This window comes from Camellia sinensis, chromosome 5 (assembly GCF_055761805.1).
Source record: "Camellia sinensis isolate YWXY chromosome 5, ASM5576180v1, whole genome shotgun sequence".
Lineage (NCBI taxonomy): Eukaryota > Viridiplantae > Streptophyta > Magnoliopsida > Ericales > Theaceae > Camellia > Camellia sinensis.
Window position 1 is genome coordinate 186161298 of NC_138965.1, and position 72089 is coordinate 186233386.

Consider the following 72089-nt stretch of genomic DNA (forward strand, 5'->3'; position numbering starts at 1 on the left):
ATGGTATCACCGAGCTAAACCGCTGGGCTGGCCTTAACCTCGGTTTAGCTGAGCTTTTCCACCAATATTCCTTAGGTTCAAATGAAGATGGGTGGGTTTATTATTTAAGAATAAGGCGCCGGCGTGAAAAGATAATAAAGAATACCCCGGATAAAGATATGAATAATGATGATTTCCTCAGGGTGTCTGGGAACTTTGAGGACCAACAAGCCCAGATCCTGGGCGACAAAATAAATTGGAACAAGGGTGTAGCCGGTAGGACTATCTTGGCTAAATTCCATGCTTTATTTTACCTCGGTTTTCTGATGTTGAACCGCACTGACTGTTTTCTCCTTGTATGCAGATTTGAACTTTCTCAAGTCTTAATACAGCTATCCCAACTTAAACACACTTCGAGTCGCACTGCGATATCCAAACAGAGGCTGGGCCGAGCTACTGAATTTCGAACCAACCTACCGATATAGAGGCCATAAGAAGAAGACCAGAGTAACCGATTTCTTTCTTGAACCTTCGCCAGAGCCAGATCCATCCTTGCCTCAAATCAATCTCATCCCACTAACTGCCGAACAAAAAATGGCCAAGAAACGAGCTGTAAGGGCCTTTCTGATCGAAACAAACCAGCCCGAGGTACCACCAACTGGCCAAACTCAGGAGACCGTGGTGGCCCTTCCATCCCATCTACCCTCATCATCTCGTCCAAACAAGCGTGCTCGGACTTCCACAACCGAGCCACGCCTTATTGATGAAGAAGATACCATCCTTCCGCCAAGCCCTCCACCGAGCCCACGACTGGAGCGCTCTGACCGAGCTAGCTCTTCCAAGTGGGTTCCAAAGATCACTTTTCAGAACCGTGCTATATGGGATACTAATTCAGTAGTCGCTGAAAAAGACCAGCTAATGGCATTCAATCTGGCCAAGAGTGTTTGCCTTCCAGCCGACATGGAGCACAACAACCATCTCACCGAGTTGAAGGTCATTCGCTCGGCCACAAAGTCAATGGTGTTGGTAAGTAACCTCCTTTACTTATCTTTCTAATTTGCACTAGTTTTTGCTCGGTTTTACTACAAGTCTTTTTCTATTTTTTTGCAGGCCATGCAGAAGAACCACATCGCTCATAAGCGTGTATTGGAACTTCGCAAAACAACAAGGCAGGCAATGGCAGAAGTAACCGAAAAAACCGTCGAGCTAGAACAGGCCAAGAAGCAGATAGCCGAGCTACAAACCGAGAATGGTCGTCTGACCGGTCTTGTTAGCTCGGCTGAAGCAGACAAGCAAAAGGCTGCGGCCGTGATAAAAGGTAAATATCTGCTCGAGCTGGCCAAGCTTGAAGGAGAAAAGAATGCCGAAATAACAAAGCTTGAGAAGAAGTTGGAAGATGCGGAGGACCGCGGTTTCAAAGAAGGCAAAGCCTTGTACATCAAGCAGTGTGAAGCTGCGAAGGACCTATTTTTTAAATGCGGGTGGAGGGGGGCTGTGGCGCAGCTCGATCATGGGCTTGAGACTGAGGTCTTCAATCCTCCTCCATATTTCATACCGAGCTCATTGGCAGAGTATGCTGCTACCATTCAACAACAATTTCTAGAGGAGGAGAATGAAGATGAAGCTCCAAAGGACAACACTCAATCCGGTCGTCAGTCTACCTCCCCAACTCCAGAGGTCTCCATCCCACCGTTGCCAGCTGTGTCCGATGCTGTGCTTCAAACCGAGCTTAACCAGAGTGTGGTTGCCACAACCGAGCTACCTCTGGGCGAAGATCGGGTGGTTTTAGATGCTGACTTAGATGACCTGTTTGCTTGACTATGTACTTTTTTTCTTTTTTGCCTTTTGGAAAGAGAGACTATAACCGGGCTGAAGTCCCTCCTTTGGTAACTCTTGATTTGCATTCTCAATGAAATCGTCTCTTGTTTTCTTCAACTGTCTGTTCGGTTTACGTCTATGATATAATCTGAATGAAGTAAATTCTCTGGCCGAGATATTTTATCCCGGTCTTAACTTTGTAATCTAGCTATCCATACCTGCCAACCTCTTCAGCCTAGATTCTTATCTCAGCTAAAGAACAATAAGTGTTGGTTTTTTCCAACCAGCCTCTTCAACTTAAATCCTTATCTCAGTTGAAGAACAATAAGTGTTGGTTTTTCCAGCTAACCTCTTCAGCCTAGATCCTTATCTCGGCTGAAGGACAATAAGTATTGGTTTTTGCCAGCCAACCTCTTCAACTTAGATCCTTATCTCGATTGAAAAATAGTAAGTGTTGGTTTTTCCAGCCAACCTCTTCAGCCTAGATCCTTATCTCGGTTGAAGGACAATAAGTGTTGGTTTTTCCAGCCAACCTTTTCAGCCTAGATCCTTATCTCAATTGAAGAACAGTAAGTGTTGGTTTTTCCAGCCAACCTCTTCAGCCTAGATCCTTATCTCGGCTGAAGAACAATAAGTGTTGGTTTTTCTAGCCAACCTCTAAGTTGGTTATTCCTGCCAACCTAGAGTAAAGTGTTTGGTTATTCCGACCAAACGTCCTGCAGCCTGGATCCTTATCCTGGGCTTAGGAGGGGTGTTGGTTTTTCCAGCCAACCTCTAAGTTGGTTATTCCTGCCAACCTAGAGTAAAGTGTTTGGTTATTCCGACCAAACGTCCTGCAGCCTGGATCCTTATCCTGGGCGTAGGAGGGGTGTTGGTTTTTCCAGCCAACCTCTAAGTTGGTTATTCCTGCCAACCTAGAGTAAAGTGTTTGGTTATTCCGACCAAACGTCCTGCAGCCTGGATCCTAATCCTGGGCTTAGGAGAGGTGTTGGTTTTTCTAGCCAACCTCTAAGTTGGTTATTCCTGCCAACCTAGAGTAAGGTGTTTGGTTATTCCGACCAAACGTCCTGCAGCCTGGATCCTTATCCTGGGCTTAGGAGGAGTGTTGGTTTTTCCAGCCAACTTCTTAAGTACTGATCCTAATCTTAGCTGAAAAGAGTGCAAAGTTGGTTATTCCGGCCAACTATGCTTTCAGTGCGCCTAACTCATTAAAACAATCTTTTACGGAAGGAAACAACTATACTGAAAAGGAACTACGTGTTTTATTGAGAAAGAAAAAATTACAAATACTTGAAAGAAAAGCTAAAAATAAAATAGTTTGAGATTGGCAGTGTTCCATGGCCTGGGAATGGCTTTGTTGTCCTCGTCTTCCAAGTGGTATGCCCCTTTGCCAGCTAATCTAACCACTTTGTAAGGTCCTTCCCAATTGGGCCCTAACTTGCTATCTCCGGGTACCAGGGTGTTCCCCATTACTTTGCGCAGTACCCAATTTCTGATCTTGAATTGCCTTGTACGGTCTTGTTGTATTTCCTAGATAACTCCTGTTGGTATGAGGCGATGTGAACCAGTGCTCTTTCTCTTCTTTCTTCTGCAAGGTCGAGCTCTAATGCGATGGCCTCTCCATTTAAGTCTGGATCAAAATTTTCGTTTCGAATGGTGGGGAGGCCAACTTCTAGTGGGATTACTGCTTCCATGCCGTAGGCTAAGGAGAATGGTGTTTCTCCCATTGATCGTCGAGGTGTGGTACGGTAAGCCCATAAAACACGAGGAAGCTCCTCAGCCCACTTTCCTTTTACTTTCTCTAACCTTTTCTTCAATCCATCCAAGACGACTTTGTTTGATGCTTCTGCCTGGCCATTTGCTTGGGGGTATGCCGGGGTAGAGTTGTAGAATTCTATCTTGTACTCCTCACAAAAGCCTCTAAAAATTTTACCGTCGAACTGAGTGCCATTGTCCGATATTAGAGCTTTTGGTATGCCGAACCAAGTGATGATATTCTGCCAGACGAACTTTTTCACATCCTTCTCTTTGATTGATGACAATGCTTCTGTTTCCACCCACTTTGTGAAGTAGTCTGTTGCTGCAAGGAAGAACTTTTTGTTGCCGGGTGCCGTTGGAAGTGGTCCTACTATGTCCAAGCCTCACATTGCAAAGGGCCATGGGCTTGTCAATGGTAGGAGTTCTCTGGCTGGCTGATGTATTTAGTGTGCGAACTTCTGACATTTCTCGCACTTCTTGACATACTTCTCTGAATCTGCTTGCACGTATGGCCACCAATATCCTTGCGAAATTACTTTGTAAGCCAATGATCTCATCCTTTTGTGGCTTCCGCATACGCCTTCGTGAATTTCAAACAAGAATGCTTCCACTTTGCTGGGGTGGACACACTTTAGGTAAGGTCCTGTGAAGGATTTCTTGTACAATGCCATTGATGAGGAGAGCCAAAAGCACTATGACTTTGCTCTTATTTTGTTGGCTTCTTTCTTTTCTTCCGATAAGACGCCGTCTTTTAGGAACAGTATGATGGGATCCATCCACGAAGGGCCGAGTTCGGCACAACATACCTCTTCTACTTCGGGTTCTTCAATGCTTGGTCTTGGTAGGTAGTCAATCAGGAATGGATGAGGGATTGAGGTATCTGCCATTGAAGCAAAGCCTGCTAGTTCGTCCGCTCTACTGTTTTCTTCCCTGCTGATCTGCTCTATCCGCACTACTTCAAATTTCTTGATCTCTTTTCTGACTAACTCTTGGTACTTAGCCATCCTATCGTCCTTTGCCTCGTAGTCACCTGAAATTTGGTTTACCACCAGCTGTGAGTCACTGTAAACCATTAGCTTGGCGGCCTTCATGTAGGATACTGATTTTAAGCCTGCCAGAAGCGCTTTATATTCTACTTTGTTGTTTAATGCTGGGAAGCCAAGGTTGACTGCTTGCTCTACTACTAGGCCATCTGGTGAGATGAGGACTATGCCTAGTCCTGCACCGTGCCTGTTGGACGCTCCATCCACAAAGAGCTTCCACATCTCTCCAACAAACAGTTTCCAGCAAGTGGAGGGATCAGATGATGCCTTGGGATCAAGAGTGCTGCTGGTGTTTTCTTCAAGGTCCATGCTTGTTTTTTGCCCCTCGCTATCTGATTGTACCAAGTCTTTATTTGTTGGTGAGTCTTGGCTTGGTGTAGCATGGTTTGCTTATTTCTCTTTTTCTTTACTTTGGTCTGCCTTAAGGTCTGACTGGGTATCCTGTACCAGGGGTTACACTATTCCGGCGTCAACTTCCAACCCTAGTTCGGTTATATCAGTCAGGTCGACTGGACAGATATGATGACTTCCTAGGATGAATTCTGCCACAAAGTCTACCAAGGCTTGGGCTTTTATCGCGGTTTTGAGTTGAAACTTGATGTCGAACTGTCCTAACTCGACTGCCCACTTCAAGACTCGTCCAGAAAAGTTCACCCTCTCAAACAAAACTTTTAATGGAAAAACTGTGAGGACGATTATTGTATGGGCGTGGAAGTAATGCAACAATTTCCTTGATGTCATCATCAAGGCTAAGGCCAATTTTTCTAATGGTAAGTACCTGGTTTCCGCGCCCAGCAATGTCTTGCTGACATAAAAGATAGGCATGTGTTGGATTCCTTCCGCTCGGACCAACACTGCGCTGATTGCGTGCTGGGAAACTGCCAGGTACAAAAATAGTTCTTATCCAGGTATTAGGGTTATTAGCAGTGGTGGAGAAGACGTGTATTCTTTTAAACTTTCTAGAGTGCGGTAACATTCTTTATCCCACTCAAACTTGGCCTTTAATGCTTGAAAAAATGGTCGACATCTGTCTGACGACCGACTGATGAACCGATTGAGCGTGGTTGTCATACCGGTGTGATGATGTACGTCTTTTACTGAGTTGGGCCTCTCTAGATCTTGAATTGCTTTGATCTGAGAAAGGTCCGCCTCTATACCTCGGTTGGTCACCAAGAAGCCTAGGAACTTGCCAGATCCTACGCCGAACGCACACTTGGATGCATTAAGGCGTAGTTTGTGCTTCTTCAGGATCTGAAACATCTCACCCAGGTCCCTAAGATGGTCATTCTTATCCTTGCTCTTAACCACCATGTCGTCGATGTATGCTTCTATTGTTCTGCCTAACGATGGTTCGAACATCTTGGTGACCATCCGTTGGAATGTTGCCCCTACGTTCTTAAGGCCAAAGGACATGACCTTGTAACAATATAGTCCTCTTGGCGTCGTAAAAGATGTAACCTCCTAGTCTGGCTCATACATGGCGATCTGATGGTACCCTCTGTACACATCAAGAAAGCTAAGACGGTTGTATCCTGTCGTCAGATCTACTAGTTGGTCTATCCGTAGAAGAGGAAAGCTGTCTTTTGGGTATGCCTTGTTGACCATTTTGTAGTCCACACAGACACGTCATTTTCCATTCTTCTTAGGCACCACTACTGTATTAGAGATCCATCTGGGGTAGTGCACCTCTCTGATAGCTCCTGCTTCTAGCAGGTTTTTTACTTTTTCCGCCACTATCTCGGCATGGTGGAGTGCCGATCTGCGAATGCGCTATATAATTGGTATGGCAGTTGGGTGGACATTCAATTGGTGACAGATGAAGCTTGGGTCAATGCCAGGCATGTCATACGGCGTCCAGGCAAACACTTCGATGTTAGAGGTCAAGAATTCCATGACCTCTATTCTCTCAGTGCTGGACATAGATGAGCCAAGCCAAAGAACTTATCTAGGTTCTTTTCATCTATTCTTACTTGTACCAAGTCTTCTACTGCCTTCTATTTAGTGGCTTTGCCAACATCCGCAAACAATTCATTACTCTCAGGTTCTTCCACCATCTAAACAAACCCTTTGGTAGTTCGGCTGCCATTTACTATGACGAAGCATTGTTTGGACATAATTTGGTCTCCATAGACCTCTTCAATTACTCCGGCTTCATTAGGGAACCGCATTACTTGATGGTAGGTTGACGCTACCGATCGTATGGAGTGCAGCCATGTCTTCCCCAAGATTATGTTGTAAGTGGAAGGGACTTTTAATATCCAAAATTTCACTTGTTTCATCATGCTTCCTGCTCTGACTGGGAGGATAATCTTGCCCACTGGCCACTCTAGCATTGAGTTGAATCCGATCAGGGGAGATACGGCAGGTGCCAAGTCTTTGTCTTCCAGTTTCAATTGTTTGAAGGTTTCGTAATACATTATCTCACATGAGCTCCCTTGGTCGATCAAGATTCGCTTGACGTCGTAATCCTTGATGCGGAGAGTGACGACCAGTGCATCATTGTGAGGGCAATATATCCTTGCCAAGTCTTTGTCTAAAAAAGACATGACGTTCGTGGCCTCTGTTTTTCCTTTTTTAATGGTGGGCTGCGTACTAAATACCTCCCTTAAGTGCTCAGTCTTCTTTATCATTCCCCTGAGCTCACATACTCGCTCAGGCTCAAATACCCCATGTATTACGTTTATCACGCCTTGAGGTGGGGCGTCAATCGGTGTCCCGTCTGGGTGATCGTGGTTTTGGGGGGCTGGCTGCGTCCCTCCTTCTATGTACCGATCCAGGTGACCAGCTGCCACTAACTCCTCCAGATGCTATCTTAACGGCGTGCAGTTTTCAGTGCGGTGCCCCTTTTCCTTATGGAAGGTGCACCGAGATCTTTCGTCGTAATCTTTCTGTGCCTCTCCCAATTTAGCTGGCCATTTGACGAAAGGTTCATCGCGTATCTCACTGAGAATTCAGTAGATTGGTTTCTTGAATACCGTGGTAATGGCAGTGCAGACTCTCAACCATCTTTTATCTCGGTCCTCTTCGTTGTCTCGCCTGCCTCGTCCATTTTTTCTTGGACGTTCTACCGTGTTGACTTTTGCTGTAGTCTTCTTATCTAGTGTTGCTGTTGTACCAAATTTTGCCTTTGCACAGGCGCCATTCTCTTCCACCCGAATATGTTAGTGTACTCTCTCCATCAAGGCTTCCATCGTGAGGGGAGGAGTCATAGTAATCGAATCCCTCAATCTGTTTCCGACTGGAAGTCCTCTTTTGTATTGTGCAGTGGCGAGATTGGTGGGACAGTCCCTTATCTGGTTGAACGTCTCCCAGTAGTGACTGTTGTAGGATCTCAATGTCTCATTGTCGCCCATGTCAATGGAGAGTTGCTGATCGATCTCTACTAGCGTCTTAGTGTTCGTTCTAAACCTTGTCACGAACGCCTCCGCTAATTGCGCCCAGGAGGCTATGCTGCCTTCTGGTAACCTTTCGAACTAGGTTAAACCTAGGTCACCAAGGCTGGATGGGAATAGGATGCACATCAAAGCTTCGTTCCGCCGGTATACTGTCATGACCTGGCAAAAGTGGCTTAGGTGCATGTAAGGGTCTGTCTTCCCCTCGTACGTGGAAAATTTAGACTGGATGAAGCCTGAGGGTAATGGTGCGTTCTCAATCGCCGGAACGAACGGCGAGCTATGTAGTCTTGCCAATGCTTTATCTGTTGGTTTGTAGGCAAGGTGCAGTATTGGCATTCCAACCTCGACGCTTCCATGCGTCCGAGGAGCCAACCGTTGAAGGGCTAAAACTCTGTGCGGGTCACATGCCCTGGCATCCTCCTTCCGTCGTGCCATTTCTTTAAGCACAGCCCGTAAGTCGGACGATCTAGGCAACTCCGTTTGCCTGGACGATGTCTGGTGCATATGTGAGGGCCGATAGGTCCTTCCCTCAGTGTAAGACCTCAATGATCTTGTTCTCTCAGACCTGGAGTAACGAGTTCTGGAAGTTCTTAATTGAGTGTCGCCTATTTTGAGGCTCCTACTCTCTGCTTGCGATGGCGTGGTATGTCTATCACAATCTTCAGAGTGGCGAGGGGCGTATTGCTTTTGCGCCCCTTTCCTGTCGCCAGTCATTTCCCTTTTATCTGGAGCTTCATCAATTCCATGTCCGCCGCCATCTTTCTGATTACCTCGTTCTGCTCCTTTACCCGATCCTCCAAAACTTGAGGGTCGATCCTCCGCATTTGTCTATCAGGACTTGATGAGCGACAGGGGCTGTTACCCCGCCTCCCCCTTGCATCCCTCCGAGGATTTTGTCGCTGGGGCTCTAAGTCCGCCATGGGAGGGATAGAGGGCAATCCTTCGCACCTCCCACCCCCCTCTAGGGTTTGTCCGTCGATGGCGGACTGCGGCAAATCTTCGTTGTGCGCCATTCAATTAGCGAGGGAAACTTGATCAAGAGGTTTTGTTCTTTGTCTGATATTCCCACAGACGGCGCCAATTGTACGAGTAAGAAATAATCTTCTCGTATAATCCTATTGATCAAGTCCGCGCTTCTCCAAACGTCGTCGCTTTACTTCCTGAAAACACAAATGTGAGCTAGCCAACGGGTGTGTGCTGGATACCTCTCCAATGCCTAAGTCAGCAAAATAGACAAAAGCTCTGTGTATTCGAGAATCAAAGTTGTGTTACCTCTCCATAGGTGATGTTATGAGCTTTTATAGGTTCTGTGTGGCACAATCCTAGTAGGACTCTTACTCCTCCGTGTAGAGTCCTCCTAGGAGTCACATTCCTGAAAGATAATGCTTATCCTTCAACACCCCCTTCACTGCTTAAACCAAGTGAGATGGTTTTACCATGGTTGGATGTTATGACTGAGATAACATGGCTACGCTAAAGCCGCAAACTAGACCGAGCTCCAACTAGCTCGGTTCTTCCTTTCACTGCGCCTGTACCTCGGTTGACATATTCCAACTGGGTTGTCTAAAACCATGTTGTCTAAAATCGTGTTATCCACAATGATCTTGGACCGAGCTAACCAATAGCAAGGTTCTAAGGAAAGCCCGCCTTATTTCGGCTCAACATGGTATGACCGAGCTAACTGTTACCGCTCTGAGTGTAGTGACTGAGCTAACTGCAGAGCTCTCTTGGACCGGGCTAACTTCTAGTCCCTTTTACTCAGCCTCTCTTATTATGGCCCACAGATCGGCCCATAGATTCAGCTCGGCCCAATTTTCAAATAAATTACCCTCTCAGACATCATATATCTTTATTATACGCCAATCATAAATTGTTATATTTTTCTATTATTTTTTCATGTTTCAAGATAAAATTAGAAGTCATACTCTCTTTATCAATCACAATTTTTTTCAGACATCAAAAGTAGGCACACTACGACCATATTTGAAAAGAAAAAAAAAAATCACAAAAAAATCAAAAAGTTAACAAATTTAATTTCAATAGCAAAAGCTCACATTATACAGATCGATTGATTATTATTTTTTTCTCATAATTATATATTCAACTAAAAAATCATTCTTATCTATAAAAATAAAAAAAATTAAAAACTAAAAAGTCGTTAAAAATGTCAAATTACCAAACCGACATTGAATAATCTCTCCCAATTCAAGTTGGGGGGAGAGGCCATCATCTGGACGCACCCCTCTCTTTGCATCATAAAGTCAGGTCTCCCCCATCACTGTTTCCAAGTAATTTCCCTCCTACTCCACCTACTTGTCTAATAATTGCTTTTATCTTTTTTTGGAGTCCAACTTGTCATATATTTGAGATTAAAATTCAATCGTTTATTGTACCTTTTTTTTATATATATATAAATCTGATCCAATCAAATAATTATCGATATCTGATCAACGTGATTATTTACAAGAATATAGTATTCGATAAGATCTACACATTAACGGTTTGAATTATTGAAACATGATCTAAAAATAGGCCCATGAGCCGGACTGGATGGTCCAGTCTTGATCTCAAACATGAGACGTGCTGGACCCTTTTCTTATATAGTACGATTTTTATTTTTCCAATATTTCCCAATTTTCCTATCTGTTAGTAGTGAGAATTATGCATTTTCAATCTTGCACACTTCTCTTCACATATAGTATTCCTGGAGGGGAAAAATAATAATTTATTTGATTAATTCAATGTCATCTTCATGATATTATTACTTTAAAATAAATATTTTTTCAGTGCAAAGGAATCAAATAGAACAAAATCAAATAAGCAGTGGGGAGTTCTAGCAATTGAGAAAGGTAGCGTTGAACATTAATTAATGGATAAATCTACGAACTTAGATTTTTTTATCATGAAAATGTACTATGAAAGATCATGTATAGTATAGATTCAATTGTTGTATGGTGAATCTTGTACAGAGATTAAATTTAAACACATGTTAAGTTTTTCAAATAAAATTCTAAATAAATTTTTAAAATTTGTAGCTGTTAATTAATTTATCCTTTATTCATCATATATGTATGTCGGTCAAGTGTAGGCATTTGGACTTTTGACTAGTGCAATATTTGACAACTGAGGCCCTTGTGTGTGAACTGATTTGGAGGTTGGGTAGCAATGAAGCCCAAGATTGAATCTTGAGGTTCATTTATTTTAAATCCTTATTGTGACTCGTAATTTTTTTTTTAAATATTAAGAAAACTAAATGGAGTGAAACCTATGTAGATGATCTGAAAGTACAAAGATAAATAAATATATATATATTTCGGTATAAAAAAAATGACGATATTATTTTTTTAATTCATATGGTTAACAAAATTTTGATGAAATGAGAATTAAGTGTTATGTAAATTAAAACTTTAAGAGCCTAATGTAATTATAACAAATTTATAGGGTTCGTTTTTTTTTCTCCAAACCTCAAGGGGAGATTAATGTAATTTACTCTTCTTTTTTTTTTTAAATATAAAACTTCTCTTAGTGAGTAGCTTATTAAAAATTGTTTGAGACTGACACACATTTTAAAATTCTTAGTTATCAAGTCAAGTTTAAATGATTTACTACTTGACTCAACTCGATTATATGTATTATAAAAAAACCAAGTTAATTAAGCACTACTTGTGGTTGCCTCAATTAAAACTCATTTGAAATTGACTAAAAATAAAAAAAAAAAATCAAATTCAAACATATTTTAAAACTCATTAATTTTCAAGTCCAGCTGTTTTTGTGAGAAGTAGGGCATGAAGCCTTGCCGATCAATTCTGTTCGGCTCAACATAATTCTAGTCCAGTTTGGTATTGTGGCCTGGCCCATATGGATAATATGCTTTGCTCATTTCTATATCTTTATAGATGAAATCATTTCAAAACATAAATAAATTATATTCATTCAATAATTATAACCATATTAGACTATTTATTTTTAAAATCACAATTCTCATCTATTTTTTTTTAAAAATAAATATATTGAGATTATATGTTTATACTTATGAAATCAATTGATCATTTGTGAATAATTTTTATAGACAAGACTACAAAATACATAAAGCATATTATCAACACCGATCTCGATGAATGGCCATTCATGAAATAGTGAATGATGATTCTATTTATAATATATTTTATCATTATTTTTCTAATCAATCAAATATGAGAATGAAAACTTTGGTTGCGTTTGATAGAGTTTTGTAAATATGATTTGAGAGTATGAGTTGTATTTTGAGTTTGTGAGTTGTGAAATTATGATTTGAGTGTAAAAAATTTGTTTGGTTATGATTTTTAAATTGAGTTTTGAATTGAGTGTGAAATTGAGTTTTGAAAGTTTGATTCGACATGTGAAGTAAGAAAATTTGTTCGGTTATGAGTTTTGGAAAGAGTTTTCAAAACTTAATTCAAATTGTTATAACTTATAACAAAATACACTACTTTCACACTATTGAAATTCTGATCAACACTCATAACCAAACTCTTTTTAAAATTCAATTAAAAAAATTTATTATTAACAGAAAATAACATTAATTAATTTTTTAATTGAAAATACTACAAAGGAAATAATTTTTTTTTTCAGAATAAATATTCAAAAAATTTAAATCATAAATATTTAAATAATTTAAATAATCCAAAAAATTTAATAAGTAAAAAATTAAAATAAATGTTCAAAAAATTTGAATCGTAAAAATTTAAATAATTTAAAATGTTAATATTTTAAATTAAAAACAATTCTACACTCAAATCGTAACCAAACACATAAAACAAAACTCAATTAAGAAATTATTTTTAAAACTCATAACCAAACACATAACTCGAAACTCCATACTACTTTTATAACTCTACACTCAAATCGTAACCAAATACATAACAAAAAAATTAAAATATTTAAAAATATTTTTATAAAATAGAGTTTGAATTTATTTTTATAAAATATTTTAAAAATTAAAAAATTAAAATCGTAATATTTTGAAATTAAAATATTTAAAAAAATTAAAAAATTAAAAAAATCGTAACATATTTAAATATTAAAATATTTAAAATCTTAACAAAATTAAAATATTTTTAAAATATTTGAATATTTAAAATATTTAAAAAGTTAAAATATTGATTTGAATTAAGTTTTGAAAAGATTTTTGAATTATGTGTTTGGTTATGAGTTTTGAAAAGTAATGATTATGTTTTGAATTGAGTTTTGAGAAATGAGTGTATAATTATAATTTGAAAGTTCAAAATAAACAATACACTCAAATTAATGAGTGAAATTATAATTTGAAACCCTAACCAAACGGAGCCTTTGAGTTTATAGAATTATAGGTGTGTTTGATTTAAAAAACTTTATAATATTTTAATTAATATGGTATTGAATATTTAATTATTAGTTGCTCGATAGGTCTTGGTTTATTTAAGAAAAAATTAATAGATATTATAATGTTTATTTATTATTATTTTTTAATAGCTTATATATTTAATTGGATGAATGAATTTAAAAATTATAATTTATATTAAAATTGCGTTTGAAATGATTATATAAACCCAATATTTAAATCGCACAAGCTTAAATAAACACAAAAACCTCTTACTAAATAATGTGGATCCGACCCGAATCCGGCTGGTGACTGCCATCACAACTAACCTTACATATTAGCGTCAGGTCATTCAAATAATTACCCAATCCATCAATCGAGGGCAGCTTGTCAGTGTTTTTGGGCTTTGAGAGTTTATCACGGATTCTGTTTTGATAATCTAAATTGTTTAATATATAAATCTCGTCGAGTATTTAATTCTTATAAAAAATTATTTTGATCGAATATCGATAGTTACTTGATCGGATCAGATTTTTGTCAATAATTTATTTTAAAACACTACGTTAAAACAGGACATTAACGGCGGTTTTCATTACCGCCATTAAAGATACTATTAACGGCGGTAACAAAACCGCCGTTAAAAAAACCGCCGCTAAAGTATCTTTAACGGCAGTAATGAAACCGCCGTTAAAAAAACTACCACTAAAGCCATCTTTTAACGGTGGTAACGAAACCGCTGCTAATGCCCTCTCATTATCGCCGTTAATGACGACGGTCTTTGCCAGCAGAGCTCCGGTGGAACTCCGGCTAGTGGTGATCACGCACGGTCAGAGGTTGAACATGACTATCTACAAAAAATTATTTCATATAGAGTGGTTGTGGTGGAGTGGTTGGCATGTGTGGATTAGAGGTCAAGACCTGGGGGCGCAAGAAGAGAAAATTATTTTTTTAAAAATTTGAACCTATTTATGGCGGTAAAGAACCGCCATTTTTGGTCCTATATTACTGCCGTTTTTGGTCGACTTTTAATAACGGTAATTTATCTTTTTACGACGGTTGTACCTTTTCCGACATGAGTATAGATGGCGGTCCTAAATTACCGCCGTTAAAGACTTTAACAGCGGTTTTACATCCTTTAACGACGGTAAAGGATCGCCACTAAAGCCCAATTTTGACGTAGTGAAAATTATATTTACCATTGATAGAAATTTGATCCGATCAAGTAACTTTTGATATTTGATCAATGGGATTTTTATGAAAATAAAGTATTTAACGAGTTTTATATAGTGAACGGTTCGGATTATTAAAACGGACCCATAATAAATCTCTACGGGCCCAATAGTACACCCTAATCCGGATAGCCCCCATCAATGTTGTCTCCATCTCAAGGAAGTTGTGCTGTCATGGAAAAAGGTGAAGAATAACGTGGCTAAGAGCATCTCCAATCCAATCCTCTCCCCAAGAGGATGAAAATAATTTTTTTATTTAAAAAGTAAATATAGAGTAGGTTACTATTTATTCAAACTCCAATCACAAACTTTCAAAACCTTTCATCCTCCCTTCATCAAAAAGTAATTTTTGTTCATTAACAAATATTTAATTTTAAATTTTTTGTAAAATATATTTAATATTATACTCATTTTAAAGGTATGATTTTACATTTTTTAATGATATCAATTTTATAAAAATTAAATTTATATATTAAAAGTTATTTGTAATATAATAAAAAATATAGAATGAATAGTGTTACAGAGATGATCCTTCATTTTTCATACTCCCTTGAAATTTGAAGGATGAAACATCCATCCTCCCAAATAGAGGATGATATAGAGGATGGATTGGAGTAAAATTTTTCAAAGGATCCTCTATATTTGAAGATATAGAGCCGCTTCTCCAACCCAATCCTCTCACCAAGAGGATAACAATCACTGTGTTTGGTTTGAGTTTTCTGGATTAAATTTTTTGAAAATTGAGTTTTTTGATTTTCGTATTTTTTTGTTTTTAGTGAATATTTTTAAAATTTTAAACATTTTTTTTACTTTTTTAGATGCACCTTACTTAGATGTGTCTAAAAAGTAAAAAAATTGTGAAAAAATGTTTTAAAAAATTAAGCAATACATAAAAATACAAAAAATGTACTAAATTCTTATATTTTTTTTAATATTTTTGGTATTTAGTGAATTTTTAAAAGATTTTTTTACAATTTTTTTACTTTTTAGGTGTATTTATGTTAGGTGTATCTAAAAAGTAAAAAATTTGTATAAAATATTAAAAAAATTCAGTAAAAACAAAAAATACGGAAAATAAGGGTGTAGAATTTTCTGAAAACTGTTTTTAAAAAATGAGAATCAAGCAAAGTGAATAATTTTTTTTATTCAAAAAGTAAATATAGAGTATGTTACTATTCATTCAAACTCCAACCATAAACCTTCAATCTCTTCATCCTCCCTCATCAAAAAGTAATTTTTGTTCATTAACAAATATTTAATTTTAAAATTTTTGTAAAATATATTTAATATTATACTCATTTTGAATGTACGATTTCACATTTTTTAATGATGTCAATTTTATAAAAATTAAATTTACATATTAAAAGTTATTTGTAATATAATAAAAAATATAGAATGAATAGTATTTTGGAGGGCATCCTCTATTTTTCATTCTCCCTTCATATTTGGAAGATCAACTCATCCTCCTCTCAAATAGAGATGGATTTAGAGGATGGGTTGGAGGAACAAATCCTTCATATTTGAAGTTATGGAGGATGCATTGGAGATACTCTAATTGTGATGAGTTGAGATCCTCTCTGACTCTTTTCTTATATTCCTACTTACAATGGTAAAAATACACTTTAAATTGATCCAACAATTCAAATTTGATTATTTCAAATAAAAAAAAATAAACAAATTCAAATTTACTTTTCTAGCCCAAATCTGAACCGTTGAATCAACTTAATGTGTATCTCCACCTTTATAAGTAAGGAAATAAGGAAAGAGTCCAAAGAGAAAATCTCAACTTAATTACGAACTAATGATAACTCGTAAAAAAAGAAAGAAAGAAGAGATTAGATATCATTAAAAAAAAAAACAAACAAAACAAAACAAAACTTTGAATCCTCTAGAAAATCATACAACGTTAATTATAATAAAGCAATCCAAATCATAATCAACAATTAAGAAAAAATATCAAATCAAAGAGAAATTGGTTGAAACAATAACATTATAACTGAAAGCTCCTAACCAAAGCTACAACCATACTACAACTTTCAAAATTAAGGTAATAAGTAGTTGTTTGGCATGTTATTTTAACATATCATTTTATTTACATCACAATCATCTTATAAATCATATAATTTCTTATTTAAATTACATCACCTTTTTATAACATTACTTCAAATTCAATTCATATTTCATATTTTTTCATAAAAAATCAAAAAATATATTAATTTAATACTTTCGAAACAACCCTAATGATAAGTTACTTATAAGTACGTGCACTAAATAGAAAAAATTAGTTTGAAGTCACAGATCAGCCAAAAATGTAAGCAAAACATCGACAACTATCTCTGTGTCGCTCTCAACTAGATGAATGGAGAAAGGGCTATCCTGGTGGATGCACTACCCATACCCTTTTTAATTAATTAATTAATTTTTTTTTAAAAGCAGCCCAATGTACAAACAACAAAATTCAAAGAACATGAAATCAATGATCAAATGTAATGAACCTTCTTTTCACCTTTGAAAAGATTGCCAATTATTCGCATGATCCAAATTTCAATAGCCCGTAATAAAAATTCCATAATCAGATTTACAATAATTCATCACAGCCACCACTCACAAAAGCCCAAAATGCTGACAAATTCCCACAATGGGTGTAACCATCTCAACTGAACATTTACCATCTAAATCCAGAAAGAACAAGGAAAACTGTTCTTCTGTTCTGGTGACACCCTATGCCATAGCATGATGGATGATCAATCCTTTACATTGACAGATGGACAGGGTACTGTACTGACTGATTAATTACAAAAATAGTTTGTCCCGTACATCCCAAAACCCGACATTTGTAAATGTGAGCTGGTTCTGGTTGCAGCCACTGCTGGATTTGCATCACATCGAGCTTTCTTTGAACTAGTTCCAGAGTCATCAAACTTCAACGGCGCACAACCCCATTGGAAAGACTCGTATGAAGAAGGCCACTGGCACTGAGGGGAATAAGACCGCTCCGATGGATACTCAAAACCTTTGGCCATTTCCATTAACATGCTCTGCAATTCTTCCATTGTGTAAATCTTGTCCTGTGCAGAGGCATCCATGAAAATACCTCAGTATGCTTGGTTGGTTATCTAAGATGTGCAACGACTTGAAAAACAAAAAAAAAATCCAGGCACATCCACATCAAACTACCACAAATTGGGTAATTCTTAACCACCACCAATTTATTTTGGCCAATGCATACAATACAACACCACACCCACAAGCAAGGTGGTCACAGATGCACAATCACAATAAGGCATCAGCCTAAATATAGAAACAAAAGCAGATAGAACGACAACAACCACAACAATAATAAGCAAGCCACTTTGTTCACTTCTTTTTCTTTTTGAATGATAGAGAACTCCGACCAACTCAGTCTGCCATTTAGCACTAGACTTTATTAATAAATTCTCAATACATGCAATAAACTGTAAACCACAGGTTTATTGGGTATAGGTTAAACCAGAGTGTTATGCACTTCTGAGAATGAAACAAGAGACCTCAATAATTACCCATAATTATTTGATGCAACACTACTATTCACTTTCTTCAACCCCTTAACTACTGGGCCACATGCGCAGATTCTCAACTTTGTTTCCTAAATTAAAATCATATTTGATTCCATTCTCATTTTTATTGTGGTAAATATCCTTTCCTTAGAATTACTATCTTGACATTGATGAGTTGGGTCTTATTCCAGCTTAGCCTATGGCTCAGACAATGCTGGAAAGAGTCCTTACCATGGCAAATTTAACTAGAAGGGGAGATTCAGTGTTTGTTGTCTTATAAACCTCCTAAGTTCCATTAACAAGTTCTCATTTTTCACAATTCGCTTCTACATAATTAAACCCATTTCTAAGAACTTTCATAGAGAAACACTTGGGAAACATAATTAAATGGTAGGAAAAGAGAGATGATGCCAATAACTATGGAAAACAGAGCAGGAAAAATACATACAAAAAATAAAATAATATAAAATGGGATTACATCAAACATAGTAGTAATTTCAAAAGAAGAAAATGATTAGACATCCAACACACAAGTAAACTGAGTTAATCATGTTCATACCTCTCTCCTAACCTCAGCCATTAGAGACATCATTTCTTGCAGAAAATCAGAGAAGCCCTGAAATCAATTCAATACAATAATTAACAAATTGCCAGCAGCATTAAACTCCAAAAGAACCGTCAATCAAAAATCAGAAACATGTACAAAAATATTAACACAACAAATTACACAAGCAAACTTGCACCAATTTATGATGAAAGATATACACACCTCATCCTCTTCTTGAACAAAATCATATAATCCCGCGTCGTACATTGTTCTCTTCCTCTTATCCGACAATACTGCAGTTCCAATCAAACCAGTTCAAACCCATAAATTAAATTATTTTTTTTATATTAAGAGGTTGGCCTGAACTGGCTATTTTTGTTACCAATTTTGCCCTCACAAATAAGGGATTCGGTTTCATAAACTTGAGGGCAAATATGAAAATTTAAAATTTTGCATTAATTGACTACCCAACTAAAAAAACTGTAACAATGATATATATCACTAACTTTGAAACTCTAAAAAGATCACTAATGACATGACACTTATAAAAAAAAAATACAATACCAAGGCTAAAACATTAAATCATTCATGGTGAGACTTACTGTCACATAATTAATGGTAGCACTAATTAGTGTTCTCCCTCATTTCTTTTCAGTTATAGATTTTCAATTCAGGACTATTTTAGGAAGATAGTTATAATCAAATTAATTTTTTGGGGAAAAATTACTTATAAACAGCTTTTTTTTTTTTTTTTTTTTTTTGTTTGTTTTTGGAGAGAGGAAGTGAGTTACAATCTGAAAAGCATATTATAACCCACTTCCAAAAGAAACAAATGAAGACCATGGTAAGCAGGATTAAAAAACAACACCAAAAATGTAATGCATTTTCTTACTTTATATAATATTTGGTTAAACATGTGACAGACAGACGAATACATCAAAAAGTAGATGTAGTAGTAATAACAAATAAACAAAATACATGATAAAAATTACTAAAAATGTTGAAATTTGAAAGAAACCTGAATAAGCTTCTTGAATTTGTTGGAATTTGCGCTTGGCGTCACCCAAAAGAGAAGGGTTTCTTGTCCATTTATCAGGATGCCATTGCTGCACGCACCAATTCAATCATTACCACCACCACACAAATCCATTAAAAATCCAAAACTCCATAGAAAATTAACATTAAAAAAGCAAATCCCAAAAAACATAACATACCATAGCAAGCTTGCGATAGGCACGGCGAATCTCTTCATCGGAGGAGTTGGCAGTGACGCCGAGGACACCGTAATACGAAGAAGAATGTTAATGTACACTAAACCTAACCCACTAACCTAACCCACTACACCCACTCAACTCCACTAAACCTAACCCACTCTACCTACCACCTCCACTTCACCCCCTACCAGCACCACCACAATCTGCTACCTTCTCTTCTATATATAGGAGTTGTAATCAATATACACAAATCAATCTTGTAATATACACAACAATCTTGTAACACATCAATCAATAACATCAATATATACATAATTCATTCTCTCTGTATCTCTCTCTATCAATTTATCTAACATGGTATCAGAGCTATAGGTTAGCTCTTGGTGATCTTCACCTTCCGGCGGGCGGCAACCTTGCCTTCACCGCCCGCCGGACCCCAACCATGCCTATTGAAACCTCCATCAACTCCATTATTGAAACCTCCATCAACTCCATTACCTTCTGGTCCATCATCTCCAACGGCAGGTTCTGCAAGTTCAACCAACCTCCATCGCTGTCGCAGCCCACGCCCTACTCCCGCCCGCCGGATCTCAACCACTTCAAACCTTCCTCTCCCTCTCGGCATCTCACTGAAACACACCACCACTGCCCCTTCCAGAACACCGCCGTGAGCCACCACTGCCCCTTACAACACTGTCTTGTGCCCGTCGTCCCACGCGAGAGCCAGCCGCCACACTGCCCTGTGTGCGCAACTACTCACCTCGCTTGACCTGCACGCTTTGCCTCCAACCTTTGCGATATTGACGCTGCTTCTGGCCGTGATTGGCCCGCGCCGACCACGAACACTCTGTTGTGTGTGATGTTGGCTTGCCCAGCACCCTTCGCACCCGCCGCTTGTATGCATTGCTTGCGCCGCAGCTCATGGAAACTGCTACAACTACACAGTTTTTCAACCTGCCATTAACGTTTTGCAAGAGATTCAAGTGTTTCTGGAAGCAAACCCTTCTGAACTCGACACCATGCGCCATCATCATACACACGGACAGCACCCATTGAGACAAGCATCTTGGACTCTCTCTCTCCTATCATACACAGAAGGAGATGATAGCGCTATCTCTAAACCTACTATACTACTCCCATGGGTTGGCCGTGTGGGCACTGCTTCTCTAAATAGCTTCTTTTTAACCCATCGATCCCTGCCAACCCAGTTTCACAGAGGAGTCTTTAACCTTCTCCTCAACCTGGCTCTCCCTTGTGCTTCTCTCTCTACATCTCTTTCTCTCTCTCTAATAATCCACCCACATGCCCCACATGCCCCCAGCTTTTTCCCTTTACACAACACCACTCCCTCCGCACTACCATCTTCTTATTCTTTCTTTCTTTTCTTTTTATTTTTCTTTCACTTTCACATGCCCCAAAATCTTTCCCTTTCACAAAAAAACAAAAAAAAAAACAAAAAAAAACAAAAAAAAAAAAAACAAAAACAAAAACAAAAACAACCCCAAATGGTGGTTGTCCTCTGACCTTCTATCCCTCTCTCGGCAGCTTTCACAAATAAACAAATACAATAAAATAACACTATAATAAAATAACCAATACCCACACTAATATGCCCACTGCTCCACCATGCACACCGCACATGCATACACCAGCACAGACATTCTTTTTTTTTTATTTTAATATTGAGGTCCACTATATTTTGTTTCTCACATAAAGCAAGTATATGCTTCCACACAACACCATCATCACCTTTTTCACCGCCCAATTTTTTTTTTTATTTTCCAATTTAATTGATGCTTTATTTTTTATCACCATCTCCATATATTTTTTTTTTTTTTATTATTCGCTTCCCTTACTTTTAACAACAATAAAAAAAAAAAAAAAAAAAAAACACAAAAAAAAAAAAAAAAAAAAAAACATTCATCATTCCACAACCTCATTTTATTCATGACGGGGGCTCACCCCGATCACCATGTTCCCTATTTTACAGCAAAAAAAAAAAAAAAAAAAAAAAACAACAACAACAACAACAACAACAACAAACCACCCACATTCACAGGCAGGATTTTCTTCTCTACTCTGCCGCCGGTCTTTTCTTCTTGCCTCCGTCCTGAGCGGCCCTTGACGGTGCTGCCTCCGTGCTTCCTCGCCCACCAAGCCAGTTGCCTCCTCCCTGCTCCTCCACTCCCGCATCTGGTGGACCTCCAAATCGGAACATCACGGTGGCCTTTCGCTTCAGCTCCTTGTTTTCTGTCCTTAGCACGCTTATCTCTGCTCGCGCATCCTTATACATGCGTTGGAGCAGAGCCAGCTGGGAGTTTAATTGCTGCACCTCATTTGTCCTACTCTGTAGCCGGTGCGACAGATTTGTGACCGCCGTCATGGACTCCACACATGCCTTCAACGTATACTGATTGACCTCCACATCCGACAGCACTGCCATTCTTTGCTCCACAGACCGCATCGGAAAGTTCAACGGAGTAAACTCCGGGGCGCTTGGTTGAGTTTCCAGTGCCACCGCACCAGTTCTCTCTCCTGTGGACTCGTTGAGGTCGGGAAAGAGGGTGAGCAGCCCGCGGGAAGACGAAGCCATTTTTTCTGGGCAACAGAGTGTTATAGCGAGTGTTATAGAGTATCTTCTCAGCAAAACCTTCTCAGCAAAACGAAGAGTTTTTCAGAGGATTTTCGCCAATTGTTTGTCTTCGCCTCTGCCTCAGCTCTGTCTTGGTTAAATAGCCGAGGCAGCCACGCGCATCGCGCGCCTCTTCTCGCCGACAAACAGGCACGCCTTTTGATGCATTCGGGCACGCCTTTTGATGGCACGCCTTTTGAGGGTGCGGGCACACCTTTTGAGGGCACGACTTTTGAGGGCTCGATATCTACATCCATTTTTGGGCAGCCTATATACACACTCATACAGTGTCTTTTACACACTCATACAGTGTCTTTTACACCGGTCAGCTTTATCAATCCCTTTGTTTCAACCTCAAATAGGTTTCTATCTTCACACCTATTTGAGTTTGAGGGGGGGTTATACCAGTATAATGTATAAGTCGCCCATGGCGCACTCCCTAAGTCACCCCCTTGGTACACCACCACAATTTTCTACAACGGTCCGACATGACCCCGTAAACTGTCCTGCTACATCGGTCCGACATGACCCCGTAAACTGTCTTCTACAACGGTCCGACATGACCCCGTAAACTGTCCTGCTACATCGGTCCGACATGACCTCATAAACTGTCTGCTACAACGGTCCGACATGACCCCATAAACTGTCTTCTACATCGGTCTGACACGACCACACAGTGTCTGCTACAACGGTCCGACATGACCCCATAAACTGTCTGCTACATCGGTCTGACACGACCATACCGTGTCTCCTATCCTGTTTTATTTTATTTATCAGTTTATTTTTCTGTTTTGTAACTCTCTCCAAACTCAAGTTGGTTTGTGTCTAACCTCCTTGAGTTTGAGGGGGGCTGTTAATGTACACTAAACCTAACCCACTAACCTAACCCACTACACCCACTCAACTCCACTAAACCTAACCCACTCTACCTACCACCTCCACTTCACCCCCTACCAGCACCACCACAATCTGCTACCTTCTCTTCTATATATAGGAGTTGTAATCAATATACACAAATCAATCTTGTAATATACACAACAATCTTGTAACACATCAATCAATAACATCAATATATACATAATTCATTCTCTCTGTATCTCTCTCTATCTACCAGCACCACCACAATCTGCTACCTTCTCTTCTATATATAGGAGTTGTAATCAATATACACAAATCAATCTTGTAATATACACAACAATCTTGTAACACATCAATCAATAACATCAATATATACATAATTCATTCTCTCTGTATCTCTCTCTATCAATTTATCTAACAAAGAAGAAGAAGAAGAAGTCCAACTCTGATCGGACTCCATCGTCGAAAGCTTCAAAGTGATTCAATCTCTAAAGTGATTCAATCGCTATATCAATCTCTGAATTTACGATTCGCTTCTTGAGAATCTTTTATGAAGACGAATGAAAGTGAAATGGGTTCTGATGCATATGTATATTATACATCGAGAGAGTCGGTTTTGGTTGAAGTGGGGTCCACTTTCAACAGAAGTTTGCTAGAAATATCTCAAAAGAAAGAAAAGCACAATGAATGGGGTTCTATTATTGAGTGTTCGGGAATGTTCCGGAAGCTAGTTTTTTTTTTTTTTTGTATTTTTGGAGTTACTGGGAACTGACACGTGGGAGATAATCTTGTCAAGATATTTTTTTTTGTTTCAGGGTTGAGATTAATTCGGCAGAATTCTCGTGCTTTTCAACAATCCCCCGATGTACTGGGGTTGGGTTAAAATATTTTAAATAATCATATATTTTGGTTTTTTTATAAAATGATATGTAAAGTAGTAAAGAGAAAATATTTATTGATGTAATTTAAATAAATGTATTTATGTAAATAAATGTATTTATCTATCTATTTATTTATCTATTTATCTATATTATATATTAAGTAAAAGGAGATTTTTAACCACAAGTCTTGTGAGAGCTCCAATCTCCTAATCTAATTTTTCTAATTTTTTGATTTAAAAAAAAAAATCTTAGCATTTATTAACTTCTCGCAACTCTCAAGTACTATCCTCATAATAACATTTTAATGTATTAAAAACAAACATAAAAAAAATTCTTTGAAATCCAACACATATGAATTTCTTGAAAAGTCCCAACATATATGATTATTATCCCTCATAATAACACTTTAATGCATTAAGAATAAACATAAAAAAAATTCTTAAAAAGTCCAACACATATGATTATTATCAAAATATTAAATTTTAATATAATATAATAAAAAAAGACATTTAATTCCTTGAAAAGTCTAACACATATGATTATTATCAAAATATTAAACTTTAATATAATATAAAAAAAGGAAAAAAAGAAGGCATTAAAAAAAAAAGATATTTAAAAATCGCAAATCACATATATAGATAATTGTAAATACAATCCGTGCATAGCACGCGTGATACGTTAGTACTATATATTAAGCAAAAGGGGGTTTTTAAACCCCAAGGCCTGTGGGAGTTTCAATATCCCAATCTGAATTTTTTTAATTTTTTATTTAAAAAAAACTCAGTATTTATTAATTTGGTTAAAATTTTCTGATCAGCATTTATTAACTTTTTTCAAACTCCATATTTTTCCACATGCCTGCATTTATTAATTTGATCAAAAACTCCTGATCAGCATTTAAAACCACCTCATACAAATAATTATAGATACAATCCGTGTATAATTACTGCAGTACCCTTTTCAACTTCTCCCATAAACTATGGTTAGTGATAAGATTATTAAATTATTTTTATAAAAAGTCTTAAAAAAACATAATTTTTATATTAAAAAAAATCTAAAATAAATACAAATATCTAAAATTATCTCGTGCATAGCACGGGTGATAGGCTAGTACATTATATAAAGAAAATGGGAGTTTTAACTCATAAGTCTTGTGAGAGTTCCAATATCCCAACATTAATTTCTTATTTTTTTAATTTTTTTTTAAAAAAAAAAAAAACTTAACAAATGAATTCTCTCAAGTCTTTTCGATTTCTCCAATAGATTTTTTTTTTTTTAAAAAAAATTAGCACTTATTGAATTCTTTTAAATCTTTTTGACTTCTCTAATAAACACACCATTTTTAACTTTTCACATACCTATTGCAGCTTCCTCACTTCTACCATACCTATTGGACCCTTTCAACTTCTTTATTTCACTTTTACGGGCAACACTTCTTCACTTCTCCCTTGTAAACACTGAGCAAACAGTGAGCAATAACTCTTTCTCACGTATGTAAACAGTGAGCCAGCCAGCCTTTTATTTTGCCTTTTTGATTAGTTCAATAGTTTTATTTTTATTTTTATTTTATTTTAATGTGAACAGTGAGCAATTCTTCATATAGCAATTCCGATTTTATCCCGACCTTTGTTGTGTTCCGGACTCGGATTCTGTGATTGTATGTTGTTGTCTATGTCTTGTTTCTTCCCTTTAATTCCTTGAAATTAAGTTTTGGGGCTTGTTGGGTGAGTTTGAAACATGTTGGTTGTTAGTTGGTATAAATGGTTGTTGCCCAGATTTTGGTCTCTCCGCTCGAGCGAAGCTTTTTGTGCTCGAGCAAGCCTTGAGTAGTTTGCTTCTTTGCTCGAGCGAGGTTTTTTACTCTTGAGCGAGGATTGAGAGTCTTCAGGTTTCTTTCCCAAACGCAGCTTTTCTGGAAAGGTGAAACGCTTTGCTCGAGCGAGGCTTTTTGCGCTCGAGCGAGCTTTGTGGAATTGTTTCTTCGCTAGAGCGAGACTTCGTGCGCTTGAGCGTGCGTTTGTGTCTATGGCAGACCTGAAGCTTTGCATTCTGTGCCCGAGCGACGCTTTTTGCGTTCGAGCGAGGTTACTTGTTGTGTCTGGTCACTCGAGCGATAACTCCTTCGCTCGAGCGAAGGTCGTGTATATCAGGTCGCAGTAGAGTGATTTTACTTCACTTTTTGATCTTTTTTCTCCTAAAAACCCTAGATCGGTTGTCTCTCTCTCTAAAACACACACTTTCTCTACAAATAACCCTAGATCTAAGCATCTCTCAACCCTAGTCCCTTTGTTAAAGTGTTGGAGCATCTCAAGGGCTTTCTTTTGATCCGAGCAAAACTGAATTTGGGGCATTCTTGAAGCTCTTCATCATCTCCTTTGGTCTCCTAGCTTTGAGGTAGGGATATTCTACTCTTTGATATGGGTTTTAACCTAGACATTTGTCATTTGTATAAATAGAGAGATTTGAGAGTGATTTGGGTAAAAGTTAAGGTTTGGGCTCTTAACTAAAGAGGGGTTTTCATGTTGTTTTACAAAGTAATCTTGGGGGTTTGTGTATGAGGTTTTTATTGTTAAACTGGTGAGATTTGAACCTGTGGGTTGATGTTTTGGAATAGGGCGAAAATTGCCCTAAGTTGAGTTGAAATAACAATTTGTGTAAATAATGAAATTGGTTTGGGAATTATGAAATTAGGGGAATATGTGATTGAATGGTGTCGTTTGGTTTGATAAATCACACACCTATGAAAAAGTTGATAATTTATCTGTTGATAGATTTTTTTATCTGTTTAGAAAATATCTGTTTTGAACTATTGGTGGAGGATAGCTATAATTGTTGTAGAAACTGTATGAGGACTAGGTAAATTGAAACTAGTCAAATGAATATTGTCATTGAATATGACGGATTGATTAAATTGTTGAATATGTAAATTTTGGTAGTTATTGTTTATGACATGTTTTTAAATACATTGTACATGTATCGTTGTTTAGGAGGAGATATGAGATGTACTCCATTGTGTGGGATGAGATAGGAGATGAACTCCATTGAGAATTAAGTTGGCCGGAGTGTCCAGGGTAAAAGTCTCAAAATCTTGTATATTTATGGGTGCCGATTCCCTCGGATGTGACTTCGTAAAATGGCAAGAAAAAAGAAGCGGTGAATAATGTTTGTTATTGAAGTGTTGATAAACGAGTTGTAGTCTCGTTTTGAATTGTTTAGATAATAATGAACTATGTCAATGAATTGATTTGGGTAAATGAATAGAAATGGACTGAAATACGAATGTCGATATTGATTGGTCATGAAAAAGGTGTAAGTTGGTTTATTAGTATTGAACATTTATCTGATGTTGATAGCTTAGTTAATTCTCATATATTGTTTAGCATATCTCTGCTGGGTTTTGGCTCACCTTACTTGGGAAACAATTTTCAGGTACAAGTGACATGTTGCCTCCAAGGACATAGCTTGGGAGGTTTAGGTGCTGAATGCTCCATTTTACATTTTTTGTTTTGTGTTTAATGTAAATTCAAGCCGAGAGCTTTATATGTATAAAGGTAGGACTCTTCTTTTATTGTAACCAAGTGATAACTTGGAAAGATGTAAGCCCGTAGGACACTTATTTTTGTTGTTAACAATTAGAGTTACATGCTATAGTTTCAAGATGAACATTAATGAAAGTGTAATGCATGTAATATCTTTTGTAATATAGACTTTGATGAATGAGAATATAACATTTCTATTATGTTTATAAATTATATGAATGGTTGATTTATATCATATTTTTTGAGGGCGTTACACTTCACATCTCCCTTGCAAACGCTGACCAAACAGTGAGTATTTCATTTCTTTCTTTTTGGTTCTTTTTTACAATGATTGTGTCTCACTTCTTCTTTTTTTCAATTATTTTTTTTTTATTGTGGGAAAAATGTGATGTAATTATAGTTTGTTCAATGGTTTTTTTTTTTTAAATATGATTGTATTATAGTTTATTCAATGATTTTTTTTAAAAAAAATATGATTGTATTATAGTTAATATAATTGTGTTGTAGTTTGTTCAATATATATATATATATATTACATGTGATTTAATCTTTTTATTTACTGTTTCAATGATTCTTTTTTACAATTATTTTTTTTATTACAAAAAAGATATGAATGTAGTTATATAGCATAAAAATATTTGTGATTTGTATGATTGAAGCTATCTCCTTTTGTGCTTTGTATTTTATTTAGAAAAAAAAATTATAATTTGATTTTTTAATATGATTGAAATTAGATCAACATACACTCATAAAGAGAAAAATGTGATTGTAGTTAGTTCAATGATTCTTTTTTTAAATGTGATTGTATTATAGTTAGTTTAATGGTTCTTTCTTTTTCATTTATTTTTTTTATTATGAGAAAAATGTGATGTGATTGTAGTTTGTTCAATGATTTTTTTTTTTTTAAATGTGATTGTATTGTAGTTAGGTCAATGGTTTTTTTTTTTTTTCATTTGTTTTTTTTATTATCAAAAAAATGTGATGCGATTGTAATTTGAAAAATAGATTATTATTTTTTTAATTCGTTGTAGTTTTAACTACCGATTATAGTTAGTTCAATGGTTCACATAAAGTACCCATTATTGATGATCATTAGAATGTATTTTGAAGAAAAAAAATTTGTAATTGATTTTCTTAATTTAATGGTTCTTTTTTTTTTCATTTACTTTTTTTATTATGAGAAAAATGTGATTGGTTGTAGTTTGTTCAATGGTTATTATTTTTAATGTGATTGTATTGTTGTTAGTTCAATGTTTTTTTTTTTCATTTGTTTTATTTTTATTATGAGAAAAATGTGATGTAATTGTAATTTGAAAACTAACTTATTATTTGAAAAAAAAATTATTATGTTTTTTAATTATCAATTGACTTAACTCAGTGTGTTATTATTATTGTTATTATTATTATTATTATGAGCAAAAATGTGATTGCATTTTAACTACCAATTGACTTAATTTGTGATTGGATTTTAATTCGTTGTATTTTTAACTACAAATTGTAATTAGTTCAATGGTTTACGTAAAGTACCCATAAAGTATCCATTAGAAAAATGTAATGTGATTGTAGTTTGTTTAATGATTATTTTTTTTAATGTGATTGTATTGTAATTAGTTCAATGGTTCTTTTTTTTTTTCATTTATTTTTTTTATTATGAGAAAATGTGATGTGATTGTAATTTGAAAAATAAATTATTTTTTGAAAAATAAATTATTATGTTTTTTAATTATCAATTGACTTAACTCACTGTGTTTTTTTTTTAATTATTATTATTATGAGCAAAAATGTGATTGTATTTTTAACTACCAATTAGATAGCATAAAAATATTTTTGATTTGTATGATTGAAGTTATCTCCTTTTGTGATTTGTATATTTGTTTAGAAAAAAAAAATTATAATTTGATTTTTTAATATTGACATCGGTGGGCCCACAAAAGGTTTTGGCCCACGATTTAGAGCCCAATTCACGGTTCAAGTATTAAAACCCAGCATCCTTGAGAATCCAATGTTGAACCAGAGACTAATGACATTTAAACACTTGTCAAGTAAGGAACCAACCACGTAAGTAGACAAAGATCCTGCAGAGTTATTACACCACACATCAGCCATTAATGAGGCTCGTACAGCATTAAATGCGACAACCTCTTCATGTCGGAACAGGCAGCCTCACCGTGAATAATGCAAGCTAAAGTATAGACTTTCGGCCAACACAGCAGGTCAGAATGGATAAAGAAATGATGGACAAAGAATATAAGGAAGTTTCCAAGACACATCAAAGGTTAAGTTCATCATTCTTCTTATCTCTCTCTCTCTCTATACAGTCAATCTCCTCTGTTCTAACTTGATCGTCGGAGGGTCTGCTGGGGGACTCTCATTTCCCGTTGGACCTTTTTACACGCACCACCAACGAGCTCCAAGATCAGTAAAGGTGTTGAAAGCATGGGTCTGCCTAACTCGTCCTCCGTTGGACCTATTACATCATCAGTTGGCACCGTCTGTGGGAATCGCCACTCCGGTTAACAGTTGTGCTCATTGTTACTGGAGACTCGTTCTCGATAATTTCTCCTTACCTTCCATCGAGGTGGATGGTTACAACGAGATCCATGGCTTCTCAACACAATGTCGTTGACCCCCAAGCCAAGCCTTCCAATCCAAACAGCCTACCTCAGTACTTCACAAAGCTCACCAACAGCATCAACTGTTTGGCCAAACAGAACCAGGCCTTGATCAACGCTTTACTCTAGCGAAATCTCCATATACCTCCTCCACTACCACAAAATATCCCTCCCAATCGAGAACAGACCCCCAGCCATCCTTTCCAACAAGCTCACCTTTCTAGTTTAGAGGGTCTACAGGCCCCACCTCAAGACATGAACTCATCCATCGGGGCTTACATCTATCAATTCACGTACCTGTCCCTGAAGGAGAGGCTAGTAGTGCTCAGCCCCCACTGCACTCTGGAAGGGACAATGTTCCTATTTGGGATGCAAATCTACGAGCCATGAAACTTCAGCTTCAGGAAGCCATGCAGAACATGTAGAATAAACCCTTCCCAACAGTCAACTCCCCATTTGTCGCCTCTATCAGGGACAAACCCCTACCCCTCAAGTTCAAAATGCCCTCGATCGACACCTTCGACGGCACAACTCACCCAGTCGACCATTTGGAGACCTACAGGACCCTCATGATCCTTCATGCTTTCCCTGACGAAATCATGTGTCGGGCTTTCCCCGTGACGCTTAAGGGGTCGACGCGACTATGGTTTAGTCAGCTACCGTCGGACTCTGTCTCTATTTTCCAACACCTAAGTGAGTCCTTCCTAAGCCATTTCATTGGTGCTCAGCACCAACGGCGCCCGGCAACTCAACTGCTTAATATTTGACAGACGGAAGGGGAGTCACTACGCAGCTTTGTCACCCATTTTAACAGCAAGGCCCTACAGGTGGCAGAAAACGATGACAAGGTCATCCTCATAGCCTTCATAACCGGTTTACGACCATCCAACTTCCTTTTCTCCCCTTTCCAAAAACCCTCCGACCGCCATGGCCACCATCCTTTCCAAAGCCTAAAAATATATGAATGTCGAAGACTCTTTGGCAGCCTGCCAAGATTCCACACCTAAAAATCCACCCCCTAAGGACAAAAGAAAGGAACCCGAACCCAGATCCTCCCAATATAAACATCAACACCCTCAATATACTGACCGACTTGCTCGAGCAGACCGACCGGCACCTACTTGACCACCCAATCGGTTACAACGATACACCCCTCTCAATTCACCCATGGAACAAGTCTTGAACCAAATTCAACGAGACTACAACCTGAAATGGCCTCAACCATTACGATCTCCCTCAAACCGGTGAGATCAATCCAAGTATTGTCGTTTCCATCAAGACCACAGCTACAACACTGAGGAATGTGTTAACCTTAAAGACCAGGTAGAGGATTTGATATGCCAGGGGCACCTCAGTCAATTCACGGCAGCCCGTCCCCAGCAAAGGCTGAGGACTGGCCCGCCGGGGAACCACCGCCGACATACTCCTCTCCGACAGCCCGCACAACCTAAGTGAGACAATGATCGACTCCCACCACAACCCCAGGCACAAGGCAATCCTTCCCCCCCAGTCGGCAAGATTAGAGTCATCGCTAGCGGGCTCGCATGCGGAGGGCCATCTCAACCGGCATAGCGAGCCAAACTCAGAAAAATCAAACAAGGCTCCGATAAGAAAGTAACGACATTAGATTGCCCCTTTAAACACCCCAAGCAATGGTCTGAACCCATCACCTTTACAGGGGCCGACTGCACAGGCATCCGTTACCCCTACAACAACCCCCTCGTCATCTCCGCTCTCCTATCCAACTGCAAAGTCAGACGGGTCCTTGTCGACAATGACAGCTCTTTAGACATCATCTTCTTGAACGCCTATCGCCAACTCAATGTAGAAGAAGAAAAGTTGTCCCCCCTCCAAACCCCGCTAGTCGGCTTCATCGGGGATCGGGTGACCTCTATACGCTCCATCGATCTTCCCATTACCATCGGAGAATATCACCGGCAAACCACCAAACTATTCACTTTCTTTGTCGTCGACTGTCCTTCTACTTATAACATCATCCTCGGACGCACGGCTCTCAATGTCTTCCAAGCTGTCACCTCCACCTACCATCTAGCCATGAAATTCCCGATCGAGCTAGGAGTCAGGACAGTGAGGGGCGAGCAGATGATGGCCAGGGAGTGCTACGTCGCCTCGCTAAAGGATGTCAAAATGAAGGAGGCTATGATCATCGAGGGTCTCAACGTTAGAGACGATGAGGAGTTAGTCTGAGGGGAATCAGTGGAGGAACTTGTCGAAGTGCCTATTGATCTTACCGATTTAGCCAAAATAGCCAGGATTGGTAGTCAACTGTCCCCTCAAGCCAAGGCTGATCTCGCAGCTCTCTTAGCCGAGCACAACGATGTCCTCGCTTGGACCCATTCAGACATGCCAGGTATCGATCCCTCTTTCATTACTCATCGTCTCAGTATTGAGCCCTACTTCTGACCTTTTCGCCAGAGGCAACGCATTTTTCACCCAGAACGCAATACCCTCATTACCACCGAGGTGGACAAACTACTGAAGACACAATTCATAAAAAATGTAGACTACCCCAGGTGGCTGTCGAACATGGTCTTGGTTCGCAAAAATAATGGCAAATGACGACTCTACGTCGATTATTCTGACGTCAATCGAGCTTGCCCTAAAGATAGCCATCCCCTTCCTTGGATAAATCTGTTGGTTGACGCAACTGCAGGACATCAGATGCTTAGCATCATAGATGCCTTCTCCAGCGATAATCAAATCCTAATGCACTCGGCCGACCAGGAGCACACCTCCTTCATCACTAACAGAGGGACTTATCACTATCGTGTCATGCCATTTGGCTTGAAGAATGCCGGAACAACTTACCAACGCCTGGTTAATGCCATCTTCTAACACCAGATAAATCGGAACATGGAAGTCTATGTCGATGACATGCTAGTTAAGAGTAAACTCTCCTCCGATCAGTTGGCAAACCTGCGAGAGACTTTCCAAACCTTACGCAAATATCAGATGAAGCTGAATTCGGAGAAGTGCAGCTTCGGTTTGGGGTCTGAGAAGTTATTGGGCTTCATAGTTAGCCAATGAGGCATTGAGGCTAACCCCGAAAAGATCAAGGCCCTGATAGAAATGCGGTCTCCCAGAACGGTCAAGGAGGTTCAACGGCTCACAGGTAGAGTTACTGCCCTCAACCACTTTATTTCCCGAGCAACCGACAAGTGTCTTCCATTCTTCAAAGTCCTCCGACAGGCGTTTGAATAGAGCACCGAATCCGAGGAGGCCTTTTAACAACTGAAGCAGTGCATGGCCAACCTTTCCCTCCTCTCTCAAGCATTGCCAGGCGAAATCCTCTTGCTCTACTTAGTTGTGTCAAACACTGCGGTCAGTGCTGCCCTCATTAGGGAAGACGGCTCAGTATAACGTTCAGTCTATTACATTAGCCGCACTCTCAAGGGGGAAAAACAGAACTATCCTCTGTTAGAAAAAATGGCCCTTGCCTTGGTCATAGCCTCCAAACGCCTCCGACCTTATTTCCAAGCTCACTCTATAGTGGTTCTCACTAACCAGCCTCTGAAAAAGGTCATGCAACAACTAGAATCATCATGAAGACTTATGCAATGGTCCGTTGAGCTAAGTCAATTTGAAATCTCTTACTGACATCGAACAATGATCAAAGGCCAGGCTGTCGCCGATTTTATCTTAGAATTCACCAATCTTACTCCGAACGTACCTTTTCCAGTAGCACACTTCACCACTAATGCAGAAAACCAACACTCCTGGACTCTTAGTGTTAATGGTTCATCCCGCAAAGAGGGTAGTGGAGCTGGTATAATCCTCACCACCCTAGAGGGTGAGTACTTCAAGTGTGCCCTCCGTTTCCTGTTCGACGCAAGCAATAATGAGGCTGAGTATGAGACCTTAATAGTAGGTCTTTGATTGGCATGAGACATTGGTGTAAACCATATCCAAATGTTCAGTGATTTCCAATTGATTGTCGGACAGATTACTAGGGAGTTTGACATATAGGAGGAGACGATGCGAGCATATTGGGACATCGCCCTTCCTTTCGTCCACCTCTTCAATACTTTTCAGATCAGACACATTCCCAAATCAGAAAACTCCAAGGCGGACGAAATGGCTCAGTTAGCCTCGGCCGACCAGTCAGACTTCAGTCATGACATCTGCATTGAATACCTGACCCATCCGACGACTTCGCCAGGCCCACAGGAAATCTATTTCCTCCAGAACAAACCTATCCCATGGGCTCCAGACATCATTCCGTTTTTGACACGAGGGGAGTTACCAGACGATAAATAGCATGTTGCTAAAGTCAGAGCTCGGTCGTCTAATTATATCATCATCAGTGGTCTACTGTACAAACGGGGATTCTCACACCCATACCTCAGATGTCTCAGTCCTGCTCAAGCGACCTATGTAATGAGAGAAGTACACGAGGGCATTTGTGGTAACCATTTGGGTGGAAGATCTCTGGCCCATAAAATCTTTCGCACTGGCTATTTCTGGCCCACGCTCAATCAAAATGCTAGCGAATTTGTGCTTAAGTGTGATAAATGCCAGCACTTTGCTAATATCCCCCATGCCTTACCAACATAACTGATTACACTCAGCAGTCCCTACCCCTTCGCTAAGTGGGGCATCGACTTAGTCGGTCCTTTACCCACTAGTAGGGGCCAAACCAAGTTTGTTGTGGTTGCCATTGGCTACTTCACCAAATAGGTGGAAGCAGAACCCCTTACTACAATTACTGAGCGAAACACCACCAGGTTCATCTGGCAGTCAATCGTGTGCCGATTTGGAATCCCCCAAGCCATTGTCTCAGACAACGAAAAATAATTCGACAATGCCAAGTTCAAGAAATTATGTGAAGAGCTCAACATTAGACCATGTTTCTCTTCCCCAGCCACCCCCAAGCTAATGGGCAAGTCAAAGTCACCAATAGCTCCCTTCTGGAGATCATTAAGACTAAGTTGGAAGCCGCCAAAGAACTCTGGGCTGAGTAATTATCGAACATACTTTGGGCTTATCAGACGACAGCTCGAACCCCCACTGGGGAGACCCCTTTTCGCCTAACATATGGCGCCAAGGCGGTCATCCCAGTGGAAATCGGCCTGCTAACCCCCTGGTTTCTATATCAGAATCCAGAACTAAACGAAGAGTTGTGTTAGGCTGATCTGGACCTGGTTAAAGAGCTCTGGGAGGCAACTGTTGTCAGGCGGGCATTATATTAGCAAAGAATGAGAACACATTATAACCGCAGAGTCCGACCTCGGGAGTTCGCAGTGAGAGACCTAGTCTTACGCAAAGCAACCCTTGCCACTAAAAATCCAACCGAGGGCAAGCTAACAGTTAAATGGAAAGGCCTTACGTTGTTAAGGCCAGACCCCGATTGGGTACTTACCGTCTCCAAGATATGGAAGGTCGAGACCTCCCCTATCCATGGAATGTCGAGCACTAGAAACACTATTTCCAATAAAATGGCATCTTCCGCTTTTGTATCATTCAATTGTTGTATGTTCTATTTTGCCGATTTGAACACCTGTTCATTTTTGCCCTTTCCATACACGGTGTAAATTTGTGATCGGCAGACTGTGCCTTAATGACAACAATTTAACATCCTCATTATCTGTGTTGTGCTTTAATGACAAGTTTTAGGCCTAGTCTCAGCCAGACTGAGCATAAAGAGCTCAGCTAGACTGAGTTAGACCTAGTCTCAGGCAGACTGAGACCTCTAAGCCTTAGCCAGACTGAGTTAAGCCAAGCCTCAGCCGACTGAGCCCTCCAAGCCTCAGCCAGACTGAGCATGAAGAGCTCAACCAGGCTGAGTTAAACCTAGTCTCAGCCAGATTGAGCATGAAGAGCTCAGCCAGACTGAGTTAGGCCTAGTCTCAGCCAGATTGAGCATGAAAAGCTCAGCCAGACAGAGTTAGGCCTAGTCTCAACCAAACTAAGCCCTCCAAGTCTCAGCTAGACTGAACGTAAAGAACCCATCTAGACTGAGTTGTACATAGTGCCACTACTTAGTTAAATCTAAGTTCATTCTTATCCCAAGTCATTTTTACCTAAATTAGATTACTTATCCAATTTTACCACTCATACACTTTATTAACAATTTTACCATTCACAAAAAAAAAAAAAAAACAACAACAAACCGCTACAGAACTGGCACCTTTATTTATTAACAACTTGCACCATCATACACTTTATTACAGAAATCACATTCACTTCATTACATTCACTGCATTACAAAAAAAAACAAAAACAAAAACAACAACAACAAAAACATAGGAAAAACACCCAACCCTCACTCCCTTTCGCTGGACGCCAGATCTTCCTCTTCCACCCCCCCATCCAGGGAAGTCTAGGCGACATCATCCTCTCATACTTTCACCAAACTGAAGTCCACATTTGGGAACAGCTTCTGCGCCTTATATTTGAAGCTCATCCAGCTGCTGTTCTAGTGCTATCTCATTTCGTGCTTATAGAAGTCTGACCGCTGAAAACCTTGGATTACTTCTTCTTCGGTCCTACTAGCAACGACCACTCCTGATGACCCAGCACCCCCTTCACCCTCCTCGGCCAAACTCATCGCGACCGCTGCGTCGATGGCCATCTGGAATTCAACAGACCCCTTAAATTGCTCCACCGCCGCTACGAATAGGTCTGGGTACGCCGCTCTCTCAGAGGCCATTTTGGCCTCTTTTCCCCCAGCGTCTTCTCTAACTCCGCGATGCGCCCATCTGCTTCTTCTTTGTCTTTTAGAGCCTGGTTGCACAGCTCTTCATTGTTGGAGAGGGCCTCTTCCAACCTTTCCTTGGCAGTGTTGCAGGCTTCTTGGACTTTGCCTACTTTCCTTTGCTCACCCGCCAGCTTAAACTCTAGCGATATCGCCTTGTGGCGCACTAGTTCCAGTTCCGATTTGGGAACGGCGAGCTCGGAGGCAACCCCAGCTTGACCTATTATGGTGCGTTCTGCTAAGTAACTTTGCACCACCGCCAATACTTTCCATTTTTTTCGCCCTTTGCGCATATTCCAGGCCCTTTGCACAGGCACTCCGCGCAGCTTTTCTCTAGCACGCCGTCTCCACCCTTAAGTTTTGTAATTGTGTCTTTACCCCTTCCAGCTAGGCCTTCATCAGCTCTACATCCACCTTTGCCCGCATTGCCTTTTCAGTAGGGTCGTCGCCAAGGTTGTTGCTTCCATCTGGGCTGAGCAAAACCCTCTCAGGAGGTCGGCCTCTGTAAATTGTGCCACCGTCCGCATCCTCTACGACCCCTAAGAGACGATCTGTAGCGACCCTGGCTTCGCCCCCTTCTCCCGCCGAACGACCGGCTATCGCACGAACATGATACATGGTGGTCTTCAACGCGGTGCTCGTCTCCGCTCTACTCACTCGCCCCCTTCCTACCCCTAGACTTAGGGACACTTCTTGTACAAGCACAATCTTGGATGATTGGTCTTCCAACCGCTCACCTCCGGCCAACTATTCTTGCTTGGCTGTTCTACTCACCACTTCGCCACTTGGACACTTCGCCTCTTCCACCCCAATCCCGGTCTCCCCTACCCTGCTTCTGGAGATACCTTCGTCATCCCCTCTTTCGCCTTCTTCAACACTAGCCCTCCCTCACTCTCCTCCACAGCCGCCCTCCTTTTCTTCTTTTTGTTTAACATTGCCTCCACCTCCTTTTTGCTTCTCTCCTTCAGCAGATCCAATGGCGATGGCAGCAACACAAAATTATCAAATCCTTGTCTCCTAGAGGCTTGGGGCGTGGTTGGACTCACTCCTTCATGACCAGCTTAGGCGCACGGCCTAACTGTAATTCTTTATATTTATCTGCCTTGGCAAATGCCCTTTCATCCTTTGCCTCCTGCATCTTTCTCCTCGCCTCCAACTCTTCCAGTGTAGGGTCCTCCTCGGTCGGTTATGGCCCTAGATTCAAGGCAGACAAGGTTGAAGGCTGGATAAGGTCATCCCACTTTACGCCCTCATTCTCCCTCCACTCCTTCACTCGTTTAACCCTATTCTTTGCCTCTGCCTCCAACCTTGGCTCCACTGACTTAATGAGAATTTTCCACACTGTACGACCCCCCTACCGCCATTCGCCAATACATAAAACCACCTTGGTCTCTACCCCTTCACCGACGATGGTAAACCTGCCACTAATCCTTTACCTGCCACCGTATGTAAGGTCACTCATGTTTCTTGTTGACTAGAGGCCTTATAACAAGAAAAAAACTCGTCCACTGTCATCGCTACTTCCCCGGTTGCTCGTGGCCATGCGATCGCGCAGGCCAGTAATATTTTCCATGCATTGGGCATAAGTTGACCTGGCGCCACCTCCAACGGGTTTAACATGTCTACCACTATTTGTGGGAGTGGTAACCTTAAATCCCCCTGCAACGCCTCCTCATATAGTGTAAACTCCATCGGACGTGCATCTGACGCCTTCTTTTTCGACGTCGACAACTTTAACTCTATCTCCGCTGGAATCTAGTATTTCTTACGCACCTCCTCTAACTCCTCTACCGTAAACATTGATTTGTCAGCCTTCGTGTGCCAATGGTCAGGTCCCACTTGGCTAATCGGCCTTGCCACTATGATCATTGTGGACGAACGAGATCGCGCCACTTGCTCCGCCCCTCTTCCCTCCCGTCTCTCTATCCTATATTGCTCCGCCAACTTCACCGCATCATCCTCACCTAGCGCCTCTAACCTTATGGCTGGCGTTTCGTCTCAAGTCATCTCTTTTACGTTCTCGTATATTGCTTTGGACGCAGGTGCGAGGAAGTTCGCAAACTGTTGAAGGGGAGCATCACACGAAACGAACGAGGTCAGGTCTAGGATGTGTTGGTTTCTCGTAATAAGGTATGTAAAATGGATAACTCCAAATGCCCACAGTTTGCCTATTTTCCAAGGATCGAGGTTAAAACTCACCAGTTTGAAAATTTCAAAAGTTACAACCCCCGTATTTTCCACATCCTATTCTAACCTTATCCTTTCATTTCCTACTAATGCATCACCTTCCTCACCACTGGTTTAGATCACCCCATGTGTACAGCCACAATTTATTACCCTTTTTGCCTTTCCCGTCTATTCCACTTCACATTATCACGTGCCTCATCGCTCCTCGAGCCCCACGCACCCTCACTACCTCTTCGGTTCTCCTCATGGTTGGTCCTTTTTATGGTCGGACCTCTGATCCTCTCACTCGGCCCCCCTCGCAGTCGACCTTCTTCACAGTCGGTCCTTTTTACGATCGGACCTCCAATCCTCTCGCATGGCCCCCTTCGCGATTGGTTCTCCTCACAAGCGGTCCTCTCGCTCGGCCCCCTCTCGCCGTCGGCCCTCCTCTTGGTAGATTTTCTCGCTTGGCTCCCTTCGCGGTCGGTCCTCCTCACGGTGGGCCCTCCTCTCGGTCAACCCTCTCGCCCGGCCACCTCCATGGTCGGTCATCCCCCTTGTCTTGGGAGGACCCATCCCATTTTCCTTCTTATTCCCTTCGTTGGACTAAAATTGTACTTGGGAATGGGAGACTACTGACATTGGTGGGCCCACGAAAGGTTTTGGCCCACGACTTAGAGCCCAATTCACGGTTCAAGTACTAAAGCCTAGTACCCTTGAGAACCCAATATTAAATCAAGGACCAATGGCATTTAAACACTTGTCAAGTAGGGAACCAGTCACATAAGCAGACAAAGATACTATAGAGTTATTGCACCACACATCAGCCATTAATGAGGCCCCCACAGCATTAAATGCGACAATCCCTTCACATCGGAACAGATAGCCTCATCGTGAACAATGCAAACTAGAGTATAAACTTTCGGCCAACACGACAGGTCGGAATGGATAAGGAAATGATGGACAAAGGATATAAAGAAGTTTCCAAGACATATCAAAGGTTAAGTTCAGTACTCTTCTTCTCTTTCTCTCTACACAGTCAATCTCCTCTGTTCCAACTTGATCGTCGGAGGGTCCGCTGGGGGACTTCCATTCCCCGTCGAATCTTTTTGCAGGCACCACCAGCGAGCTCCGAGATTGATAAAGGTGTTGAAAGCGTGGGTCTGCCCCAACTCGTCCTCCGCTGGATCTATTACATCATCAAATATGATTGAAGTTAAATAAAAAAACACCCATAAAAAGAAAAATGTGATTGCAGTTAGTTCAATTGTTCTTTTTTCAATGTGATTGTAGTTAGTTCAATGGCTCTTTTTTTAAATGTGATTGTATTATAGTTAGTTTAATGGTTCTTTTTTTCATTTATTTTTTTTATTATGAGAAAAATGTGATGTGATTGTAGTTTGTTCAATGGTTATATTTTTTAATGTGATTGTATTGTAGTTAGATCAATGGTTCTTTTTTTTCATTTTTTTTATTATGAGAAAAATATAATGTGATTGTAATTTGAAAATTAAATTATTATGTTTTTTAATTCATTGTATTTTTAACTACCGATTGTAAGTTCAATGGTTCACATAAAGTACCCATTATCGATGATCATTAGATTGTATTTTGAAGAAAAAAAATTTGTAATTGATCTTCTTAGTTTAATGGTTCTTTTTTTTTTCATTTATTTTTTTTATTATGAGAAGAATGTGATGTGATTGTAATTTAAAAAATAAATTATTATGTTTTTTAATTATCAATTGACTTAACTCACTGCGTTTTATTATTATTATTCTTATGAGCAAAAATGTGATTGTATTTTTAACTACCAATTGACTTAATTTGTGATTGGGTTTTAAATCGTTGTATTTTTAACTACCGATTGTAGTTAGTTCAATGGTTCACATAAAGTACCCAAAAGTACCCATTAGAAAAATGTGATGTGATTATAATTTGTTCAATGGTTATTTTTTTTAATGTGATTGTATTGTAATTAGTTAAATGATTTTTTTTTCATTCGTTTTTTTTTTATTATAAGAAAAATGTGATGTGATTATAATTTGAAAAATAAATTATTTTTTAAAAAATAAATTATTATGTTTTTTAATTATCAATTGACTTAACTCATTGTGTTTTTATTATTATTATTATTATTATTATTATTATTATTATTATTATTATTATTATTATTATTATTGTGAGCAAAAATGTGATTGTATTTTTAACTACTAATTGACTTAATTTGTGATTGGGTTTTAATTCGTTGTATTTTTAACTACCGATTGTAGTCAGTTCAATGGTTCACAAAAAGTATCCATTATTGATGATGATTAGATTGTATTTTGAAGAAAAAAAAATTTGTAATTGATTTTTTTAACTCATTATTTTTTTTAAAAAAAAATTTGTTGTGTTTTTTAACTATTAATTGACTTAATTTGTGATTAGATTTTTAACTCGCTGTGTTTTTTGGAAGAAAAAAAAATTGTATTTATTAGGTTCACATAAAGTATCCATTATTGATGATGATTAGATTGAATTTTGAAAAAAACAAATTGTAATTAATTTTTTTCTCACTGTGTTTTTTGAAGAAAAAAAATTGTTGTGTTTTTTGAAAAAATAAAAAATGGATTGTGAGAGGGAGTTTTTATGTGCACTAGGACCGAGCTAGGCTAAGGTGTGATGATGGGCCGTTCTTTGGGCCGCGGTAAAAAGGGCCGAGTGAAAGGATCTTGCAGTTAGCTCGGTCCAATTGTGGGTACAGTTACCACGGTCAGTATGGTGATAGTTAGCTCGGTCATGGTATTCAGAACCGAGGTATTTGGGCTTCTCATGGTAGACCTTGCTCTCGTTAGCTCGGTCAAAGCTTGCTACAGTTAGCTCAGTCTAAACAGACCAATCCGAGGTACAAGTGAGAGAAGAACCGAGCTATGTCGTATAGTTGGGAAGGTGCTGGACTAAGTATGACAAAAGGATAGTGTTAGCTCGGTCATACTGTCATCCAACCGTGGTAAAACCATCTCACTTGGTTTAAACAGTGAAGGAGGGTGTTAAAGGATAAGCATTATCTTTCAGGAGTGTGATTCCTAGGAGGACTCTATATGGGGGAATAAGAGTCCTACTAGGATTATGCCAGACAAAAGTTATAAAAGCTCACAACAGAACCTATGGGAAGGTAACACAACTTTGATTCCCGAATACATAGAGCTTTTGTGTAATTGTCTATTTGCTGACTTAGGCATCAGAGAGGTTTCTGGCACACACATGCCGGCTAGGTCACGTTTGTGTTTTCAGGTAGCAAAGCGATGACGTTTGGAGGAGTGCACACTTGATCAACAGGATTATACGAGGAGAATTATTTCGTGCTCGTACAATTGGCGCTGTCTGTGGGAAGTCCAGAAAGAAGAAAACCTCTTGATCAAGTTTTCCTCTCTAGTCAGAAGCAATGGCGCACAATGAAGACTTGTCGCAATCTGCTCTTAATGGACAAACCCCGGAGGGGGTGAGAGGCGCGAAGGTTTGCCTGCTATCCCTCCCATGGCGAATTTAAAACCCCAGCGACAGAACCCCCGGAGGGATGCAAGAGAGAGGCGGGCTAACAGCCCCCGTCGCTCTCAAAGTTTTGAAAGACAGAGGCAGATGATGGACCCTCAAGTTCTAGAGGATCGCGTGAAGGAGCAGGACGAGTTAATAAGGAGAATGGCGGCAGACATGGAGTCAATGAAGGGCCAAATAAAAGGAAAATGGGTGGCGATAGGAGAGGGGCGCAAATGTAACACGCCCCCTCGCCACTCGGAGGATCGTGATAGGCGTACCACACCATCGCAAGCAGAAAGCAGGAGCCTTAGAACAGGTGACACTTAATCGAGGACTTTCAAGACTCGTTATTCCAGGTCTGAGAGAACGAGAACTGAGGGGTCATATACTGAGGGAAGCACCTATCAGCCCTTGCACATGCACCAGACGTCATCTAGGCACACGGAGTTGCCTAGATCATCTGACTTACGAACTGTGCTTGAAGAAAGGGCACGATTGAAGGAGGATACCAGGGCATACGACCCACACAGAGTTTCAGCCCTTCAACGGTTGGCCCCTCAGACGCATGGGAGCGTCGAGGTAGGAATGCCGATGTCGCGCCTTGCTTACGAACCAACAAACAAAGCATTAGCAAGGTTACAGAGCTCGCCGTTTGTTCTGGAAATAGAGAACGCACCAGTACCTTCAGGCTTCTACCAGTCCAAATTCATCACTTATGAGGGGAAGACAGACCCCTACATGCACTTGAGTTACTTTTGCCAGGTTATGGCAGTATACCGGCGAAACGAGGCTTTAATGTGCATCCTGTTTCCATCCAGCCTTGGCAACCTAGGTCTAACCTAGTTCGAAAGGCTACCAGAAGGCAGCATCGCCTCCTGGGCATAATTGGCAGAGGTGTTCGTGACTAGGTTTAGAACGAACACCAAGACACCAGTGGAGATCGATCAGCTACTCTCCATTGACATAGGCGACAAGGAGACGTTAAGATCCTACAACAGTTGCTACTGGAAAACCTTCAATCAGATTGGGGATTGCCCTACGAACCTCGCCATTGCACAATACAAACGGGGCCTACCAGTCGGCAATAAATTGAGGGATTCAATTACTATGATGCCACCCCTTATAATGGAGGCCTTAATAGAGAGAGTGCACTACATATTCGCGTGAAGGAGGATAGCGCCCGTGCTAAAGCGAAAACTGGCACAACAGCAATGCCAGATAAAAGGACTACAGCAAAAGTCAACACGGTAGAGCAACCTAACAGGAATGGGTGAGGCAGGCGGGCCAACAGAGAGGACCCAGAAAAAAGGAAGTTAAGAGTTCGCACTGCCATTATCACAGTGTTCAAAAAACTAATCTACCGAATTCTCAGTGGGATACGCAATGAACTTTTGGTCCGATGGCCAGCTAAGTTGGGAGAAGCACAAAAGAACTATGACGAGAGGTCCTGGTGCACCTTCCATGATGAAAAGGGGCATCGCACTGAAAATTGCACATCGTTGAGGCAGCATTTGAAGGAGTTAGTGGCAATTGGGCACCTGGACCAGTACATAAAATGAGGGACGCAGCCAGCCCCCCAGAACCACAACCACCCAAATGGGATGTCAGTCGACGCTCCACCTCAAGGCATGATTAACGTAATACATGGGGTATTCGAACCTGAGCGAGTATGTGAGCTCAGGGGAATGATCAAAAAGGTTGAGCACTTGAGGGGGTATTAAGTGCACAACCTGCAGTCAAAAAGGGGAGAACAAAGGCCACAAATGTCATATCTTTTTCAGACAAAGATTTAGCAAGGATATACTGCCCTCACAATGATGCATTGGTTGTCACTCTATGCGTCAAGAATTTCGACATCAAGCAGATTCTGATTGACCAAGGAAGCTCATGTGAGATAATGTATTATGAAACCTTCAAACAACTGAAACTGGAGGACAAAGACATGGCACCTGCAACATCTCCCCTAATCGGATTCAACTCAATGCCAGAGTGGCTAGTGGACAAGATAATCCTCCCAATTAAGGAAGGAACCATGACGAAATATGTGGAATTCTGGGTATTGAAAGTCCATTCTACTTACAATATAATTTTGGGAAGTACATGGTTACATGCCATGCGATCGGTAGCGTCAACCTACCATCAAGTATTGCGGTTCCCCAACGAAGTCGGAGTAATTGAAGAGGTTTTTGGAGACTAGATTATGTCAAAGTAGTGCTTTGTCACAGTAAATGGCTGCTGCGCTGCAAAAGGGTTTGTACAGATGGTTGGAGAGCCAGAAAGCAATGAACTATTTGCGGATGTCGGCAAGGCAGCTGATCAGAAGGCAGTGAAAGACTTGGTACAAGTAAGAATAGATGAAAAAGCCCCAGAAAAGTTCTTTTTGCTCGGCTCGTCTTTGTCCAGCACTAAGAGAATAGAGGTCATGGAATTCTTAACCTCTAACATCGAAGTGTTTGCCTGGACACCGTATGACATGCCTGACATTGACCCAAACTTCATCTGTCACCAACTGAACATCCATCCAACTGCCAGACCAGTTATACAGCGCACTCGTAGATCAGCACTGTACCATGCCGAGATAGTGACGGAAGAAGTGAGAAACTTGCTAGAGGCAGAAACTATCAGAGAAGTGCACTACCCCAGGTGGATCTCCAATACCGTAGTAGTGCCAAAGAAGAACGGAAAATGGCATGTCTGCATGGACTACAAAACAGTCAACAAGGCATGCCCGAAGGATAGCTTTCCCCTACTACGGATAGGCCAACTGGTAGACCTGATGGCATGACACAATCGACTTAGCTTCATCGATGTGTACAGAGCTTACCATCAGTTCGCTATGTATGAACCAAATCAGGAGGTCACATCCTTTACAACGCCAAGAGGATTGTATTATTACAAGGTCACGCCGTTTGGCCTAAAGAATGTAGGGGCAACATTCCAACGGATGGTTACCAAGATGTTTGAGCCATTGTTAGGCAGAACAATGGAGGCTTACATAGATGACATGGTGGTCAAGAGCAAGGATGAGAAGGACCATCTCAGGGACCTAGGTGAGATGTTCCAGATTCTGAAGAAGAACAAGTTGTGCCTAAATGCATCCAAGTGTGCATTCGGCGTAGGATCGAGCAAATTCCTAGGCTTTTTGGTGACCAACCGAGGTATAGAAGCAGACCCCTCTCAGATCAAAGCAATCTAGGATCTTGAGAGGCCCAACACAGTCAAAGAGGCGCAGCATCTCACTGGCCTAGCAATCGCGCTCAACCGGTTCATAAGTCGGTCGTAAGATAGATGTCGACCATTTTTCCAAGCACTAAAGGCCAAGTTTGAGTGGGATGAAGAATGCGACCCTAGAAAGCTTGAAAGAGTATATGTCTTCTCCACCGTTGCTAGTAACCCCAATACCTGGAGAAGAGCTCTTTCTGTACCTAGCAGTTTCACAGCACGCAGTCAACGCAGTGTTGGTCAGAGCGGAAGGAATCCAACACTTGCCAATCTTTTATGTTAGCAAAACCTTGCTGGGTGCAGAAACCAAGTACCTACCATTGGAAAAACTAGCCTTAGCCTTGATGATGGCCTCAAGGAAGCTGTCGCATTACTTCCACGGCCATACCATAATCGTCCTAACTGCTTTTCCCTTAAAAGCCTTATTTGAGAGGGCGAACTTTTCTAGGTGAATCTTGAAATGGGCGGTGGAATTGGGACAGTTTGATGTCAAGTTTCAACCCAAAACCGCAATAAAAGCCTAAGCTTTGGCAGACTTTGTGGCAGAGTTCACATCAGGAAGTCATCACATCTGCCCAGTTGACTTGGCAGGTACGACAGGAATGGGAACGAAAAGTGTTGCAGGAAATGCACAACCCCTAATTCAGGATATCCAGCCACATTGCAAACCACACAAGCTTGAAGATCAAGAGGGAGGAATAAACCATGTCGTTCCCAGTAAGGACTCATCGACAAGTGAAGACTTGGGGCAGTCAGATAATAAAAAGCAAACCCCAACAGAAGCTAGGGACTTGTAAGAAAACAACACTCATGACCCCAAGACATCATCCGACCCCTCCACTTGCTGGAAGCTATTCGTTGGAGAGATGTGGAAGCTCTTCGTGGATGAAGCATCCAATAGGCATGGTGCAGGACTTGGCATAGTCCTCATCTCACCAGATGGCCTAATAGTGGAACACGCAATCAACCTTGGCTTTCCAGCATCAAATAATGAGGCAGAGTATGAAGCACTCTTAGCAGGCCTAAAATCAGCACTCTTCATGCAGGTCACTGAGCTAATGGTTTACAGTGACTCCCAGCTGGTAGTAAACTAGATTTCAGGCGACTACGAAGCAAAAGATGAGAGGATGGAAAAGTATCAAGAGTAAGCCAGAAGGGAAATCATGAAATTCGAAGTGGTGCGAATAGAGCAGATCGGCCGGGAAGAAAGCAGCAGAGCAGACGAACTAGCAGGCTTTGCTTCGATGGCAGATACATCTATCCCACATCCATTACTGATCGACTTCCTACCAAGACCAAGCATTGAAGAACCCGAAGTAACTGAGGTATGTTGCGCCGAACTAGGCCCTTCTTGGATAGATCCCATCATAGTATTCTTAAAAGACGGCGTCTTACCTAAAGAGAAGAAAGAAGCCAATAAGATCAGAGTAAAGTCACAGCGATTTTGGCTCTCCCCATCAATGGTCTTGTACAAAAAATCCTTCACAGGACCTTACTTGAAATGTGCCCATCCCAGCAAGGTCGAGGCATTCTTGTTCGAGATACACGAAGGCATATACGGAAGCCACCAAGGGGGAAGATCATTGGCCTATAGAGCAATTTCGCAAGGATATTGGTGGCCTTACATGCAAACAGATTCAGAGAAGTATGTTAAGAAGTACGAGAAATGTCAAAAGTTCGCACACCAAATACATCAACCAGCCAGAGAGCTTCTACCACTAACTAGCCTATGGCCCTTCGCAATATGGGGCTTGGACATAGTGGGACCACTTCCAACGGCGCCTGGCAACAGAAAGTTCTTTCTTGCAGTAACAGACTACTTTACAAAATGGGTGGAAGCAGAAGCACTCGCCTCAATAAAAGAGAAAGATGTGAAGAAGTTCGTCTGGAAGAATATCATCATTCGGTTCGGCATACCCAAGGCTCTAATATCAGACAACGGCACTCAGTTCGATGAAAAAAAATTTAGAGGCTTTTGTGAGGAGTACAAGATAGAATTCTATAATTCTACACCAGCATACCCCCAAGCAAATGGCCAGGTGGAAGCATCAAACAAAGTCGTCTTAGATGGATTGAAGAAAAGGCTGGAAAAAGTATAAGGCAAGTGGGCTGAAGAGCTCCCTCATGTTTTATGGGCTTACCGTACCACACCTCGGCGGTCTACTGGAGAAATACCCTTTTCCTTAGCCTATGGCATGGAAGCAGTAATCCTACTGGAAGTTGGCCTCCCCACTATTAGAAGTGAGAATTTTGACCGAGACTTAAATCGAGAAGCCATAGAATTGGAGCTCGACTTTGCAGAAGAGTGAAGAGAAAGAGCACTGGTTCACATCGCCTTATACCAGCAAGAGTTATCCAGAAAATATAACAAAACAGTACATCCGAGGCAATTCAAGATTGGAGATTGGTTGCTGCGCAAAGTAATAGGAAATACTCTGGTACCTGGTGATGGCAAGTTAGGGCCTAATTGGGAAGGTCCATACAAAGTGGTTGGCTTAGCAGGAAAATGGGTATACCACTTGGAAGATAGAGACAGCAAGGCCATTTCCAGGCCATAGAACATGGCCAATCTCAAACTATTTTATTTTTAGCTTTCTTTAAACATACTTGTAGTTTTTCTTTTTTCAATGAAACAAGTAGTTTCCTTTTCAGCATAAATTGTTTTCTTTTGTAAAAATAGTCTTAGTGAGCTAGGGGCAATGAAAGCAGAGTTGGTAGAGATAACCAACACTTGGCTCTAAGTTGGCAGGAATAACCAACTTTGAGCTCTCTTCAGCCAAGATCAGGATCTAGGCTGAAGAAGGTTGGCAGGAATAACCAACACTTTGGCTCTAAGTTGGCAGGAATAACCAATTTTGAGCTCTCTTCAATCAAGATCAGGATCTAGGCTAAAGAAGTTTGGTAGGAATAACCAAACACTTTGGCTCTAAGTTGGCAGGAATAACTAACTTTGAGCTCTCTTCAGCCAAGATTAGGATATAGGCTGAAGAAGGTTGGTAGGAATAACCAACACTCTGGCTCTAAGGTGGCAGGAATAACAAACTTTGAGCTCTCTTCAGCCAAGATCAGGATCTAGGCTGAAGAAGTTTGGCAGGAATAACCAAACATTTTGGCTCTAAGTTGGCAAAAATAACCAACTTTGAGCTCTCTTCAGCCAAAATCAGGATCTAGGCTGAAGAAGTTTGGCAAGAATAACCAAACACTTTGGCTCTAAGGTGGCAGGAATAACCGACTTTGAGCTTTCTTCAGCTAAGATCAGGATCTAGGCTGAAGAAGGTTGGCAGGAATAACCAACACTTTGGCTCTAAGTTGGCAGAAATAACCAACTTTAAGCTCTCTTCAGCCAAGATCAGGATCTAGGCTGAAGAAGTTTGGCAGGAATAACCAAACACTTTGGCTCTAAGTTGGCAGGAATAACCAACTTTAAGCTTTCTTCAGCCAAGATCAGGATCTAGGTTGAAGAAGGTTGGTAGGAATAACCAACACTTTGGCTCTAAGTTGGCAGGAATAACCAACTTTGAGCTCTCTTCAGCCAAGATCAGGATCTAGGCTGAAGAAGTTGGCAGGAATAACCAAACACTTTGGCTCTAAGTTGGCAGGAATAACCAACTTTGAGCTTTCTTCAGCCAAGATCAGGATCTAGGCTGAAGAAGGTTGGCAGGAATAACCAAACACTATGGCTCTAAGTTGGCAAGAATAACCAACTTTGAGCTCTCTTCAGCCGAGATAAGGATCTAGGCTAAAGAGTGGTTGGCCGGAATAACCAACTTTTAGTACTCTTCAGCCGAGATAAGGATCTAGGCTGAAGAGTGGTTGGCTGGAATAACCAACTTCTAGTACTCTTTAGCCGAGACAAAAACCTAGGCTGAAGAGGTTGGCAGGTATGACCAAATAGATTACAAGGTTAGAACCGAGATAGATATCTCGGCCAGAAAATGTTATACTGAATACAAATTACAGTTGAAAAATAAGTGCAGGTATGGAACAGACCGAACAAAAAGAAAATGATTTTCATTCAAAATCCAAATCAGAAGTAGAAAAAGGTGGGGCCTCAACCCGGTTACAAAATTTTTTGTTAAACAAGGAAAAGAAAAATCAAGAGAAAAGGTCTTCCAAGTCGACGTCCAAATCAACCCGGGCTTCACCTAGAGGTAACTCGGTTGTGGCAAGAACACCTTGGTTGAGCTCGGTCGAAGGCACCAAGATAGTCGCAACAGGTGAAGGTGGGATGGAGACCACTAGAGTGGGAGAGGTAGACTAGTGACCGGGCTGGGAGTTGTCTTCAGGAGCAGAATCCTCGTCGTCATTCCCTTCTTGACAATTTTTTTGCTGAATGGCAGTAGCATACTCCACCATGTAGCTCGGTATGAAATGTGGAGGAGGGTTTTGGAAGACCTCGGTCTCTTGGCCATGACCGAGCTTGGTCACAGCTGCCTTCCATCCATATTTGAAGAATATATCTTTGGCGGCTTCGCATTGTTGGATGTAAGTGGCCTCCCCCTCCTTGTGACCCCGGTCTTCACCGTCTTCCACGCTCTTCTCTAACCGGGTGATCTCAGCATTCTTCTTTCTCTCGAGCTTGGCTAGCTCGCGTAGATATTTATCTTTCAACTCGGTCGTAGCCTTTTGCTTATCTACTTCAGCCGAGCTGACAAGACCGGTCAGGCGGGCCATCTCGGTATGTAGCTCGGCCATTTTATTCTTGGACTCTTCTAGCTCGGCTGATTTAGCATTGGCCTCTGCCACGGCCTGCTTTGTTGTCTTGCGCAGTTCCAACACACGCTTATGAGTAATGTGGTTTTTTTGCATGGCCTGCAAAAGGGCGGTAAGAAACTTTTAGTAAAACCAAGCAAACAGATGTACAAATTAGAAAGACAAGCAAAAGGAGAACTTACTAGCACCATCGATTTTGTTGCCGAGCGAATGGCCTTCAGCTCGGTGAGGTGGTCATGGTGTTCTATGTCGGCTGGCAGGCATACGCTCTTGGTGAGGTTAAAAGTTAGCGAATGGTCTTTCTCTGCGACCACCGAATCAGTGTTAGTAATAGCGCAGTTCTTGTAGGTGATCTTGGGTACCCACTCAGAGGAGCTAGCTTGGTCAGAGTGCTCAGGTTGTGGGCTCGGTGGTGTGGTTTGGGGAAGCACGATTTCATCCTCGTCAACAAGGCCTGGCTCAGTTGTAGAAGTCCGAGCACGCTTGCTTAGCCGAGATGATGAAGGATGAGCGGTTGGAAGGGCTACCACAGCCTCTTGTGTTTGGCCGACTTGTGGTACCTTGGCCTGATTTGTTTTGGTAATGAGGGCCCTTACTGCTCTTTTTTTGGCCATTTCTTGTTCTGCAGTTAATGGGATTAGATTGATTTGAGGTAGTGTTGGATTTGGTTCTGAAGAGGGTTCTAGAAGGAAATCTGTCACCCTGGTCTTCCTCCTGTTGCTGTATTTGTATATCGGTTCGAAATTGAGTAGCTGGGCCCAACCTCGTTCGCGATATCGAAGCACAGCGCGGAGTGCATCTAGGTTGGGATAACTATACTGCGACTTTAGATGGTTCAAATCTGCATAAAAAGAAAGCAACGGTTAGCACGATGCCAAACTTATAAACAGAGTAAAGAAAGCACAAAACTAAGCCGAGGTAATTATACCGGTTATTCCTTTATTCCAATTAATCCGGTCTCCTAGTATTTGGGATTCCCGATCTTCGAAGTTACCAGAGACCCAGAAAAAGGCGTCATCGTTTACATCTTTATTTGGGGTTTTTTTTATTATTTTCTCTCGACGGCGTCTTATTCTTAAATAATATACCCAGCCGTTTTCGTTTTGGCCTAATGAATATTGGTGGAATAACTCAGCTAGACCGAGGTTGAGGCCAAGCCGGCAGTTTAGGTCGGTAATGCCATTTATTATTCTATAAGAATTGGTACTGAGCTGGGTTGGGCATATTCTAGTCTGCCTTAGGAATTCACAAAGAAGAGGTTGAACGGGGAATCGGAGTCCGGCTTCCACGATGGAAAGGACAGTGAAGGGAACGAAGCCCGATTTTCTCCATGGAGTTCTGTCTAGCTCGGCTAGTGAGAGGTGGACGTCATCTGGAATTTGGTAATCCTTTCGGAACTCGGCTATGGCCCCTGGAGAGTTCACTAAAAATCGATACTTCCCCATGTGACCTTAAATTATGTGTAATTTAGCTCGGTGTTAAGATGACCTTCAGTATCTCGGTTGAGCGTGCAAAGGTGTGCCTGGCTAACCTAAGTCAGTCTGCAAAGTGAAAAGGAAAAGTGTTCAGCACAGATCGTTGGACCGTGCTCAAAGAAACAAAGGCAAAATAAACGGAGTCCTAGCTCGGCTACGTGGGATACTATCCGTTCTTAGCTCGGTGGAAGCAAAGGACTTTTGCTCGGTTAAGTGGAGCGAGAGGTTTGTAGCCTGGTTAAGGCTTAGGTTACAACATTCTTGGTTCGGTTTTTATTAAATCAGGGAGGTTTGGCCCCAAGTGGTAGCCCGATGATTGGTTAAGGCTTTCTAGCTCGGTTATGCGGGACCCTATCCTTTCTTAGCTCGGTTGGAGCAAAGAATTTTAGTTCGGCAATATGAAAAGGAAAGTTCTAAGACTGTTTGAAACTAAGGTGTAGCGTGGAGTTTTAGTTCGGTTATTGGGGAAGTTATTTAGTTTGGCTGGGTGCATACCTAAAGAGTTCCCTAGTTCGGTTGTACCTAAGCCTAGAGTTGCCCAAACAGGTTTTTAGCCCGGTCACACCATGATTCTAGATTCAAACTTTATGTTTTTTGAATCCAGAGGGTGTGTTCTTAGGCACAAACCTGTGATTTGGGGGTCTGGTTTTTGGGTACTAACTGTTCTTACCCATTTCATCAAAACTACAGAGTATGTTTTGTAGAATATATGAGTTCATGCATCTATACTATATGCATTCGCAAAAATAAAAACAAAGGGCAGAGATTCATTTACTTACCAATACGAAATGGAAGATCAGAGATTGGAACAGTAAGGGTGTTGGCCAAAAATGCAAAGCTCCATAGATGCAGTGAACAAGAGAGAAGAAACTCAGAGGGCACGAGAGTGAAGATGAACATGAGTGTTTTGATTTGAAAAATTAGGGTTTTTGTTTAAGGTGTGTGAAAAAGGCGGGACTGTTCAAATTTTTCAAAGTACGAGGGCGGCACAACTAGTTGTACTTGACCAACGGGAGGCAGCCATGTGTTCAGGCGAATAGGAAACGATTCAGGTATACAGACTGAAAGGACGTTCAGAACCGGACTAGTCGGCAGCCCGGTAGGGAGTAACCTCGGTTGACTTGACTACTTTTAGCTCGGTTGGTATCAAGTAATCCCAATCATGCTACGCAGATGGAATTAAAGGGCAATTGAGAGGGAGTTTTTATGTGCACTAGGGTCGAGCTAGGCTAAGGTGTGATGATGGGCCGTTCTTTGGGCCGCGGTAAAAGGTGCCTAGTGAAAGGACCTTGTAGATAGCTCGGTCCAATTGTGGGTACAGTTACCACGGTCGGTATGGTGATAGTTAGCTTGGTCATGGTATTCAAAATCGAGATATTTGGGCTTCTCATGGTAGACCTTGCTCTCGTTAGCTCGGTCAAAGCTTGCTACAGTTAGCTCGGTCTAAACAGACCAATCCGAGGTGCAAGTGAGAGGAGAACCGAGCTATGTCGTATAGTTGGGAAGGTGCTGGACTAAGTATGACAAAAGGCTAGTGTTAGCTCGGTCATACTGTCATCCAACCATGGTAAAACCATCTCACTTGGTTTAAACAGTGAGGGAGGTGTTAAAGGATAAGCATTATCTTTCAGGAGTGTGATTCCTAGGAGGACTCTACATGGAGGAATAAGAGTCCTACTAGAATTATGCCAGACAAAAGTTATAAAAGCTCACAACAGAACCTATGGAAAGGTAACACAACTTTGATTCCCGAATACATAGAGCTTTTGTGTAATTGTCTATTTGCTAACTTAGGCATCAGAGAGGTTTCCGGCGCACACTCGCCGGCTAGCTCACGTTTGTGTTTTCAGGTAGCAAAGCGACGACGTTTGGAGAAGCGCACACTTGATCAACAGGATTATACGAGGAGAATTATTTCGTGCTCGTACAAATTGTATTCATTAGGTTCACAAAAAGTACCCATTATTGATGATGAATAGATTGTATTTTGAAAAAAAAAAATATTTGTAATTGATCTTTTTAACTCATTGTGTTTTTTTGAAAAAAATAAATTATTGTGTTTTTTAACTATCAATTGACTTAATTTGTGATTGAATTTTTAACTCACTGTGTTTTTTGAAAATAAAAAAATTATTGTGCTTTTTAAATACCAATAGACTTCATTGCTTTTTATTATTATTATTATTATGAGCAAAAATGGGATTGTATTTTTTTACACTCCGTTTTGATCACACTGAATTTTTTTTACTGATTGTGTTTTTTTACACTCTATTTCAACCCATATGATGAGGAAAAAAAAATTGTTTGCGTTGTGACAATCTCTATGTTTTTACAGAATGGAACGTGATACAGTTACTGTTAAAATCAATCGACTATATCGAAAAAGAAAATTGCTCATTTCACGGCAGACTAATCATAATGATCCCATATTCAAGGATAAATTGAAACAACTTGAAAAAGAAGCACGTCGATTAAGAGCATGTGTTCTACGTGACAAACAATTGCATTATAGAACAAATATTCGAAATGTCATAAGTAAGCTTTGAAGTATTATCATTTTCATATATATATATATATATATTAATTGAAACATTAGTTTTTATACTAAATATATATATATATATATATATATATATATATATATATATATATATATATATTGTTGCAATTTAAAATACAGGAGTTGATATGCCTTCCACATCAAATGGTGTTTACTTCCACCAAAATGTCTCAAGAGTTACCACATTGACAAACAATACTAATGTTCTAAATGGTAAAAATCCCAAGTAATAATATTTTTTAATTATGATTCTTTTTATTATAACTTGCAAATACTAATATCTACTACTTTCATAATGAATGCTAATAGTTATGTTGTTTATATTTTTTATGAAAATTATATGATCCAATAGTCATGCCTTCCATATCTAAGGAAGAAGGTAAGAAATATTATTTATATTAATTTTACAATTATGATTTATTTGACAATATTCTTATAACTTCAAAAAAGTAATGATTTTATACTAATTATTTTATTCCTGTAAATCCAAACAAAGGAATTGTTATGTTTCCAATATCTGAGGGTATTCAGATACATGAGGCTGTTTCAGAAGTCACAAGGGTGGTAAGTAATAATATTGTCCTACAACAAGGTAAACACTAACATATATATAAATTTTGTAATTACGATTTTTAAAATTATAATTCCCGATACTTATATTGTTTATTTTTTTATCCAATTAGATGACGGGATAGTCATGTCTCAAAATTTAGATGGCATTCAGTTGCATAGGGATTTATTATAGGAAACCATAATAGCGAACAACAATATTGTCACAGAAGAAGAAGGTAATAATTATTATTTGTATTAATTTTAGAATTATGATTTATTTGACAATATTATCACAACTTCAAATAATAAATGATTTGATACTAAAATATTTTATTCATGCAAATTCAAATAAAGGAATTGTCGTGTTCCCAATATCTGAAGGAGTTCACATACGTGAAGATGTTTTCGGAAGTTACAAGGGTGGTGAATAATAATATTGTCCTACTAGAAGGTAAACCATAATATATATATATATATATATATATTAATATTTTTAATTATAGTTTTTAAAATTATAATTGCTAATAATTGATATTCACGAACCTTTAAATTAAATATTAATTTTTAAGTTAATAATTTCTCAATTAAATTTTAGATGATGAAATAGTCATGCCTCTCATATCTGAGGACATTCAGTTGCATGGAGATGTCTCAGAAGTCACAATGACAACAGAAATTAATATTCTTCCACAACAAGGTAAGAATAAACTATTATGTTATTCATGACTCATAATTTATATTTATCTCATTACTATTCTCATTGTATTATTTCACATAAGTTTATTTTGGGATATTTAATTATTTTTCAATGATTTTTTATGATGAAATAGTCATAAATCCCATAACCAAGGGCGTTTAATTGCATGGAGTTGTGTCACAATCCGCAATGACAACAAATAATAACATTGTTCCACAACAAGGTAAGAATTATTTTGTAATAATTTTGTTTAAAAAAATAATGCCAACTCTTGCAATTTAAATATACATTGTCTCAAAAGCATGTGTATATATATATATATATATATATATATTTATGTGATTGGGTATGCCTTTCATAACTTTTCACAAAATTTTATAACTTAAACACAAAATGTGATAACTTTTTCACTACAAAAATCATAACTTCTTTTCACTAAAAAATGTCATAACAAAATCTCAAAGTGTCATAACAAAAATCATAAAATGTCATAACATTATCATTCCTAACTTTAAGGTGCATATCATAAATTCGCTATTTATAACTTTACTACAAACAATCATAACGTTTATCATAAAAAATATAACTTTTTTACAATATGCATCATTTGAAATGGTGCACATTGTAAATTTCTCCTACATATAATACTAATTATTTAGTATATGGCACATGTAATTATGTTACATATGTTATATTTGTCAGATGTTGCAATGGTTGCACATCGCAGAAAATGACGCGTAATGAGTAGATGGAAATTTAGTAACAGAACATCCACATGTCCTCGATGTCACGCCATCATGTGGTTAGATGAGAGAACAAATGATAGTTCTAAAACAAATCCCAAATTCAGATTATGTTGTCAAGCTGGGGAGGTCCTTTTACCTTTATTGTCACATGCTCCTGACTTTTTAGATGCATAATTGAGGGATACAAGTTTTGTGGAAAATATTAGAATGTATAATTCAATGTTGTTTTTCACATCAATGGGTGGAAAAGTAGATCATTCAATCTCAGATGGAAGAGGTACAAAAGCATTTCGGATTAGTGGGGAAAATTATCATAGAATAGGGTCACTGTTACCAACTCTTGGTCAGAAACCTACGTTTTCCCAACTGTATATATGTGATACAGAGCATGAATTGCAAAATCGTCTTGATGTGATGGGCCAAACCAGTACAAATATTTTAGGCATTAATTTGTCAATATTGGAAGGTTTACAAGAAATGATAACTGCAGTTAATCCTTATGTGAAAATATTTCGAAGTACTGGAGATTTGTTGCGGGATCATAATGTATTGAATCTACATGTGCATATTGTAAACTCCAGAGGTGAATGACAATATATCAGACCAACTGCAAACGAAGTTGCAGCGATAATCATTGGCGATGATATTGGAACTGAAACACATCGTGACATCATTGTTCAAAAAAATGATGGTATATTAAGAAGAATCAGTGAAATACATCCATCATATGTACCATTACAGTACCCATTACTGTTTTCATATGGTACATATGGATAGAGGTGCGACATCTCTTTTAATACATCCTCAAGCAGATCTCGAAACAATGTGTCAATTAGAGAATTTTATGCATTTAGACTCCAACATAGAGAATTTGAAGGTAAAACACTTTTAAGAGGAGGGCGTTTTTTTCAACAATTTGTCGTTGACTGTTATGCTGCTATTGAGCAAACTAGATTGAATTACATCAAGACCCATCAAGCTAAGTTGCGCATAGATCTATATCAGGGAATAGAATATGTAGTTGTTGGAGATGTAGATGCGTCAGCAGTAGGGAAAAGATTTGTGTTGCCTTTTTCATTCTCTGGGGGCCTGCATAATATGATCCAACGTTATCAAGATGCTATGGCAATTTGCAGAACTATTGGAGCTCCTGATTTGTTTATTACGTTCACATGCAATCCTATATGGCCAGAAATAAAAGTTGATCTTCCAAGACTACCTAATCAATGTGTAGAAGATAGGCCTGATATCATTGCTAGAGTTTTTCAGATTAAGTTTAAACAACAACTAACCGACTTGAAAGAAAATAAAATATTTGGAGAAGTACTTTCAAGTATTATTATTCTAACAACTGTGCATTTATTATATAATAAATACTCTTAAATTTCTAATGTATCAATAATTATTTTTATGAATAGTTATTTACGTCATCGAGTTTCAAAAACGAGGATTCCCGCATTCTCACATTACAATCGGAGAATAAACCAATCACACTTGAACAAATTGATGAGTTTATATGTGCTGAATTACCTAACAAAAATACAGACCCATTGGCATATGTGACTGTTGTCAGATGGATGATACATGGACCTTGTGGTGCTGCTCATCCCAATGCTCCATGCAAGGTAGATGAAAAGTGTACAAAACATTATCCAAAGAAATTTTGTAATGAAACAACAATTGATGATAATGGATTTGTATCATATAGGCTCAGATGTGATGAGAGTAACACAATAAACATAAATGGATTTATAATTGATAACAGATGGGTCATTCCATATAATCGTGATCTTTAAGTGCGATATGATTGCCACATTAATATTGAACGATGTGCCCACCCGAAGTTGATGAAATATTTATACAAATATGTCAACAAAGGGCCTGATCGCATGACAACTGTGATTGAGAATAATGTTATTCATCTAAACAATAACGGGCAACGACATTACAAACAAGTTAATGAGATTAAACAGTATTTGGATGCTCGATACGTGTCTGCGATTGGAGCGTGTTGGAGGATATTTGAGTTTGAAATTCAAAAACAAACTCCTTCTATTGAGCATTTACAATATCATCTTCTAGGTCAAAAATTTGTTATATTTAATGACAATGATCATCTACACGAAGTTATTGACCAACAACGTGTTCATGACACAATGTTGACCAAATGGTTTGAAGCAAACAGAACCCATCTGTCACGACCCAAACCTGCCCCTATGGGTTTAGCACCGTAACCGGCCAGTAATCCGAGATTACCGAAGGCCTGCTTAACAGTAATACAGAGTATAGGGGCTGGCGGAAGCCAATACAGTAAATAAACAATGTCCAATGAGCTGTGATAGTCTGTATGCCAAAAAGACTTTTCATACATTCATGCAGTCAGTGACAAAGCAGTATGTACCTATATACAATCATTCAGTTCAGGGACCTAATCCCTATCAAACAGTACCGTAACAGTCTATACAGTCATACAAAACAGATACAGAGACAGACGGGAAAATTAAAAACACCACTAAGCCATAACTTGATAGGCTCGGAACCTCGCAGTGAGGCACAGTGGTTGGTTTGAAAAAACTGGAGCTTAACCCCGATGCTTCTAGCCGCGGTTTGGTGCCTGTACACCTACATATATATATGAGCAGTGAGCTAAAGCCCAGTGAATAACGTAATGCGTAAAGGGGTTGAGAATGAATGTCCTTACAGTAATAAAAACAGTTCATTAATTTAGTATGTCAGTCATTCAGTCATATGTGGTACATCCATTAGCATAACAGTACAGTGAACAGTAGGTCTTAAAAGATCGAACAGTAAATGATGGCCATCAATCAGTAAACAGTAGTGGTTCTAACAAGGGAACCGACAGAGATCTCTGTAACAGTAGCAGTAAACAGTAGTTGCTAAGGATGCCACAATACAGTTCAGAATATAGGACACACATTCATTCAATTAACAGCATCAGTTCAGAAAGCAGTACAGTTCAATCATTTTGAACATATCTTTACACAGTTGTTACTTACAGAGTTCTGGGCTACAGTAAAGCTAGAGTGCATCCCCAGTCGCCAACCCTACACAGTTACAGATTGAACACACACTAAGCTACACAGTTGGGAAAATAATAACTTGATCCCTAATTTGCCTCGGTGTGGTTCTACATCTATATCCTCATTAAGATGCCTTAAACTAGGCCTAAGAATACCTAGGGTGGGATGAGAATGCAAAGATGCACTTTAAAAGCATTTTCAGAATTTTCAGAAAACAAGGGTCACGCTCGAGCGTAGGTTACTCCGCTCGAGTGGACATGCAGACAAAGGTTTCCGCTCGAGTGCAGACTTACCCGCTCGAGCATTCTGCAAAACAGTCAAAAGTGCTGGATAGGTGAAAATCACGCTCGATTGGGCGCTCGACACCCGCTCGAGCATGAGACATAATGTCCTGCTCGAGCGTCAATTATTTCGCTCGAGCGGAAATCAAAACAGTGCAAAGTACTGGGAGCACGAATTTCACGCTCGAGCGCCAGTCACCCCGCTCGAGCGTGAGTCCAAATTCTAGAAATTCCAGATTTGAACCTCAAGCTCAAAACCAAGTTTTAAAACATAAATTTCGATCCTCTTGGGCCAATTTTCTAGAAAACATCCCAAAACTCATAGTTTAACATGATTCCAAAGCCCAATTGTAAAATCAAAGCCCAATGGTGTTTCAAACAACTCAATTTCAAACCAATTTTCAAGAATATAATTCGAACATAACATGCATGAATTTAAACCATCTCAAAGCTTCAATTTGATGCTCTAGTGAGCCAATTGTTCCCAAAACAAGATGAAATCATGGACTTAAGCTTAATTATGAACATGCATGTGACAATTTTGCCATGAAAACAACTTAAAATTCATCAATACAACCATGCATGCATGAATTAAGTTATAATTCAACATGTGAAGCTATTTCATGACTTAATCTACTAAATTTGACATGAATCATGTAAGAACAAGTTCAATTCACAAACAAGAGGGTAATTACACTACCTTAGGTCTTGGATGCAAGATATACAAGCTCAAATATGCACTTAATCCTTCAAATTTCCAAGCAAAATTCAAGATGAAGCTAAGTTCCTCTACCTCTCTCTCTCTCAGTCGGTTTTGCCTCTCAAAATGGCTGAAGAAGGTGTGTTGTCTAAGTGTGATACGGCTCCAACCAAGGTTTTGATAGTGGCCCACTATAATGGCAAGGTGGCAAATAATGCAACTTGTGGGATTAAGCTTATTTTAATCCAATTAAATTATACCAAATCACATTTCAGATAAATACACCATAAATTCGCATAAATTCTATTGATCATAAAACACTAATCGATTTCGGGTTCGGCCGCCGATAAGGCCTTCAATTTGCAATTTAACCATAAAAACATGAACAGATAATCGAACAGTCAAACAAATAGATAGTGCATTTAAACGGATACAGTCAATCAATCAGTTTCAGATTTCAGTCAATCAGCTCAGTATTTCAATCAGTTCAATTACTTTTCATAATTAGTCTTAGTTTAGCAATAATCGGTAGTTTAACGGTAAACAGTGGTGAGGTTGTTACAGTCTCCCCTGCTTAAAAAGAGTTTAGTCCTCTAAACTAGAGTTACCTTCGTTTTGGAAGAAAATAGGATTCAGTGGAAACAGTTCAGGATATCTTTTAGCCATGTCATCTTCCCTTTCCCAAGTGGCATACACGCCACCGTGGTTTTTCTAGTCGACTTTCAGTAACGGGATCTCTTTGTTTCTCAACTTCTTGATCCGTCTGTTTACAATCTGAATAGGCCGTTCCTCGTAAGTGTAGTTATCACTCAGCACTACACGAGTAGGCTCTATTACGTGGAAAGGATCCCGGAGGTAGTCCCTCAACATAGAAATGTGGAAGACATTGTGCATATGCTCCATTTTAGGAGGAAGCGCAACTTGATACGCCACCGGATTGATTTTCTCAATAATCTCATATGGTCCGACGTATCTCGGCGCTAACTTGCCTTTGACTCCAAAACGAGTCTGGCCTTTCATCGGTGTCACTTTCACAAACACGTGATCATCCACTTCGTATTCTCTATCCCGTCTTCTGACATCAGCATAACTTTTCTGTCTGCTCTGTGCGGTTTTCAGTCTCTGTTGTATTAGTTTCACTTTCTCAGTCATTTCGTATACAATCTCGGGCCCAAGCAAAGGCCCATCTCCAACTTCTACCCAGCAAATCGGAGATCTACATTTTCTGCCATACAATGCCTCGAAAGGCGCCATACCAATACTTGAATGAAAACTGTTATTATAGGCGAATTCGGCTAAAGGCAAATGACTTTCCATGTTTCCCTGAAAATCAAGGACACACATTCTTAATAAATCCTCCAGAGTCTGGATGGTCCTTTTTGACTGGCCATCTGTCTGAGGATAATAAGCACTACTCAGTCTCAATTTAGTACCCAATGCAGTCTGTAAGCTTTGCCAAAATCTCGATGTAAACTTCGAATCCCTGTCAGAAACAATGGACACAGGCACTCCATGCAATCTAACAATTTCATCAATATAGAGTATAGCCAATTTGTCCGCATTATAAATTGTCTTAACAGGTAAGAAGTGAGCAGATTTAGTCAGTCTATCAACAATAACCCAAATTGAGTCCATACCTTTACTGGAGCGAGGCAATCCCACAATAAAATCCATGGCGATATGTTCCCATTTCCACTCCGGTATGGGTAAGGGCTGTAATAAGCCTGTGGGTCGTTGATGTTCGGCTTTAACTTGTTGGCAATGAAGACATTTCGATACAAAATAAGCAATTTCTTTCTTCATTCCCAGCCACCAGAAATTCCGTTTCAGGTCTTGGTACATTTTCGTATTCCCTGGATGGATAGAAAATTTTGAATTGTGGCCCTCTTGCAGAACTCTTCTTTTCAATTCAGAGTCATTTGGTACACACAGTCTTTCTTGAAATTTCAGCACATTACTTTCAAATTTGAAACCCGGTCTTGGTTTAGTTTCCTTTTCTTCGATGATCTTCTTCAAGAAGTCATCCAGTTGTTATTTCTCTTTAATCTCTTCAATCAGTGTTGGTTGAGCAGAAATAGCAGCTATTGTTCCACCTTGTTCTCATAAAACAATTTCAATTTTAGATTTTTCAAGGTCACAAAGTAGTTCTTTCTGCCCGGTAAGCAAACAGGCTAAGTTTCCAATTGATTTCCGGCTCAGTGCATCGACAACGGTGTTGGCTTTTCCCGGATGGTACAAAATCTGTAGGTTATAGTCTTTAATCAGTTCTAGCCATCTCCGCTGTCTCATGTTCAGTTATTTATGCGTGAAGAAATATTTCAAATTCTTGTGGTCAGTATATACTTCACATGTCGCCCCATACAGATAGTGACGCCAGATTTTCAGTGCAAATACTACTGCAGCAAGTTCCAGATCATGGGTTGGGTAATTCTTTTCGTGCGGTCTCAGTTGTCGGGAAGCATAAGCAATAACTCTCCCATTCTGCATTAAAATACATCCCAAACCCTTATGAAAAGCATCACTAAATACAGTATAACCATCTGTACCTGAAGGTAGGGTAAGAACCGATGCAGTCACAAGTCGAGTTTTCAACTCTTGGAATGCTGATTCCCTTTGGTCAGTCCAGTCAAATGATATCCCCTTTTGAGTTAACTGAGTCAACGGTAAGGCGATTTTGGAAAAATCCTTGACAAATCTTCTGTAATACCCAGCTAGTCCCAAGAAGCTTCGGACTTTTGTCACATTTGTTGGTCTAGGCCAGTTTACTACAGCTTTAATTTTCTGCGGATCAACAGAAATTTCATCTTTGCTAACAACATGCCCCAAAAACATAACATGATCAAGCCAAAATTCACATTTAGACAGTTTAGCATACAGTTTCTGTTCTCTTAGGGTCTGTAGGGCAAATCTCAGGTGATGTTCATGTTTCTCTATACTTTTGGAGTAAATCAGTGTGTCATCAATGAATACTACAATAAAGTCATCAAGGTATAGTTTAAAGATTCTGTTCACGAGGTCCATAAATGCAGCAGGTGCATTGGTAACTCCAAAAGGCATAACTAAAAATTCGTAATGTCCATACCTCGTTCGAAAAGCAGTTTTGTCAATGTCTTATGGTTTAACTTTCAACTGATGGTATCCTGATCTGAGGTCGATCTTAGAGAACACTTGAGCACCCTGTAACTGATCAAATAAGTCATCAATATGTGGCAATGAGTATTTATTTTTCACAGTTACCTTGTTTAGTTCACGGTAGTCAATACACAGTCTCAGTGAGCCGTCTTTCTTCTTCACAAATAAAATAGGAGCGCCCCATGGCGAAGTGCTAGGCCTGATGAACTTCTTATCCAGCAGTTCTTGCAGTTGCACTTTCAATTCTTTCAGTTCAGTTAGAGCCATTCGGTAAGGAGCTTTAGATACTGGCTGCGTTCCTGGAATCACATCAACGGTAAATTCAATCTCTCTGTCAATCAAATCCCCTGGCAGATTATCTGGAAAAACATCTGGGAATTCTCTGACTATAGGAATACTGTCCACGTTAGCATTATCATCAGTAGATACAGTCAATACAGAACACAGATACCCCTTACACCCCCTTCTAATCAATTTAACAGCTTTCACAGATGAAATCAAATACGGAGGAGGTACTACTCCAACCCCGTTAAACACAAATTCGGGTAAACCCGGTGGGCGGAAAACTATTTGTTTCGTTACACAGTCTATGGTAGCATGGTATTTCGTTAACCAGTCCATTCCCAATATTACATCAAAATGATCAATGTTCAGTGGCAGTAAGTCAATAAACAAATGTGCATCTCCAACAATAATTTCACAAGCAGGGTACATATATGCACAGGTCATAGATTCCCCAATGGGTGATGATACAGCTAACAGATAATTCATGGGTTCTAATGGTCTATTCAGTTTTCGCGAAAAAGCATGCGACACATATGAATGCGTAGATCCCGAATCAATCAGTACATAAGCATTTTGAGTACAGATAGAAAGAATACCTGACACAACGATCTCGGTATTCTGCACGTCTCCCGGTACTAGGGCGAACACTCGGCCCTGCCTCATAGGCTCTTTCCCGGTAGCTTTGGGGTTCGATTTTGGTGCAACAGTTGATGCTGCTACGCTTGGTGCAGCTTTACTATTGGCTTGTGGAGCAGAGGGGCAGTCTTTAACCATGTGGCCCACCTTGCCACACCTGTAACAGGCTCCAGATATTTTGTAACAGACCCCTTTGTGCTTCTTGCAACACTCAGAACAGGGTGGTATGAAACCACTCCCTTGGCTGGGGCTAGTTGTTGACCCCGTATTCTGTTTCTTGTTCAATGGGTTATGCTTGCCTTTCTTGAATTTAAAACCCTGCCTTTTACCACGCCATTCAGATGCTGGTGTTTCAGTTTTCAGCGCTTCAATGTTTGATTCAGCCATCAAGGCTCGGTCAAGAACATTTACATAATTTGGTAATTTCAGAACGTTTACCATGTGTGGTGCATATCTAGCAAGCTCAGTGAACTTCGTTTCATATTCAGCAACAGACATTGTGCCCTGTCTCAGCTGTTCAAATTCGGTTACTTTCCTGTCCCTGACACACTGAGGGAAATACTTTTCAAAGAAGGCTCCTTTGAATTGAACCCAAGTCATAACAGTATTGTCATTACGGATAAGCATCCACCACCTTCTAGCTTCTTCTTGCAGAGTAAAGGTGGCCAATAGCACTTTATGTGCTTCGGAGCACGGAAAGACCTCAAACAATCTTTCTGTCTCAAGAACCCATGCTTCAGCTTTTAACGGTTCAAGGCCTCCTTGAAAGGACGTCGTTTTCATTTTGCTGAACTTATGGGTGAGAGCAATTATGTCCCTATCATTAACATTCACATTCTGTTCCGGCTGTACCGGAGGAGGAGGTGGGGGCTGTTGATTCTGTTATTGGTCCAGTCTTTTAGTTATTAGTTCCATCATTCTTTCCAATCTTGCCATTCTTGCCTTAGAGGATGAGGATTCAGATTCATTTGCAGTTCTCGCATTATCCATTTCACTATAGGCAGTTATAACAGTTATCAACATAGGCAATCATTTGTTTAAACAGATTAACACATTAGCATATATTCAGTCATATCATAGCCACATTCTAGGACACCCTATAGCTCATTTGGACACGTGTGTACGGTCTAACTCGTGGTAAGTATCGCTCTGATACCACTCTGTCACGACCCAAACACGCTCCTATGGGTTTAGCACCGTAACCGGCCAGTAATCCGAGATTACCGAAGGCCTGCTTAACAGTAATACAGAGTATAGGGGCTGGCGGAAGCCAATACAGTAAATAAACAATGTCCAATGAGCTGTGACAGTCTGTATGCCAAAAAGACTTTTCATACATTCATGCAGTCAGTGACAAAACAGTATGTACATATATACAATCATTCAGTTCAGCGACCTAATCCCTATCAAACAGTACCGTAACAGTCTATACAGTCATATAAAATAGATACAGAGACAGACGGGGAAATTAAAAACACCCCTAAGCCATAACTTGACAGGCTCGGAACCTCGCAGTGAGGCACAGTGGTTGGCTTGACAAAACTGGAGCTTAACCCCGACGCTTTTAGCCGCGGTCTGGTGCCTGTTGTAGACACCCCATTTTTGACCGACCTTAAGACTCAGATGTCACCAGTTGAGCGCTCGGTGATGTTGCATATTGTGCTCGTTCTGAGGTTTCAGAATCTCGACTGCGAGTCTTGCCTCGGTTTGCGAACCAGATCCTGTTTTCTCTATTTTCTCTTCCCGAAGGGAGGGAGAGGTCTCGTAGACCATCTCTCAGTGGCCGTAGGCTACGTTTCAAGGTCGTAGGCCATTTTTCCCATTTGGAGCCCGTTTTCCGATTTTTCAGAGTCGTCGGTCGTGTGCTGCGGTTCGGGACCGCTTAACTACCTCCGTTTACTTCGGTTTTTGGCACACATCTTATTTCCTCCCTTTAGAGGAACACTGTGGCCCGGGAGACCACCTTCGTGGTCATACGCCACTTCTGGTGCCTAACAGCCTGCTTTCGGGGTCCCGAACCGCGCGTTTTGGCCCCCGAACCTTCGTTTTGCATCCGTTTTGGTCCATTTTTGGTAGAGACCCTATTTTCACTGTTAGGGAGGTGGTAGGATGGTGGCCGGCCATCTCTTCCACTGAAAAGCCAGTTTTCTCATTTTCTCTCTCCAAAAGCCGATTTTTCTGACAGAAAGCTGGTTTTTTTCCACTTTTGAGCCACATTTTCTGGCTTTTCATACCACCATTGTGATCTACTCATCTGGGAGGCCACCAATATGGGTAGGCTGACCAATAATTCCTTTTGACCCTTTTGAACCCCTCTAAAAAGCTAGTTTTTCTCTCTCTTGGGTCACATTTTCTAGTTTTTCTCTATAGGGCTGTGTTCTACTCATCTAGGAGGCCACCTTTCTGGGTAGGCCGACAAGCAATTGTTCTTGAACCTTTTGACCCCTGGTCGGCCGACTAGGGGGAGTGGCCGGCCGGCCACTTGAACTGGCCGGCCTGCTTATTGCTTTTGTCCCTTTTGAGTGTAATCCAGCTGTGCCAACCGGGGACCATTTGGTGCATCTACCATACACGTGTATAGAGGATCTTTGAAGCTTCCAAGAGAAGCTTTGGCCTCTCTTCTCTATAAGAGAGGCCCTCCTCTTCATATCTTAGGTTAGACACTTTTGCTTAAGGCTCATAACCTCCCTCCTCCATTGTTACTACTAAAAGCTCCAAAACTCTCACTTTCTTGGTCCATTTGCACTACAACCCTTAGCACCACACCTCCATCATCCATTCCAGCACCTTGGAAGTCATTTGTAGAGGTTGAAAGCTCACCAACCTTGTCCAAAAGCAGCTGGAGGTCGGCTCTTCAAGGGTAAGTGTCCATTTCCCTCAAATTTGTATTTTTTTGCATGATTGGTTAGCCTTATTTACAAACATTTCTCGGCTTTGACTCAAACTATAAAGTATCTTGTTTTGAGCCCCTCTTCAACTTTGTTGAAGGGATCTTTACTATTTGAGGCCTTTTTCTGCCCCTTTCCCTTTATCTCTCTTTTAGGGCTATTTTTGCATCATATTTTAGCCTTACTTGTGAGCATATTCGAGATTTTTCATAAACTGTAAAGTATCTTTTTTTGAGCCCTTCTTAAACTTTGTTGAAGGGCTCTTTGTTTTTTGAGGCCTTTTTCTACCCTGTTTGCTCAATCTCTCTTTTAGGGTTGTTTTTGCATGATACATTAGCCTTATTTGTGAGCCATTTTAGACCTCGACCTAAACTGAAAAAAATCTTGTTTTGATATCATCTTTATGTTTAATTAAGGTCTATTCTATGTTTGGGGTCATCTTCCCTTATGCATGCTTCATTCCTTCATGATTAATGCTATGCATTAGAGCACTTGCATTGGCCATGGTTTGGCCTCTAAGCCACTGAAATTTAGTGGATTTTCAGTGGCTTTGACACATTTTTGAGGGCCAAAATTAGAGGGGGGTGACCCCCTCTCTCCTTGTCTTGTTTGGGGATCTTTTAGGCCTTCTAAAGGGACCCTCTTTTTCATGCATCGAAGTCACTTTCCAGGCCTCATTTTGAGGATTTTGAGGCCTACCTTGGCTCTGTCCAAGGCCCATTTCGCCATATTTTAGGTCTATGTTGCATGTGTAGACCAATCCCATTCAAGGCCCTTCAAAGAGGCCTTTCTTTGCATGTTCCCTAGACCAATTTCAGGGTCAATTTGGTGAGTTTTAGGGCTGTAATATTTGATTTCCAGAGTTGGTTGTGCCATGCTAAGTGTCCTTGATGCATGTGCTTAATTACCCCTTGTATGCCCTTCCAAAGAAGCCCCTCATTTTTGCACATGTTGGCTGCATTTCAGTGATTATTTGGACATATTTTGGCATGTTTTATTCACTGATTTTTGCTGGTTTGGTGAGATTTCATATGCTTCATATGCATGCCATGTAAACCATGTTTGCTAGTCAAAGTTGCATGCTATTTTAGTCCATCACGCTAGCATATTTTGGTCATGCTTTGAACTAGAAATGTTCATGTTTTGGGACTACCTTGGCGCTGTCTTTGTGCTTCATGGTCAAATAATGCATGCTTTGTATAGCTACAAGTCAATACATGTGCCTAGTTTTGAAGTTTCGGGGCTCATCTCATGCATCGGGTGCCATATATCCATGATTCGGGATCGTTTTGCATTACGTTTCAGTGCTGAAAATTTGCATGTTTGAATGCCATGTTGCATGCCTTGCCATGCCTTGTTAGAGTTGCACGTTGTGCCATAGGTTCGATCCTCGGTTTGCGTGCATGTGTGCACGCATTTCGGTGGTCTCATTTTCATCTTATGGCCACTGATGTGAGTGTGGCTGAGGTCCACTCATGTTGGTGTAAGTCCATTATGCATTGTGTATGCCATTTCATAGTATTGCGTATGTTAGGTTGTATTTTAGAGCATTGTGTATGTCATGTTGCGTCGTGCATTGTGTATGCCATTTCATAGCATTGTGTATGCTAGGTTGTATGTTAGTTGCATTGTGTATGCCATCTCATTTGCATTGTGTTTGGGATAGGAGTTAGCCCAAACACGGAAAACGAGGGACGTTTCGTACTCCGAGTGATGGAACGTGTCTCAATTCCCCGGTCGCCGACACTCCGGATTACCCATGATGGAGTTTAGGTCTTGTTGCGTTTCCATGTGCATTCATTTCACATCGAGTCGTGCAATTCGACTCCTCGGCCATCATGCATCGATATGTGTGATTGATGGCACGAGGATCGAGGACTACACTCCCTGAAGAGTAGTCGTGCATACATATGTGAAAATACTTTGCCATGCCCCTTTGTTGCTCTCTGTTGTAGTAAATCATAAATCAGCGGCCTTCTGGAGCTTTGCATAATATTCCGAGAAACATTACAAACAGAGGCGAATCGGGGCATCGCAATAGATTTCCGCACCAGGCAATTCAAGCATGCATCATTCCACCATTCGGAACAGAGCTGAGGCAATCCATAGGCTCACATGCTAGTTTATCGCTTTCCTAGTTAATTTGTTAATTAATTAGGGTTTTGTAATATTTAATTATTCATTCAGATTGTATTATTTATTCAGACCCTCCGAGCGAGGGCACAACTGTAATAAGTGTGCGTGCGTATGATGTATGTCTTCCAACCCCACGTCTTTCTCCATTTTATTTACCTGCTTATGATGGTTAGATTAGGGCATGTTTCAATTAGCATACAGTATGATAACATGTTTACATTCATTCATCTGTATTGCATGCACCGGGCTCGGCGCACCATACTAACTGCATTTGTATTTCAATTCCAAATTGAATACGTGTTAGCTGTAGCATCATCATATGCCATGTTTAGAATAGCCGAGCCTATCTTAGTTGCATTTTGCATGTGTTGCATTAGGCATTTCTGTATAGTTAGGATCATGCATGGATTTCTAACAGATCTTCTGTTTTGGCTTAGAGTACTCGGTAAGTACTTATGCTTTAGTATCCTTGCATGCGTATGAGTGACTGGCATGATAGCATGCTTACCATGAGGCTATGTGCTTACATGATATAACTGCCTGAATGCCTGTGGGTGAAGGTTGGGTTATTTGAATTGAAACAATTCATCGACTGCGAGTTTTAAGCCCACTAGATAGTGGCAAAATCATGTTTTCTAAGCCCACCTGAGGGTGGCAAATCCACGTCTTAGCCTACTTGCGGGTAGCACCATCAAACCATTTTCAAATAAACAAACATGAAATGTTTTGTTCCAATTCAGGCGACCCAGTCTATACTTGTATGCTGTGCGCATCACGTAGTAACTCTAGGCTAATAACCGGAATAAGAACGCATAATGTTTTCAAAATTAGATATCATGGTTAGTAGAGGCCGATCTTTGATTGGCGCGAGCGGGGGTGCTCACGAAGTGACCTTCCCCAATCGTACCCAAGTTCCCGAGCCGAGGCAACTTTGGTGATGACGGACACGTGGCCTTAGGCAACGAGTCAGGGTTTCCTAAATTTTCCAAAATAAAATATTTAGGTGGCGACTCTGTATCTGGCAAAGCAGTCCATGTTTGGCACTTCTTTCAAAAAATCTGTTTTCAAAAACGATTTGCCGGATTCGGACTCTTTGATGATTCATCGGTCTTGCATTGCACTCCGCGAGATTAGATACATGACCGTGACACCAACTGAGTCCGAACTGTAGAGAGACCCGAGGGCGCGTCTACAGTTTTTGGCGATTCTGCTGGGGATTTAGAGAACTTGACTCGAACTCATGATATCTTGTTTTGACTACACTTATGTGTTTCTTTGTATTGCATTTGCATTGGTGCGCCTAGGACACCGTGTTTGCCATTTGCTATTCCTGAACAGTTTGCCGGAGGCTTGCTTCGAGAAGCATCCCATAAGGCTGACCAGTTACGGGCTCTGCCAGTATGGGAGCACAAACCCCGATTTTACCGAGGCACCCTTTTTGACCATTCGACCTTGTGCATATTCGGAATCTATAGTGACCATTCCAAACTAGGACAGGTTGCTTACTCGTTTATAGGTTGTTTGAAACCGCTGCGTGCGTAGTGAAACCCTAGTTCCTGACAAAATAGGACAGGGAAACCCTACCCCAACATAGGGGTGTTTTGGCTTTCACTTGTTTGTTATGTGCTTTTACAGTGCGTCTCTATACGAATGCATGTATCAGTTTGCAAGTTTGAGCATGAGGCTTGCGGGCACCAGTTCAGTGTTTCTAGGTATTAGGCCTGCGGGCACCGGTTCAGTATTTTTGGGTATCAAGGTCCTGCGGGCACCAGTTCAGTATTTTCGGAATTAGTTATCTGCGGGTATCAAATTTAGCTTCGGGGACAGTGATTTGGGAATAGTAATTCAGGAATAATGATCGGTTTTTGAGGACAGTGTATCAATTGCGTGTTAATTATACTCGACTGTGTGTTGTGTTTATTTACGCTGTTATGCTGTCCGTTCGTCTTGTTGTTTATTTCCTTATTATTGCTTTATTTATCTTTTTGCTAGGTAGTTTAGCACAATTGCGCTAGACCAAGCAGATATTCCCCAAGCACCCTGGACAAGAGGTCGCCGACTCAATCGATCTGAGTATCTGGTTGACGGACAACCAGTGTTTCACTCTCTACCCCCGGTTATCAGACGGAGGTCAAAAAGGCACAGTATATCTGAGTAGAGGTTACCAGAGCAGTGGATTACCCCATCAGTGGACAGTTGGATTGAGATCCCAATTGTTGCTATAGAGATAGACCTGCCAGTAGTTC

The 72089-nt window shown here is 40.1% G+C and overlaps 1 protein-coding gene and 1 long non-coding RNA gene across 2 annotated transcripts; one reads left to right on the top strand and one right to left on the bottom strand.

Annotated features, from left to right (window-relative positions):
- Positions 1-17093: 17093 nt before the first annotated feature.
- Positions 17094-23921, bottom strand: LOC114302733 (uncharacterized). Its single transcript, XM_082870782.1, has 6 exons — positions 23774-23921; positions 19858-19943; positions 19662-19749; positions 18866-18936; positions 18656-18712; positions 17094-17628 (listed from the first exon to the last, which is right to left on the bottom strand). The coding sequence occupies exons 1-6, from the start codon at positions 23805-23807 to the stop codon at positions 17350-17352; spliced, it is 615 nt and encodes a 204-aa protein (XP_082726908.1). The 5' UTR covers positions 23808-23921; the 3' UTR covers positions 17094-17349.
- On the top strand, positions 19744-23888 carry LOC145791050 (uncharacterized). Its single transcript, XR_014330703.1, has 2 exons — positions 19744-19943; positions 23774-23888. It is a non-coding gene; the product is annotated as an uncharacterized LOC145791050 (long non-coding RNA).
- Positions 23922-72089: the final 48168 nt, after the last annotated feature.

What these genes read in the sequence shown, in the direction of transcription:
- LOC114302733 (XM_082870782.1), bottom strand. Translation starts at nt 23,807, where the DNA reads ATGGAGTCCGATCAGAGTTGGACTTCTTCTTCTT. An exon ending in TTGTTCAAGAAGAGGATGAG is followed by an intron (nt 18,713 to 18,865) that starts GTGTGTATATCT and finishes AATTGATTTCAG; the next exon opens with GGCTTCTCTGATTTTCTGCA. An exon ending in TGGCTGAGGTTAGGAGAGAG is followed by an intron (nt 17,629 to 18,655) that starts GTATGAACATGA and finishes GCCTCTGCACAG; the next exon opens with GACAAGATTTACACAATGGA.